This window comes from Symsagittifera roscoffensis, chromosome 8 (genome assembly GCF_963678635.1).
Source record: "Symsagittifera roscoffensis chromosome 8, txSymRosc1.1, whole genome shotgun sequence".
Taxonomy (NCBI): Eukaryota; Metazoa; Xenacoelomorpha; order Acoela; family Convolutidae; genus Symsagittifera; species Symsagittifera roscoffensis.
Window position 1 is genome coordinate 29,721,131 of NC_087069.1, and position 72,089 is coordinate 29,793,219.

The window sequence follows — 72,089 nt, forward strand, 5'->3', positions numbered from 1 at the left end:
TTGGAAACGGCTTAAATTTCCGAAATAAATGAAGAAGAATGAAAATACTCAAATTACTTCACACAATAGCAGTTGCATTAGTACAGTAATGGGTACATATGGGTAGTAATAGGTACATATGTATATATTAGGTATATAGTCAGATTAGTTACTCATTTTAGTTTGCTTAAAATGTGTTAAATCGTAAAATAAAACGGGACGAATTTATCAAGTTAAATGTAAAAATTGAAACTTAACACAATAATGTTCACCCTTGAAAATTGTAAGCAATTGGGTTTACATATCCCGTGTAGGCATTTAGCTTAGAAGTCATAGGACAGTTTTGAGAGAGGTTACGCTTCAGTGAGTAAAAAGCCGATAGCGACTTCTGACAACGCTCAGACGCATTTACATTCCATGAGAGATTGGGTGTTACTGAAATTCCTAGATCCTTTTGTTCAGGATATTTCCAATAATTTGATCTTCCAGCTCGTTTTTGAAATTAACGAGAGTACATTTTCCGGTATTTAGACGCATTTGGTTTTTACTGCACCAATTTTCAATTGTCGTGGTGGCATAGTTCATGTCTGTTTCAGTTGTTGCTATAACCTTAAAGTCATCAGCATATCCAAAAGAGTCAACTAGATTCAAGTTACCTGGTAAGTGGTTTATATATAGTATGAAAATAATTTTTTTTTAGAAAAAAGAATTAATTCTATAAAATAACCAAACATTATGTACAAAAATATGTACAAAATACAAATATACAATGATAAGAAAGGGAAAGGAAGCTTAGACCAGAAAAAATCAAGGCTCAAAGATAAAAAATGTCTTCAAGAGAGTCAGTGGGCTTTATTGTCCCAAGAACGGATGCTGCGTTCCCAGTCTGAAGTGCTACTGAAATACGCTGTTTTAAGAAAGATGGTGCACGAGTTTCATGGGTGGCATCAGTAAGGCGTCTACCAGGATCACGAATAAACCTAAGGGTGTCACTGCCGCATTCTCCCTGTATCTCAAAGGCAACTGCCTGGAAATAATATCCATCTCGGACTAAAGGCTCATATTTCTTCGCTTTCAGATCTTCAGCTTCAGTTGCAGCTTTACCGGCATACAAGTCACCACCATGGAGCCTGGAGGGCGCTAAACCATCTGCAACCGTGGCATCCCAGACGAGAGAAGACCCACGAATCCAAGGAGTCAAAGATAGTCCATCAGGTCTCTTGAAATCAGTGCGGCTAAGACCCGGTGGTTCCAAAATGGAATGTATTTGAGGAGTGCCAAGCGAATCTTTAATAATTTGTTTCAACCTAGAGTGCCTGGCGAACCTCCCAGCGCTGCGAGAACAAGACAAACCATGCCAGCCCGAGCGGTCGACTGACTTGCCGCAAACACAGAAATGTTCAACGCACAGAAGAGTCCCGAGTCGAAGGCCGACCGAGATTCTGAGTTGAGAATTGTTGAGTTTTAAACCTAGTGACTGACAGGGCAATGCATTCAACCAAGCAGCAGGAAATTTACCCTGAAAGCACAAAAAAACGCTTCCTAACAATGTCATCAAGACTATCAAGAAGTTCGGAAGATAACATTTTGTAGATCGGAGCTGTCCAAGACTTCTAAAGCTAAGGTTGTGACGGCACATTCTGTAACCCTGTTTTGAATGACCAAGAGGCAAAAGCCAAGGTAATGTCAGCATCATCGCTGATGTCAAACTTATTAAGAATGGTTTGGGTCAGCCTACCACAACCAACCGCAGACGCAAAAAACGCAGGAAGCGCGAGATGGAAAGCAGACGTCAGACCAAGACCACCAGAAGAAGAACGCAACAGAGACTGCAGCTGGCTGTTAGCATCGAGCCTAACATTGGCACATCGAGAAAGGGCGCTCACAACTAGTTTGTCGTACTCACGAAGAAGATCCTCCTCCTTGAAGCAGCACGCAGCTTGCAAAAAGTACAACAATTTGGGCAGACTCAAACAATTTCTGAGCAGAAAAAGCGCGTGGTGGCCATCGACGTTTTCGAGAAAATCACACATGTTGTTGAGTTCTTGTTTTTTCCCAGTAAGAAGTGTCCTTCTTGCTTCATCGCCTATAGGAGCACCAAGGATGACAAGGTCATTAAGATCAGTAACTTCAATCTTCGGACAGATTCGATTAAAATCAGATAAAATCGAGGCTTTAAGGTTGTCGTCAGGGCAACCCAGAAAGACAAGTTCGCACTTAGACGAGTTCAGTTCAAGACCAAGGTTTGCAGCAGCCTCGATTATTTTTGACAAGTCGGCTAAAGCAACTCCAGCTCTGTCGCCCAGTTTCCCATCATCAAGATACCAAAAATTCAGGAATGAGGAAAGGCGATCGATAATGTCTATGATTAGGTCCGAGAAGAGCGGTGGGCCCTCGGGATCCCCTTGCTGGACGCCAACTTCTAACATAATGATAAAACTCCCGAAAAGTAAATAACTCGGAGTTGTGTACGCTAGAACCGAGTAATTGTAAAGTATTGGTCCCAATAGAGAATTGAAAAGTATGGAATTGAAATCCTTTGTATGGAATTGAAAAGTAATGGTCCCAAAAGAGAACCTTGAGGGACACCACTTGTTACGTAACATATCTTAGACTTTGATTTGTTTCCCCTGCACATACTGTTTTCTGTGACATTCGACCAGAATGGCCAAAATGCAATTTACGCAGACTTCGAATTTTTAGCAGTAAGCCTTCTGGATTGATGATTATTAAGAATTAAGAACGTTATTGGAACGATTGGCCAAACGGTGAGGGCTAGAATATTCTGGTATTTTAAAATTTCAAAAATTCGAATTATGACGTCATATTTCTGAGAAACGTCAGAAACGGCCATTTTGACTAAAACGAGAAAGAAAAACAGAACAACATTAGCTGCGTAGCAACAACAACGAAATTGAGATCGGAAGACAACAACGAGTTACAGAGTAACAGAAGAACACTCCGAGTTGCAACTATTGTGCTGCTACAATTGTTGCAAGGCCGTTGCGAACAACGGTGAAGGGTGAGAGACGGCCTTCCGGATTAAGAGAAAATCAGGATTAGCGAGCTTGATCCAGCGGATTCATCAATCCGGAAGGGTAAAGGAACTGAAACTTTTATCCTGTTGCATAAACTTTTAGCTTCCTGTCATGTTCTGACTTGAATTTAATTAATATCTGGATTCATTTTGATAGGGATGAGAAGCTAGGAGTTGGGGGAAAGGGTTGATCCATCTTCGATGGAGATGATGATTTTTATCTACTGAACAAAAACAATAGTAATATAATGAGTAGTAGCCCTGTTTTTAGGAGTGACCTCGTAGTCTGGGGATACTGAGACCCAGCCATGAGCTCACTATTTCTGCATGTAATCTAGTTAATTTGAGTGTTTTGACCGAAGCCGAAAGCAGTAACGTTTTTGTCGACCCGATGTTAGAAAAGACCACCGAAAAGTACTGGCTTGGTAGAGACGGTGAAAAGCATGCAAAGCTCTGTTTAGACGTTAGCCAGTCGTGTTAAGACTTAGTTTTGTTTTCCGTCGATATGTATCTTCCGGGCGAATGTTACATGTATGTTTTTATGGCGCTCCTGGGTGTTATTCTTTTTTAACATCATGACCGGCAGAACCGTTAACGAGCACTCCGCGCCGAGCGGATGCTCACATTAACGCCCTTAATAGGCCTAAACCGCCGGGGTGGAAGGATAGTTCGGAACGCGGAATCCTTCCTGATTCGCGTGAATAGTTTTTTAACCTAGTTAAGACCGAAAATTCACGAACCAGGAAGGGTGGGGGGAATCGCGAACCCCTCATCCCCTGAGTGGTTTGTGACCAAAAACACTTAAAGATATAAGTAAAACCAAACAAAAAGTAGTATAGTACCCAAGAAAAACAAAAAACATAAAAAATTGCCGAAAAAACCAAAAACAGTAAAAAAGTAGAAAATCAGTAGAAATCATCCCCCCAGACAAGATGTGATCCAACCCCCCCGTTTGTTGTTGATAGATATATTGTTGTTACAGGCATTTATATCAGTCAAGATCGTTACGATCAGTTTTGTAGCCCGTTTGTGAGGCTTGTACTGTAGGGTTATTTGAGCATTTAAGCACGTTAATGATAAATTGCGCTCAATCCGGAGGGGTCAGCTGATTTGCGCTCAATTCGGAAGGGTCTTGGGAGAGGACTGATCCGGCAAGCAGTACAAGGAGCAACAAGAAGAGGCTCAACGACGACAACAATCGACTGTTGGGTATCGTTAACAAGTTTTGTAGCCCTTTTGGTACAAAAATCAAGATAGTAATCTGTGGGGGGCTCGACAGTGCTGCACTGTAGTGACCCTTCACCGAACTGCGAATATCCGAGTTAAGCACCTTAATTCGGATATTAAGCAAACCCGGAGGGGTATAGTATTACTAATATTATTATTTATATAGCCTATATTAATAGTCTTATATCGTTTTGCAGTGAAAAACAACGAAAACAGACCGGTTTTTAGGGTCAAAATAGCGATATTTTGATCCCCCCACAAGTCGCGATTTTTGAAATATCGATATTTTTTGAAACGGAAAAAAGCGCGAAGTCAGTGTGTTACATCGTAACTGCACTACCATAATAGATAGAACCGGTTAAGTTAAGTTCGAGAGTGGTTGGAACTATTTTGGTACCGAAAATCGAAATTTCGTGATTTTTGAGAAAACGAAACGTTATAAATTCAGAAAATTTTTTGAAATTTTTGAGTTACAACAGCAAAAATAGTTGTTCAGACAACGTCCACTAGTGAATCTACAAGTTTTAAAACCCGCTACCCGAAAGCCTTCCGGGTTGCAGAGAAATCGAACTTAACGTGTTTGATTTGGTGGATTCATCAATCCGGAGGGGTACAGGTAGCATAGTTTTTCGCAAAATTTTTCAGCAAAAGCGTTTTAGATCGGGTCTTTTGCATTGAACTAGAAGAGTATAGGCCTTCTGAGCTTGGATCAATAATTTTTAAGTCAAAACCTAATTTGCGGAAAAAGTTAGTCAGAACCTATTAGAGAGAAAATTTTTTGAGTTTAAAAAAAAGACGTTTTGGTTAATAACTTTGGAACTACTGGGCATATTGAGTTGATCTTGGTACCAATAGATCAGAAATTAGCTGAACTTATTGATAGGGACAAAAGTTTTTCAGAAAAGTAAGCGTGAAAATTTTTTGAGATTGTTTTTAGCAAATTCCTCAATTTGGAAGGGTACACCCTTCACGTTTTACAAAAAATTTTTAGAAGAGCCCTTACACCCCTACTAAAAGGTGATAGCGGCTGAATAAAGTAACTTTAGGCTGTTCTAGACGAAAGGGGAAGGCTAAAGGCCTGAGGATTTTAGTAGGTCTAGCTCGGGCAGTCCGAAGGCAGATAGGTAACACAGTACTCGGTGGGTGCAATAGACGCCCACTTGAGAAAATTACTGCCTTCAAAGTTTTGTCTGTTTGGTGCAGCACCGAGCAGGGAAGGCTTTTTCTTTAAAAGACAGGTTCGACTATTGTACTGCGACCGACTAGGAGTACATTACACATACGTTTTTTTCATAGAGGTATTCATAGTTTGACATTAAATATATATATATATATTTTTTTTGATTTTAAATCAACATAAACTGTGCTTGATTGGGTAGTGAGTACACTATCTTTTAAATTGACTGATAACATCATATTGTGCTAGTTTTCAAATCTTATCACCGATAATCGGTTAAAGTGAATAAATTTTATACAAACTGTACTCTGATATTATACAGGGATTCGTGGTCACTATTTAATAGAATCTTGTGAAATTTATTGTGTTGTGTCATTATTATTGTTAATAAAACTATAAGGTCTCTAGCAATTCAGTCAAGAATAGGCATTAGAAAGTGACAAATAGAGAATGAGTCTAGACAAGTCAAGGATACCAAAACGAGGTAATAGCTCTAGGAAATTCATACCTGAGGAGCAGAGAAAGACGATGACCGATCCTTTTGTGGATTGGATCAAGTGATCCCGGTCTGATAAAAAAGGGACGCATTCAGGCAGAATGGTTGAAACGAGAAGTCAGAAGACCTCAGAAGAGCTAAAAGAACTGTTAGAAGTGGAGGTCAATACGGACCATACCATGAACGACAACCAGGAAGTAAATGGACTGGAAGGGAGAGGCAGAAGGCTGGCGAGAGAATCTACCCCGGTAGAACAAGGCCATGATTTTGCCACTTCCACCGGGACATTGGATCGAGAAGAGATGTCGGAACTGTCCGACATCTCAACTGAAGTAGCGGCAACTAGAAGATCTCCGACAGACAACACTATGATGGCAAGCGGAACTGGGAAACAAACAACGTCATCATCGTTCTCAGAAAGAATGAAGAACACCTTTGGAAACATCTTTCCATTTAGCATGGGAGGAGGAGCAGGAAATGACGGTGAGTCCCAGGAGGAAGAGGATGAAGAGGAGCAAGGGGACTTTGGATCTCAAGTCAGCCTCAATAGTTCGATCCAGGAGAGTGAGGCACACGTCGGAAGAGAGACTGGAACCATGGACAAAATTGGTGTAGTGACAACGATAAGCAAAGAGGCAAACACACCGGGCCAGTCAAAAGACTTCGCGATTAGGGCAAATTCGGAGCCACAAACTGGAGAGAGTAGAACCAGAGGGCTAGGCAACGCGTTAGCGGATCCTGAAATAGATAATGGGAAGACGTCGAGACAGAGAGTCAAGGCCCGGATCTCGACCAGCACGAAGCCACCTGGGACCGACAGGGTTACACCACCACTAGTGACGCCACTCGTGGATAACGGGGCAGCACTAGAGGAAGCCTTAAACAACATAGTGGACAGTTTAGGAGAACAAAATGAGCAGATGTCGATAAGGATGAGTGAACTAGAAAGGGCAGTCCACATTGAAAGAGAGAGTCTGCGGGAAGAAATAAACCGCAACAGACAAGAAGTTGGCAGGAGCAAAAAACGCTTGAAAGAAAGAACGGACGAACATATGACGAGGAACTTGTCGCGAATGACAAGAGAGGCGGAACAGAGGGAGTTACGCTTAAGAGCCGACATGGAGAAGTTCAGAATTCCACAAGAGCAGTCTCTTGGGACTCTTGACACAAAGATAGACGCGATGATGGAGAGGCGAACTCAGGCTATCATGGATAGGTTGGACGGGCTACTACGCAGCAAGAGTGGACCAAAAGAAGGAGAACCGAACTCGGGAGGTCCCAGCAGGGAACAGAGGGTGAACTTCAATGAACATCAAAGGAGGAAGACGTATGGATCCACTAGAGGCAGGGGCAGTTCATCAGGCTATGCCACAAGGGGTAATACAGCATGGAGCCCGAACAGTAGAGCAAGTTCAGCAGGGAACAGACAAACCTCTAACGAACGACCAACGCAAAGCACACATGCGACTGGGAGAAGTGATTCCGGCAATAGGGGGCATGCAAGCCCGAGGAGGAGTCATGTGGGCCAAGCGGGAAATGCTCACGGTGATTCGGATTGCAGGGATGCACCGCACACAGAGCCTTCGACGAGGTGTGAGGACACTCAAGCGGGACACTCAAGGGATGCTACGGCAATGGCCACAGCATTTGAACCCCTGAACAGGTCTTTGGAGACATTCCTGACGAGGTTATCTAGAACCAATGAACGCAGTGAGAAGTCCAGAAGAGTCTTTAAGAAGCCAAGATGCTACAAGGACGAATCTGATGGCTGTATTGATACCTGGATAGAGGTAATGAAGCTGCATTTCGAGGAAGAGGACTTGTCGGAGAGACAGGAATGCAGCGCGCTCACCAGCAACTTAGAAGGGACAGCCCTGAACTGTGTCATGGCCAAGAAACAGTATCAACGTGACACTGCTGAGAAAATCTTCGAAATCTTGTTAAACCGTTTCGGATCAGGGGTGCAGGGGCACCAGGCGATGATGCGCTTCGAGAAACGGAGGCAACGAGAGGATGAAACCATAGACAAGTTTCTCGATGATTTGGAAATGCTGAGAAGACGCAGCCAACCGGATGAGTCAAACCGAAGGATGAACCTGGCCGTAGCCTCAAAATTCATCGATGGTGTGAAAAATGATGAACTTCGTACGATGCTAGCGACGCATTACACACCACTATCAACTAATGCGCCAACACCGGAGGAGTTAAGGCTCAAATCAAATGAGTATCTTTTGTTGAAACCTCCTTCGAGATCTGGATATTACAAGAACAATTATGGAAATTTTAACAACGGACCAGCAAACCAAGGGAACAATTGGTACAAACCGAGGGATGATATGGACAAGAGACGCTCTTGTGCTAATTGCAGTTCAACAGACCATCATGTGTCAGCATGCCCAGCTTACAAACAAGGCATGAAAGCAATAGGCTTTAGCCTCGAGGACGAAGATGCGTTGGAGTTGGACCATGAGGATTTCATGAGAGGAGTAATTGCGAAATTCGGCCCGAGGTGTTTCTTTTGCAACTTGGAAGGTCATTTTAAATCAGATTGTCCGCAATTCTGGGATGCAGTGGCAGACATAAAGCATCCAAGACATGAAGAAGCTTTGTCAGGAGTGAAAGCCAGCAAGGCTCGACTTTTGAGTGAAGCGGAGGCACGCAGAAAGGATAAACCTCAAGAGCTGGCGGCAAAGAAAATGCAAACGGTAACAGAGGAGACACGTGAACCGGAACCAGCAACTGCGGCCGATGACTTCAAGATCGATTATAAGGCAGCCCTGAGGGATGCTCTAAATAGAGTGCAGCAGGAACTAGTGACGAAAGAGATCGAACAAAAAGTGAAACTTGAACTGGAGAATGAAAAACGTCAGGAGCAACTGAATACCTTCGAAGCAACGGAGTTCGAGGAAACTAAAGCACCAAGCAGTTTGAGCATGAAGCTTAATGTGATCTCCGGTCAGAGGTTCGGCATGGTGCCGCAAGGAAGCAAGATACAGTCGATAATCTCAGTGGCTGGACATCAGGTGATCAGAAATCTGAGTGAACCATCCGAGTTCACTTTGATGCATTTGGACACATATGCAGATTATCTGAGGCAGGTGGAGCCACGCACCGAGTCGAGAGCTGTGCGAGCACTACTAACGACGGGTGGCCCTCGCATGAAGAAACTTCATGGACGCTACCTAGAGGTCTATGGGCCGTATCAAGTAATGCTGAACGTGGATGGAATCAGTATTTACACCAGGACTTATGTAACAACAGATGATGACCAAATGGGGCAGATCTATTTGGGAGAAGAGGAACTCAAAGTCCGCAGGATAGGCCATGACGCCATGATGGAACAAGACGCAGTACACATTGGGTATGAAGCAGATGTGACCGCACATCTGCTCGACACCAACGGAACAAAAATCGGAGTCACAGGGCTTCTGGACACAGGAGCGGTAGTGAGTGTGATGCCGATAAAAACTTGGGAAAGAATGGGCTTCACGCGGGAAGATCTAATTCCAACGAATCTCCGACTGGCCGCCGCCAATCGAGGAGCTATCTACGTGGCCGGAAGAACACCAATAACGGTCCTCCACATGGGGGGACGGGATCTTTGGATGAGCTTCCTGGTGTCAGAGAATCTGGACGACGCCGACCAATTCATCTTGGGCAGAGATTTTGTCAGGAATTTTGACGTGATGATTGACTTGAACAACGGTCTGATACGGATTAGAAACCCGGACCGGAAGTATGTTAAGAAACCAATTAATAGGATAATAACAGACGAAAACAAGGTACCAATTTTTTTTGGATAGAAAAGTAAAATTACAACCAGGACAGGCTGTGGTAGCAATTTTTAGAATGAGAAATTTGAATTCGTTAAGTGATAGTAAACAGGTTTGCTTAGTACCGAATCCAACTAGTCAGAGTTCGGTGATTTTAGGCCGGAGCTTCTCGGTAACGCGAAACGGACTGTGTGTCAGTGTGTTGTTGAACACACTGGACACCACGGTTTCAATCCAGCGTGGAAAGAAGCTTGGCTACGCTTTGCCGATGAGGACCGACTATGAGGAGACACAAAACTTGAAGAAATATAGTGTGAAAGACTGTCCTTATCATGCCAATAAAGATAAAATTTTAAAGAGGATTAATGAATTAAAATCTATTCATAAATTGTTTTCAATGAAATCCGAAACGGACGACGGCTTATCAAGCTGCTCGAATTTTCCGGAACGCCCCTCGTCATATGAACTAGAATCTGACAAACCGGTTTTGCCAGAGATAGAACATTTAAAAGGGAAAATAGGTGAGGGAGATTTCAAAAAATTACGGGACCTCCTAAATCGGAACGCAGACGTATTTTCAAAACATAAGGCGGACATCGGTTGCTTTAATTTCGTCGAACACGAAATCGAACTAGAAGAGGGCGCCGTTCCCCACAGGGAAGGCGCAAGGCGAATGACGCCACATAAATCGGAAGCGTGCCGAGCGGAAATAGATATGTTGCTTGAATACGACATGATAGAACCCTCGAAATCGCCATGGGCTTGCGGAGTAGTAATGGCGAATAAAAAAAGGGGGGCAGCTTAGATTTTGTTGCGACTTTCGTTACTTGAACGCGGTAATGATAAAAGATGCGTACCCGATACCGCGAATAGACGAGAGCCTATCTAAGCTTGGTGATGCCAAGTTCTTCACCACATTGGACTTAGGTTCTGCCTTCTGGCAGGTCCCTCTGCGAAAGAAGGACAGAGAGAAAACCGGATTCGCGTGCGAATTGGGATTGTACCAGTGGAAGAGGATGCCCTTCGGCTTGTGCAATGCAACGGCCACTTTTCAAAGACTGATGGCTCAGGCGTTGACGAGAGTGACCAAGAAGTACGGGAATCTCGTGATGTGTTACGTGGATGACGTAGTCATAGCGACACCGACCCTGGAAGACCACATTGATAGGCTCGATGAGGTCTTTGGGTGCATGAAAAGAGCAGGATTAAAGTGCAAACCATCGAAATGTGAAATCCTTAGGGACTCGATTAAGTACCTAGGACGAATGGTGGATAGGCATGGTGTGAGGCCGGACCCGGAAGCAGTGGAAGCAGTGTTGACATGGAAAGCTCCCAGAACGGACACACAGCTCATGAGCTTCCTAGGGTTTGCCAATTACTACCGAGATTTCATTAAAGGATATGCGGACAAGGTGTATCCGATGCAGAAGCTGATGCGCAACAAAGGGAAGAAGTTCGAATGGAACGATGAGGCACAAGTTGCTTTCGAGAACATAAAGCGGGAACTGTGCGAAGCGCCAGTGCTAGGCATGCCTACAGAAAAGGGCATGTATGTTCTCGACACAGACGCATCAGTGGTGGCCATCTCAGGAATCTTGCATCAAGAGCAAGAATGGAACGGAAGAACAGTTCTCCGTCCCATTGCATACGGCAGCAAAGTCTTGAGTGACACAGAGATTAAATATGGCGCACCAAAAGCAGAAATGTTTGCAGTAGTCACCTTCGTGGAGAAGTACCGTGCATACTTGGGGAGCGCTCCCTTCAAGTTACGCGTGGACAACAGAGCGTTATCCTGGTTGAAGACCTACTCGATGGATCAGAGTTATATTGGTAGATGGATAGTAAGACTGGATGGCTACCATATGATAATCGAACATAGGATGCGTGATAAACACCAGAATGCTGACAGCCTCAGCAAGAAAACTGAGTTCTATGAAAGATTGGAGCAGAAACAGGCCAATCAGGCGGAAATAAAAGAGGGATTCTCGTTTCTGGACAAAGAAACTTATGAAGCGCTTCCCTTGACGAGATGGTTGGATAAGTCTGGACATCCAATTCCAGGGCACCCTGAGTTACCTGTAGAGAAAGCAGCCGAGATAAAGATCCTGTCCAAGAAGGACCCGGTCCCCTTGGATTTGTTGCTGCGCTCGAACCTGGTCCAGCAAGAACTCTCTCGCATGAATATAAACAGCCTCTCATTATTGGATAAAACGGTGCAAGTCACACCACAAGTGATGCGGATGCTGGGTGGATTGTTAGAAAGAGAAGTGACCAGAGATGACCCCGAGTGGACAGCAGCAGTGGCATCGCTAACAGTCAGTGAGAAGGTGAAGATCATGCCGTCCAGACGACAGCACGAAGAGAATGAGAAGGATTGTAGGTCAATAGTTCAGCAACTAGTATCCTCAATACCCCAAGAGATTTTAACCAGTACTTCTTACGGACAGAAAGAACAGGGAAGCAGCAAGCGAAAGAAAACCGTCACCTTTGTAGACCGGGATAAAGAGGGTGAAGAGGTAGAACACAATCTGCTGCAAGACTATTTGTCCGGGGAGAAGGATGATGAGAAGAACCAGCGATCACAAGATCAACACCCGGGACAAGAAAATTTGTCCGGGGAGTCTGAGATAAACGAGAAAATTCCTGATGAGAATTAGGACCTAGAAAACAAGGTTTTGTCCGGGGAGTTCAGATGGATGCGAAGAAAGCTCAGACATGATCTAGAGGAGCGTGCAGTCTCCAGCACAACCTCTTCGACAGATTATAATTCAGGAAGCTCAGGAATAAACACCTATTCAGACAGGAATTCGACCTCGGGATCAGAACTGTCAGAACTAGCGATACACACGCTACTAGTGGAAACTCGGGCAAGGGACCTGGACAGAGAGGTGTACCAGGATCCTGACAGTGATCGCTACCTAATACCAAGCGAAAGAGTTTTTGATAACGCAGCGGATGACTTAGAAACGATAGCGGTATCGAAACGTTCGATAAGCCTGTTGCCGCCGAAAGAGGTAGTCAGGACTGATCTTCTGCCGTTTGAACAAGAAACACAACCGTTGGCGAAGATTTGGTGCGTTAAGATGGAAGAAGACACACATCAGCCCAACGAGCCGAATAGTCAGATAAGGGTCATGAAGACGTACTTGAAGGCGAGATACAGACTCTCGGACCTTCTAAGGGCGCAGAGAAATGATCGCATGACAAGCAACCTGGAAAGGTGAATTGAGAATGGTTCTCCGGATAAAGGGGACCTCGAGGAAGATAGTTATCGCATCCTGAGACAATACTTCATGCAAAAGGAAGGGAGGTTATATTTGAACAAGGACGGGATTGTGGCTTGCAAAAGAAGGGAGGAAGACAGAGTCCTATACAAGTATAACGCGATAGTGTTACCGCAACTCTATCAGACAGAATTATTATTCAGGTCACATGATCAAATGGGCCATCAGGGGATCGACAAAGTATATCAGAGGATCCTGAAGCGCTTTGAGTGGCCAGGGATGAAAAAGGCATGCGAGAAACGGGTAACAGCATGTCTGTCATGCCAACATGTCAAGGATCCTAGGAAGTTGCGATTTCCTTTACAATCGATTGAGTCGTCTGAATTCAACGAGGTGGTGCAAATAGATCAGCAAAAGATATGCATGACAGACAATGGTTATAATCAGGTGCTGGTCATGATAGATCATTTCACGAAGTATGCAGAGGCCGTGCCCTGCATAACTGCCTCGGCGGAAGAGACATGCGACCACCTGATCAATACGTGGATAGCAAGACATGGTTTTCCGATGACGTTTCAATCGGATAATGGAACAGCTTTCGTAGGAGAGCTTACGAAAGAGCTTATGAGACGCTCACAGGTTGCTCAGGCTCACTCCACGACATACCACCCTCAGACGAATGGCTTACTGGAAAGGCAGAACAGGACGTTAGTGTCGATGCTGAGAGTATATTGTTCCAGGTACATGACTGATTGGGACAGATACCTTCCACAGGTGATGGGAGCATATAACAGCATGCAACACTCCACCACTGGAGTCAGTCCACACATGATGCTGACTGGACACGAGAAGTCTTTACCCTTAACCTTCTTCTACCCAGAATATGAGGGAAAGAAAACGTCCCCACAGGTCTACGTGAGGGATGTGATCAGACGCCAACAGGAGCTGAACGATTTGTGTAGACGAAACACTCAGCAGGCACAGGCAAGGCAGAGGAAAAGATTCGACAAGAAAGCAGCTGGTGCAAAGGCCTACTCGGTGGGAGACTACTTATGGGTATTTCAGAACGTTATACCACCGAAAGGAACAAAGAAGCTTCTAAAAAAGTGGAGGGGACCCTTCATGATTACGGAGGTGCACCAGGAGGGACGCTTTTATAGACTGAGTACTGGCCGAGCCGCACACTACGAGAATATAAAGCCACACAATCCATCGACAGAAGACTGGTGTATGCCTGCAGACATGGAAGAAGGGGATTATCTGATGATGGATCCTGCTTGTGAGGTCAATGAAAAAGGCACCAGGGAGAAGAACGATGGAAACGAAGTCGTAGAGGAAGGTACGGATACACCGCTGGACCTGGATTCAAACGAACAGATCGAAGCGGACGATGAAACCTTACCCTACGCAGAGGAAGATTGGCAGGATCCCGAACAGATAGAGGTTCCCAAGAACTTGGAACCGGATCTTCGGTTCACCATACAGACTCGTCAGAAGGACGGGATGAGACCAAGAAAGAAATACAATCCTTACGGTGACGACTTTGTAGTGGATAGGATAGATCTGAAGAAGATAGTGGAGGAAGTAGTGGGTCTAGAGGAAATAACTGTGTCACAAGACATTGACATAGTCGATGATCACGACGATGAGTGGGTTGACGACTGGTCGAAACCCGAGGTAGAATTCGACGACGAGCAACAGCAGTCATATGAACAAGACTTGACGAACCTGCGTGTCTTAGAGTGGCTGAATGAAACGACCTCGGATCCAGAGGAGACCAGCGTCACGATTCAAGACGTAGATCGTGAAAGCATGAAATACATCAACACCGAACGAGATGATCCTTCCTGGGCTGCCCAGGAAGGACGACTACTCATTCCAGCTTCTAACCTCGACTTGATACCCGGTATGCGATCGACGGGGACGTCGATGGATATTTTTGTCCGGGGAGTGGGGGTAGGACTTACCCACACTGGAAACTTGATAATAAAAAAATTAAGAATAGCAAGAGAAACAGGAGACTTAGAAGCAGAGACAGGCGAAGAGCCTAAGAAACCTGACATAGGCAGGGTAGTTGAGTCATATTTTAACTTACCAAATGAATATTCAAGTAACATAATACTAACAGACAGTGATTTCATACTCACAAACAGAACATGTGCGATAGCGATCACCGCAGACATGAGTTTTAGGACAGCGCTAGCGGCAGATTTTAAGAGGGAATACAAAAACGTGGAATTCCTTTGGAAGCAAAGACCAGGGATAGGGGGCGTAGCAGTCTTACCTCCGGCGACGTCGCAGATACCGGGAAAATACTTGTGTTTCTTGGTAACGAGGGCGACGGAGAAGCAGCACGTGGACCCAGAGAACCTAGTCTTGTCTTTGACGAGGCTAAGGGACTTCCTTGTCGAAATGGACGTGAAGGAGCTCTCGCTTCCAGTGTACGATCCAAACAGAGGAAGACTGCATCCTCGGGAATTGTACGCGCTTGTACACGTGATATTCTCTGATACGAACATACAAGTATATCTACATAAGAAATATTACTTAAGTATAGGCTGAGTGATGTGCGAGAGAGTGTTAGGCCAAAGACTAAGTTGTATGTAATATGTGATATGTGTATTATGTTATGATATGTTATGTGTTAGGTTATTAAGATCATGGGTAAGTAGGGGTTAGTGACCATGAACAACTAAATGACGATCTTGGGAATAGATCCAAAGTTTGGACTGTCCAATCTTAGGTCGAATTCCAAAATTTTAGAAACCAATTGATTTTAATAAATTTTAGGATAAATATCTTTTTATCTGAACTGTTTTAAGAAAATTTTAACGATATATGTAAGGTGAAACAGATCAGTGTGATATTCGTGATTTCTTTTCTAGATCCTGATTGATCATTTAAATTACTCACTTGAGTCAGATATCGAATCGAATCAAATCAAACTTGAAAAGAATAGAAAGAATAACTTTAACCTGGATGAATTGATGGACCTGGCAGAGGCATATGTAGGACCGATGGTAGATGCGATCTATCGTCGGCTGATCGAACGAGACTTCGCTCTGGAGGACCCAGAGGTGGTCATGTTGCTGACCGCCCTGATCAACATCTTGGGGCACGACAACCGTGGGGACCGCCCCACGGAAGTCCTGTTGATGGCAGCATATGGAGAAAGAGGAGTACTAGACCGCCCGAACATGAGAGTGATGAGGTGGAGAAACGGGGCTCTCTCAGGGAGTGACTTGGCGAATGAGCCTGGATTGGGAAGTTCTAGGACTTACCAACCAGGTGAGATGCCAATGCCCTCTAAGCCTAAACCTGGGTTGACGAGAATGCATCAGGAGATGAACAGCGAGGCGACCTCGTCTGGTTCACCACTGAGAGCAGCTGTGCCACCAAAAAGGGCGAAAGTAACACAGAAGGTTCAGACGAACCAAACCATACAAGATCTGGACGAGATGAACGATCAGCTGAGAAGTACGAAGAAGGAGCTGGACGAGATGACCAGAAGCATGCTCCAGATGGAGGAAGATCGGGACATGTGGAGAAAGTTGTTTGAAGACTGCAACAAAAAGCAGGGTCAAGAGATCGAGCGCTTAAGGCAGGAATACAAAGAGCGATCGGAGCAGGTGGCGTTGACAAAGGCCGTGGAGAAAGTGATACCTGCAAGGGATATTCCTCGTGGGCAGTCCCCTTTGGAGCTCTTGACACCTCGAGAGATGAGTCAAACAACGGAGACACGGCTTCCAGCAGAGGCAGAGACGAATCGAGTAACAATCCCGGATCCTAGTGACACCTTGGGTGATCCCGTCGTAGAACAGACAGTGAGGAGGCTGATAGAGACAGCTGGACGACTGGTCGCTAACAAGAATGCGCCAGGTTCCGGGGTGACTGCACCCTATGGAACGATTGACGATACGGGCAGAGTACAACTCTCCCAGACCGTGATCAGACAAGGGATAAGTAACGTGACACCACTCATGGGGAGCTCGAGAATCCCAGAGAGGAAAGTGCGAAAGATGCCAGCGAAGAAAGTGTCTCGTATAATAGACGTGCAGAAGAATAATCAATTGAAGTATAATTTCACGGAAGTTCCGGAGACAGATCCGAGGGCCTGCTTCAATCGAGCTACCTGGAGCCCGGCTGTGAACCTGCAGCAACCACCACTCGGGACATCTCATCTGATATTGGGAGACAGCTTAGTCAGAGTGCTGTCGAATTTGAGGACCTCATGGGTCACCACAGTGATGGCCTTTGGAGGCGCGACGATAGCCCAATTATATCGGATGGTGGAACTGATGAATCCAGGGAAGATTCCCAATGTGATGATCTTAGTTGGGACGAATGACATCTCCAGAGGTTCAGACGAACAGGAAGCACTGTGGGAGTCAATGATGGTGTGTTTGTTCACTACTCTCTGGCAGAAGTTCAGTTGCGCGGTACTGACCGTTTGCACGGTGCCAATGAACGCGAGAATCCTGACAGCATCAGGAAGAAGGCACAACGAGGGAGTCATAAGATGGAACAACATCTTGAGGAACCTAGCAAATCGAAATGCCGGAAGGATGATCCTCATGGACATTGAACATGAGTTGAGAGCCATGGATCAGGCCAGACTGACCACGGATGGCATCCACTTCGACAGTATCGAAGGACAAGCTTGGTTGAATCGAGTCTTCCAAGAACGGTTGGATGAGCTGGAAGCAGAACTCTTTGACACAGGGGTGCTGAAGGAAGAGGGAACGGTGAGTGATGCGGTGATTACCACCTTTGTGCCTCCTAGCCTGGAAACACGCCTGGGTACGGTCCCAGCCGTCACGAATTACCGGCGACAAAGCTCCAGCGAACCAGGTCGAAGAACAGACGTGCAGGATCGGTTGGGAGAAGCACCGATGAGGAGAACAATTCATCCTAGGAGAAGGATAGGACCTGTCAACCAACCAATCGAAGAAGTAGCAGGCACATCTAGATCGGACACTAGATCGGAGACGACGAGTACCAGTCGAGAGGAAAGACCGAGCAGAGGCTCATTGTTGTGGTCGAGATCCATACCGTCTCCTTGGCATATATACAAAGAAGAACTAAGGAAGCTGGATCTCCAGAGAGTAAGCTTCATCGAAGATGCAAGGAGGATGTTGAATGGAGCGATGCTATCCGTCAGCAAATTGTACTCGATAACCGGCGTAGACTGGTTGGTAGCCGCTAGCATAAATTTCAGCTCCACGACGGCCTTGAGATTTGCTGACTTGGAGGGACTGCCCTCTAACAACACGAAGGGACCAGTGAATGCGAGACCGTTGCAAGATGTGAGGTTAAACCATGATGAGGGGAATCGTGAAGAGAGACCAGGAAGATTCCTGACGACGAGAGCGCCGATTGGACAACACGTGAAGATATTCAAGCAGCTGACGACACCACCTGGTCATGTGAAGGAGAGAGTGTACCCAAAACTAGTGAACCAAGATGGTGATGCCCAGAGATATGGCGGATTGACAGCGATAAAGAAAGATGAAACCATCTTCGCCGCCTATGACAAAGCAGAGATGAGGAAGGCCAAGATTATGGTAGTAGCGAATTCAGAGTTCGTGTACACTTCCAAGTCTTTGTTTTGGCCGGACGTCATAATGTTGGCCGCGGTCGACCTAGACCTATTGCAATCAGTATCTTTGGCTATAGGGGTACAAAGGCAGACGGACATGAACCCAATTACGATTGTGTTTGCTGGCATCAATGACCATCTACACAGCAGAGGTTTTCCGAGCAGACTCAGAGACCCTACAACAGCAGAAAACGCAGTATGGCCAGCGATAAAAGACATCCTTGAGTCGATGGGTGAAGTGGTGGATGCGACGAAGGAGGGGTCATTCAATAAAGTGGCATTGAGAGTAGTATTCGCGTTGTCTCCGGGATATGCACATCTCCCGGATGGACTGAAATTCGTGTATGCAATTGTGGCCTTACTCTCGGAACGAAAATATGATGTGATCATATCAGCTCCGAATCGCCTGATAGAAATGGAGAATCTGAGGCCACTTAAGTCTGAACTGCCTGCAGTATGGTCAGATATCTCAAACGCGATGAGAGGATTCAAGGATCACGCGCTACACATGTTAGTGTTGGACGAAGTGCTGGGGTTGGAACTGTCCAATTTCAGTCGACAACTCAAACTGAAACCGGGAATAGACGACGACTATCGAGTGATCGCGGCAATGTCCAACGACTTATGGTTCCGAGCAATGGAAGTGGCAGGTGAAGACACAAGAAGGAAAAATTCACTGGAGACAAGAGCTCATCTGGAGGCGATGATTCTGAGAACCAAACCGGAAGCCAACCAGTGGCTACACCTGAATCCTAGAGTAGCGGCATTGGGTGCAGATGATTTCAGCAAGGCCCCGTAATGATCACGAAAATACATGCCTACTTGTTGAAGGAGGTGAACCTGGCGGAAAATGCTGGAGAAAAGACCGCTGAGTTTGTGAACAGAATGGGTCAGATTACTCTGGAAACCTTCTGGACCCAGGAAGTGAAGGGACAGGAGGGATTTGAAAGGACAGACAGCATGCTAGAAGGGTTGGGAGCCGGATGGACCGCGTCCTTCTTGGCGAAAGTTTACCCGAAAGTCTCGCACTATTTGATAAAGGAATTCCTCCAAGCAGTAGTGAGAGTATCGATAGTGGAATTAATAGCCTTGTTCGTGACATTCGGAGCGGAGAGTTTCGTGAAAGGACCGGCGATACTGCTCACGGATGGAATACAGAACCTGCGACTAGATGGACTTCTGACATTGATCGCAATAACCCACGGAAACTTGGGAGGTCTAATGAAACTGGCACGTTGTCCAGAGCAGATGAAAGAGAGAGTGAGGAATCTGGATATGAAGAAATCCACGGACTCGTGGAACAAAATAAGAGACCTGAGACACACTCTTATCCAGTATCTCTTGCAGCAAAATCGCTTTGGAACCGGAGAAGACGAGACAATTGAAAGAGAGGAAGATGTTAGACGACATGTTGGAGGCATGCCGCTATTAACGGATTTGAGCTTAGCTATGAGAACCGATCCCTTGGCGCTGATCACAGGAGTCACGGAGTTCGTGACAGTGATTTATGGACCAGCAGTCACGTTTGCGTTCCCTGACGTTAAAGTGGAAGCATATAGGAGGTCGGTGCTGCACCTGAACCTCATATCGGCAGTGGACGGTAGTACACTGAACTGGTGTGAGCAGAACATATTGCGGGAGCTCATGAGTGAAGATCTGTTATTTACGAAAATATCGGAGCCAGAGATGACAGTCATCAATTTTGACGATCAATTCCGTGACCGCATGGGAGAAGTAGAAAGAGGACACATCGAGGTGTTTCCAAAGCTTTGGAATCTGAGACCCTATGACAAAACGAATGGTGAAATAACCAGAGTACCTCGTCTCACTGCAGCATATCACAAAGTGAGAGAAGAGATGAAGGACTGGGGCGATTACAAGAAGCTACCAGAGGCAATCCCTGAATTCCCTCTGATAAGAAGGATGTTGCTCGGAGCAGTTTCCGTAGTACAAACTCCTAGGTTGAGAGCATTCGAAACCAATGAAAGGAGAGTAGGGAATTTCTCGGGAACGATGGATCCATACTTCGTGGGGAGAAATGCCGCCGTGTTACAGTACACACGATTTGCATACACGGATCAAGCGACGAGAAGGCGAATAAGCAACGCCGCTACTCCCAAGCCTGGAAGATTTGATGAGGAATGGAAGGGACTAGGCTTAACTCCGATGAGAATGAGAGGCAGGACAGAATTGCCTGAAGCCTCATTGATCCTGACTAGCGTAAAACAGGAGATGAAAATGACAGGAGTACTGCAGACGAGAACCTTCCTAGCACCCTTCGGCTGTGAAGAAACCAAAGTGGTCCATGGAGAAGAGGAAGATAAATCGGCCGGTACACTGCTCATACCGAAATTTCAGGAAGAAGCCGACAATGACGAACAAAGACCAGTGAGCCCGAACAAAGATAAGTCGGAAGGAAATGACGGACAGGGTGGAAGTCGTCAAACCGAAGAACCCATGCAACAAGATCAAGCTGGTGGGGAAGACGACAGGGCATCGACAGGAGGAACATCCAGCCTGGATTTTAACATCTTCAGTGATCTTGAAAATAATGCGGATACGTTGGAAACGACTGAACCAGCGGATGAAGGCACCTCGACACTGGAGCCTCCGTCAGCCTTTATGGAAATGAAACAGAATTTGCCGGAGAGCAGCTCTCCTGGCAATTCGAGAAATAACGACCAGAGAATCCTCATGGAATCACCTCGGAGGAGAAGAATAGAGGCCTCAGCCAGAGTAACTTTCTTGGGGACGCTGCCCGAAGAAGAATGGGAAGTACATCACCGAGACCACGAGAGTAGGACGGGATGTAAGCTGGACAGAGTGGCGTTTATGGAAGAAGTCTGGACCGTGATTCAGAGTTATGGGACCCAGTCCATCCTCAAAACAGGTCTCAATCAACCCTTGATGAGAGAAGTACTTGACAAGCTGTACTTGAGTGTGAAGGGAGACTGAGTGAGTTATTGATCGACTCAGCCACTGATGAGAGCGAAGCGAATTCTCCCATCAAGATGACACCGCAGGACGATGAAGGAGAGGTGGTGTACCTGTCAAGAACCAGGAGAGGGACGATGCGATCGAAAATGGTGATTGATAAGATCAATGCGATGAAAATGAAGTTAGGCAGCAGAGTGATGCCGAGGAGAATTGGAAAGACGAAAGTGGATTCAGAAATATCGATGAAAGCTGGTAACTCAGCGAAAAGGAAGCGAGTCGAGGAAGTCATGGATTTGGGGCAAGGTGATTATCAATCGTCCGGCACAGATAGAATATTAACTGATATAGCGATGGTGCCACCCATTCTCATGGCGGGGATAAAGTCAACCGGTTATAAATCCAAAAGGAGTGACCGCACTCTGACTGGAGCAACGTTAGAAATGGAGATACTCAGCCAATGTGGAGAGAGCAAAATGAAAGACTTCAAGCCATCTCCCATGAATCATGGAAAGGGAAGTGTTGCAGGACAACTAACACCAGTGGAATACAACCGACTAACAGTGTCGGAGACAGTGTCGATAGATGAACCCACCGGTGGATACATGGAGATGTTGGAATACCGAAACTCGGCTAGAGGGTATGTAATGGCCCTGGAAGACGAAAAAGCCATGGAGGGTTATCTGGAAATGATGTTGCAAGGCACCACCCTCAAGCAGAAGGCGTATGGAACTTCGGCGTCGTCTGACGTACAGGCGGAAACGATCGAGCAGTTAGTGAGCCTTCCATGGAAAGCAGTAGTATTGAGGTATTTCGAAGAAGAAATGAGGACTACGCCAAGAATACATGCTCTCGTGGCAGTACCTTACGTAAGGACAGAGTTACAACTCAGGTTCGCCTGGTGCATGATGGGACTGACTCGCGAAGAATATGATTCAGAAGAAAGAAAGAGATCAAAAGATGAAAAGGTTTTCCTTATGACGAATCTGAGGGATCTGATAGTCCAGGAGGGAGCAGCAGTAGCGTGTGCGAAGCGGAGAGACGCTCTCTGTTTCATTCGATTCCTGATAGAGCAGATTTCAGTACCTGCATTAAACACTTGTGTTAAAATGTTGAGGGAAGGCGATGAGCGAACGAAAGCCTTATTCTTGCTAGCTTTGCTGGATATGCAGCAAAGTAAACCGATGAGGGTGAACATGAAAGAACCTGAGAAGTTGGAACCCATGAAAAAGATAGACGAGATCAGGAGATTCTCAAACAAGGAGTTGAGACTCACTAAAGAATCTATGGGAGCATTTCCGAAATCCAGTGAATACTGTGGACCGATCAAGAAGAAGTCATATAACTACGTATCCGGGATCATAGGGATAGCGTACAATCCTTTCCTGAGTGAAGACATACGCGATTGCTTCTTTGATTATGAGCAGGCGGTGTTACTAAGATTCTGGACGTCCAGAATTGTAACGATTAAGAGCGTTAACAATACACAGGCCAAATTGGGACTGGTCTTGGAAGAAGAGGTGACTGCACCTTCAGTACCAAAATCCGACAAGAGAGTGGAGTTTGGGTTGGGATTCTCAGATGAATTACTGAGAACGAGCTTGATGGCAGTGTGGGAATTGATGAGGCCATCATGGTGTCCTAGTCCCAACGCTGACTCAATATTACGGGCGACATAGGACACACAGAGGGAACTGAATGCAGACTGTAACCTGCGTGACCTCAACATCATATATAATGTGATGATAACAGCCTCTAAGAGCAACGGAGAAGATAAAGTAGAGTTGCCTGGCTGGGGACCGGAAGACTGGGTCAAACCTGGTAGCTGTCTGGCGGAAGTCTGTGGACTGGAGGGTCACGTTTGTGGAGGTCTGGACTGTGTGAAAACCCTGGAGAAACAACACAAGCAATTGACAGTATTGTTTGGAAACGTAGTGATGAAAGCAAGAACAGAAACGGAACTGATAGCAGATTGCCATGGAGGAACCGATGTGAATCTAGTGACTGCACTAGGATTCTACAGCATGTTTGGTTCTTTAGAGTCACTATTGAATCTAGAACAGAAACATGAGATGGTCACAGCCATCAGCGTAGAAGTATTCCCAGGAGTTCTGCAGACTGAACAGAAATACATAGGGAAATGGAGGGAAGCAATTGAGACAGAAATGAACATCAGACACAGCGAAACTTATTGTAGACCATCAGGAGCACGATATTTGGTGGGTTCAACGTTGGCTCCAATGCGCAAGAGCAGATATCCTGTACATTTCGTAGCTGTGGACGTGAAGAGTACAAGAACGATTGTGGATCAAGCCTTCTCAGTGCCGAAGTGTGTGAGGTTGGCGAGAATGTCTGAAAAGTCTTACGAGTTACTATGTAAGATGTTCTCAGCAGTCCCAGAGAGAACCAAAGAAGAATTGGAGTCAATACTAGGAAAGAAGTTCATGGGATATGTGAGCGGGAACTTCAGTGACTTTGAGAAACAGAAACAGAGAGGATCAACTGTCACAGATTACAATGCAGTAGATGAGAATGATGAAATCCACCGAGTGATGATGGAAGTGGAACCATTGCTGGAAGCTTCGGGAAGACGTAATTGGAGGAGCATCATGTTGACACATGACAAGTTTCCTTGCCACTGCTTGCTGCAGACCTGGTGGTATCCCAAGCGTAGTAATCTGATGTTGATCTGGGACTCTGGAGAGCTGCTCTCCATGGGTTTACCAGATTCATCACAGCCCGTAACAATAGTGATAGTGGGAGTTATGATGGCGATACGATGGCTGGAAGCTCATGTGAGAGAAAATAATAGACAGGAGGCACCAACGAGAGAACAATTGCGGAAATTAGATTGTCTAAAAGATTTAGATCTTTTTGAGACAATGTGCAAAGTTCTAAACATTCCGATGGAAGTGAAGAAGATATGGGCGAGAAAACGATTGATGCCATGGTTCAGAGCTAACATGACTGCATGGTTGTACGAGTATGCGAAAAAGCATATGTCGAAGCATGGCAGAGTGTACAGTGAATATCAGCTGGACATTGGGGCAGGAGCTTTCAAGCGAGCTTTCGTGACTCATTGGAATGCAGTGACCACCGCTGTGAAAAGAATTTCCAGGACGAGTAAGCGTAGTGGAAATGAGAAGGCAGAGATGCTGAAAGAAGATTTGGAGAGAAACGTGACGTTGTGTCTCCACAACAGCTTCTGCAGGAACAGAGAATCCAACGTGGATCCCCTACCTTGCTGTAAACAGAGGGTAGAAGAGCAGAAGTGTTGGAGGACGGCTTCCAACAGCGTCAGGATAGCCAACGATGTGCTACAAGACACGAAAACCGAAAGTGCGGAGTCAGTATCACAGGAGGAAGAAATGGAACATTGATGAATGATCGAGAAAACAAGAGGCAACAAGAAAGAAAATTAGAAGAATTTAGAAGTTTTAGAACTTCTAAACGACGAAAAAAGAAGAGAACAAAGGAGTGATGAAGAAAAGTTAAAACTCAGAATTGTTTTATGTGTGTGAAAAACTCAAGTGAGAAACCAAGCAACCAAGTTGTAATTGAAAACTGAAACATTTAGTTGAGTTTTGAAATTGTTGCATTTATAAATTTGCATTTTGATTTTAGTTGAAGTGGCTTTAGAGACACTTATTATTTATTTAGAAAGGCTTAAGAGGAGAGTATATTTAAATATTCCAGCCTGCATGATTGTTTTTAATCACTTAGGAAGACTGATCACTTTGTGGTGACATGGAAGGCTTGAGTAATCTCTCGAAGAGGGAGATTGTTTCATTGTTCTTTCTAACCACAAAGTTTCTTAGTTTTAAAATTCAGGACAATAAACAAGCAAGATTTCCGAAGGGAAAAGCGTAGTAGGATAATTTTAGCTTGTTGGTTGGCAGGACTGTCCTGCAAGCCAACACCTTTTAAATCAAAGAGAAAAAGTTTTAATCGGGACATTGACACTGGGAGTCAGAAAATATGTTTTATCTTAGGTTATATCCTCAATGTGCAGATTAATGAAAGAATTTGAAGGCTATAGTGATGTAGTATGATGCCATTTATGTTCTGCAGTGAGTCGATGTGACGAGGATAAAAGTAATTTCGTGCATTTTATAAATTCTGTTCGATGACACTGTAACCATTTTACGAACATTGTGCGATTCAATGAGGACATTGACGGGACTGTCCGGGGAGTATGTGACATTCGACCAGAATGGCCAAAATGCAATTTACGCAGACTTCGAATTTTTAGCAGTAAGCCTTCCGGATTGATGATTATTAAGAATTAAGAACGTTATTGGAACGATTGGCCAAACAGTGAGGGCTAGAATATTCTGGTATTTTAAAATTTCAAAAATTCGAATTATGACGTCATATTTCTGAGAAATGTCAGAAACGGCTATTCTGACTAAAACGAGAAAGAAAAACAGAACAACATTAGCTGCGCTAGCAACAACAATGAAATTGAGATCGGAAGACAACAACGAGTTACAGAGTAACAGAAGAACACTCCGAGTTGCAACTATTGTGCTGCTACAATAGTTGCAAGGCCGTTGCGAACAACGGTGAAGGGTGAGAGACGGCCTTCCGGATTAAGAGAAAATCAGGATTAGCGAGCTTGATCCAGCGGATTCATCAATCCGGAAGGGTAAAGGAACTGTAACTTTTATCCTGTTGCATAAACTTTTAGCTTCCTGTCATGTCCTGACTTGAATTTAATTAATATCTGGATTCATTTTGATGAGGATGAGAAGCTAGGAGTTGGGGGAAAGGGTTGATCCATCTTCGATGGAGATGATGATTTTTATCTACTGAACAAAAACAATAGTAATATAATAAGTAGTAGCCCTGTTTTTAGGAGTGAACTCGTGGTCTGGGGATACTGAGACCCAGCCATGAGCTCACTATTTCTGCCTGTAATCTAGTTAAATTGAGTGTTTTGACCGAAGCCGAAAGCAGTAACGTTTTTGTCGACCCGATGTTAGAAAAGACCACCGAAAAGTACTGGCTTGGTAGAGACGGTGAAAAGCATGCAAAGCTCTGTTTAGACGTTAGCCAGTCGTCTTAAGACTTAGTTTTGTTTTCCGTCGATATGTATCTTCCGGGCGAATGTTACATTCGACGAAACAAGTAAGAGGCTATTAGTTGAGTTGCTTTTCCTCCAAAACCATAACACTTCAATTTATGCATTAAAAGTTGATGCGGAACGCAGTCAAAAGCTTTTTCAAAATCTAGATAGAGCGCTGTTATATTTTTGCTTGTTTGGTCATCATAATTTAGGTATACTTGATGTAAGTAAGCAAGGAATTGGGTAATTGCTGAACGTTTCTTACGAAAACCATATTGAGATAATGTCGCACTCTTTCATAAATGTAGTGAAATAAAACCTTCGAAAATTTTGAGATGCAGCGTAGTAAACTTATCGATCTGAATCTTTTAATATCGCATTTGTTCCCATTTTTGAAGATTGGGACAACTTCACTTAACTTCCACGTTTCTGGGAATATACCTTCATTCAAAAAAGTTGGAAAAATTAGGAGGACTGATTTTGATACTGTTTTCGCTAAGTTTGTTTGAAGAAAAATACAAAAGCTATAAAACTCGCAGTTAAGGAACAATCTCACCCGAGCTCAGAAGGTCCAGCGGCGCACCACGAAACTCCCTGGGCCAGGAACTCCTTACTCCAGGCCAGGGACCTACTTGAAATACCTGTCTCTAAAACCCCTTAAAGGGCGCCCGACAAACAGGCACAAACATAAAACATCTTTTAAATAAGTTTATCACTACATATAGGCTAAGTTTGTCTTCCTTTGAACCGGAATTTTCCTTTGATCCGATAAATGATTATAAAAGGGAGCCTTTTTTTGCAACAGCTAATTATGTCTTAGTTTCAGTTATTTTCCAGGCTTGTATGGTTAGACAAAAATGAGTGCAGCACGTTATCCTCCTTCAGAGTATCACTCAGTGACTATTACAGTAAACAATGGAGATAGAATTTTGTTCAGAGTGCTAAAAAGGTAGAATACTTTAATATTCATAAAAAGAAACAAGAAAAACCAAGAAAAAAAAACAAAGAGAGTCAGCTTCATAACAATGTTAACAATGGTCTCTGGTTTGTGCAATTAATTAGATTTAGCGTTGTGTTGTATTTTAGGTATAGTGATCTCTCACTCATCTCAACGGGAGCTCAAGGATGTGTATGTGCAGCCGTGGACACCGTGAGAAACCAACCAGTAGCAATTAAAAAGCTTTATAGGCCTTTCCAGAACGCAACACACGCCAAGCGTGCTTACAGGTGAACAAAGTGCAGTTTCAACATTTTTTTGGAAACGGCTTAAATTTCCGAAATAAATGAAGAAGAATGAAAATGCTTAAATTACTTCACACAATAGCAGTTGCATTAGTACAGTAATGGGTACATATGGGTAGTAATAGGTACATATGTATATATTAGGTATATAGTCAGATTAGTTACTCATATTAGTTTGCTTAAAATGGGTTAAATCGTAAAATAAAACGGGACGAATTTATCAAGTTAAATGTAAAAATTGAAACTTAACACAATAATGTTCACCCTTAAAAATTGTAAGCAATGTTAAATCTTGGAAAACAATTAAAACTGGAGTGCAGCCAGTATTTAGACAGCCGCGTATTCATACTGGTCAGTATTTAGACAAATACTGTATGAACCAATCAGAATCGAGAAAAAGCATAAATAATCCAAAATAAATAATAATTATTTATTAATTTATTCTTTGTCTCGATTCTGATTGGTTGAAACAGCATTTGTCTAAATACTGACCAGTCTGAATACGAGGTTGTCTAAATACTGACATGTAACCATTAAAACTGAACATAAATTTGCAAATATACAAATGAAAATGAAATTCACGCCATGTATTTGTATGCGTACATATAAAATTAGATTGCATTTCAGTAGTGTAGAACTTCTAATTTTTCTTGAACGTTGATGTGGTAATGTCTAATTTTCGTAATTTAATGGGCAAGGAATTCCATTTTCTTGATGTCAGATGAGTCCTGTTTGAAAAAGGTTATTACGGCAGTTTTGACATTGTACCGTTCGACTAAAATGCTCGAGGGTTTACTCGGAATTATAGCGTGCGAGCGTTTAAAAGCGTCATTCGTCAAAGGAAAGAAAAAGAAGGCTAAAGAAAAAATCTGCGCTGCAAGATGAGCATATATGTTCAGATTCAGAGGCTGATTGATGTCTGGTTTTGTGTTTGCTTATCATTTAGCAATCTAAACACACAACCGTAACAAAAAGTACTTGAACAATGTCACTGGCTGTACCGTTCAATCGACTAAATGATAGCAAGGACTAAAGAAGGGGGAAAAGTACCTGATTTTCCAAGTGCCTTTTTTGTCTTGTCTTGTTCCCATTTACGCCCTGGGGCCTTGGGTTCGGAGATTGGGAGCTTGACACCTTTTTCTGGTCATGTGTCTGGCTGAATTGTTCTTCGTTATCTGTGTTCAAAATCCCGGGCAACTGACCTTAAGCCCGTGAAGCGATTTGTGGTAATGCTGTTGTCGTCCTGGTTTCTACTTCTACAGCCTTGAAGTAGTTTGTCAAATGGCACTTTTCTCGAAAGCCCTTCGGACATCCTGGGCATACGAAGCTCTTCCCCGCCGGGCGGTGACCCCGTCGTTCGTATGTTGCCCTACACGATTTGCTCTTGCATACTTGGCCACAACCGTCTGCCCTGCATGTCAGGTCGTCGTCTTTTATCTCTTGCCGCCTGCTTACCACCTCCTGCTCCCGACCGCGTACCGACAGTGTTTCGCCCCTTTCAAGCAGGTGTTTTTGCCGTTGCTGCAGAAACGCTTTCCATTACTTCTTGTCGAACACGATGTCGCCGGCGTTAGTCAAGTCCTCTCCGGCTTTCTTCAAGTTCAATCTCTTTTTGTTGGGTTTATTTTTCTTTTTTTTTTCCAATCATTCGTTTTGCAAAACCACGTTGCTTCAGTACTGTGTAGAATGTCTTAAGCTTAGTCATAGGAGTCTGATTTAACTCCAAGTATCCCTTCCGAACACGAGCATTGCCTTCCTTTCGTTTTGATATGTCTGATGATGGCAACCAGTGGGTTGACCATTGAAAGCTCTTCGAAAATGCTGGGGGTGGTAAGATTATTCGTCCTATGAAGGTAATTAACGGACAAGATTCTGGGTTATTACAGCTTGATGGCGTCAGCATGCGCTCGATCTGTGAGTTATGTGAAGCTGTTGCCCGTGTGTTGTGACAACGAGTTTTCATTGTGTCGTGCCAAATGAATGGGCAATGAACATTTAAGTATTCCATGTTAGCGTCCAGCGCGACAATGTCTCTCCGCATTAGAGTACTTCGTTCACCAACAGCACTTAGGTTGACCACGAAAGTTTCAAAATAATGATCGATTCAATGAAAATTTGAAGTCATCATTGCTTGCGGGAGTGTACTTCTATCTTTGATAGAACTTTCGTTTGTTTCTCTCACCACCCGTGAAAACGCCAGTATAGGAATTATTAATGAAGTCGGGGTATCTTCCTTGTATACCTTTTCTTTTGGGTCTCATAAATCGCAGAGGATAAAAGTCCGAACATGTGAGCATGCTCCGTTTAGCGGTCTCGACGCACAGTTTTGACGAAAAGCTACCTTTTGGCTAATAAAAGAAAGAATCGTCATCGCTGTTGCTCATCTCCCAACAGCATTGCGGACCGGAATAGGTTTTTTAGTTTCCTTCAATTCTCCAACACCAATCACCTATTAAAGAACAAATGTTCTGAGAGAGTTTATTCTCTGTTTAGTTTATTCAAACTATAGTAGCCGAAATACAATCGCGAAAACTTTTCTTTTTACTAATGGCAATCTGAAGTTGTAAATTATCAAGGTTACAGCTTTAATCTCAAGAGTCCTTCATCATGTGGACCAGTTACAAAACTTCGAAGAAGGTTAAAATTCTAAATTCCGAACGTGATTTTGTGGCTTTTTATAAATAATCAACTAAATTCAAAGAATAGAACTTCAATTGAATACTCACTTCCTCCAAATGGAAACATGGAACTTATGTAACAATTAGGCTAACACTGAATTTAGCCAACTTGTTATGATAATCATATTCAGTAGTTCCAAGGATATGTAGCAGCAAATCATTTAAATAACCTTTGAGAAGAAGCATAGGCTCTATAGCCGTTGTCTCGAGGGCCAGAGACACTATCTATAGTGCTTTTCTACTTCATTCTTACCTCAAATGTTTGTCCTTTTCTACCTTATTCATACCTCAAAACTCTGTCCAGTTATTACGACAGTTTTGACCACGTGCCATTCGACTAAAATGATCGTATAGGTTTAATCTAAATTATATTGTACGATGCGTGTAAAAAGCATTTAAAAGCGTTATTCGTCAAAGGAGTTCAAAAGTGAATGCTAAACGAAGAGCTGATGGAAGCCTGCTTTTGCGTTTGCTCGTCCTTTAGCAATAAAAAAATACAACCGGTACAAAAGTATTTGAACAATGTCACTTGCTGTGCCTCTCATCGAACAAATGAAAGCAAGGACTAACCGAGGTAAAACAGTACCTGAGTTCGCAAGTGCCTTTTTCTTTATGTTCAATATCCTTTTTTGGGTTTGTTCCCCACATAATACGGATTGTACAACCACGTTGTTTCAGTACTGTGTAGAATGTCTTGAGCTCAGTCAGGGGTGCCTGATTTGGCTCCAAGTATCCCTTCGGAACTCGAGGATCGCTTTCTTTTCGTTTTGATATTATATGTTTGATGATGTCAATCACTGGGACAAATTATCGATAGGATTCTGTGGAAGTGCGTCACCAAGCTCTTCACCTGAGAAAATTGTTAAACCGTTGCTTTTGTGTGCTGATAACGAGTTATTCATTGTGTCGTTGCAAATAAATTGCCAATGAACAAAAGAATATTTCCTGATAGAGCCTTATGATCATGTCTACGAAATTCATCAATCATACCGCAGAATTGGAAAAATACCTCTACTCCTTAAACCGGGAAAAACAAAAGAGGAGGCAAAAAGTAACAGGCCGATTGCACTCGTGTCTCCAGTTACTAAGCTGATTGAAAGAATTTCATTAGATGGTTAAATAACATCAATCTTCCAATATAGCCATGTCGACCATCAACATGGCTTTAGGAAAAATAGATCCACGAACACTGAATTTAACTGTATTGTTACTGATTCTAAAAATGGTCTTAACCAACCGAGATTGCCTCACAGAACCCTATTGTTTGCTCATGATCTCACCGCTGCTTTTGACATATGATCACGGTATTTTTGCTTTAAGACATTTAATTTGTTTTACATATACTAAAAGATGGACCATAACATCTTTACAAGGGCGCTACTAATGTCAATTTTAGAGACAAAAAGATCACAAATTTGACGAATGAAACATGGGGTTCTTCAAGGAGGAGTATTGTTGCCTGTCCTGTTTAGTATCTTTGTCCTCTATACCTCTCCCATCAGCAAACAACATCAAAATTACCACCTATGCTGATGACATCACCATTTCTACCACAGGTCCTGATGGCTAGAAGTTGGAAAAACCAGTCTAACCATATTTAAAAGATCTGCACAACTAGTTGGAAAATCAAAATCATTAACTCTCATCTGGCAAATCTACAGCAACTCTCCTCACGACTTGGACCAGAGAGGCCAAACACAAAACTAATGTCGCCATGAATCAGAATGTTTTACCAACAAGCAACAAATCCTGGGCGTATCTTTTGTTAATCCTTTGTCTTTTATGCACCACATCAGTAAGATCACGAACAAACTAAAAACGAGGAATAATTTTCTGAAACAGTTTTTGGTACTAATTGGGTTTGCAGTAAAGAAACACTAAGTTACTTATAAAGCCATTGGGCGTAGTTTTCTCAATTATGCTAATCCACTCTGGTCGCCATCGCTTAGCAATACCAGATGAATGACATCCAGTTTTATTAAAGTAATGCTCTAAGAGTTGCAACTATCTGCCCTAAAATGAGCTCCAGTAAGCATCTTATTGCAAAACCGAAATCTTGCCATTCAAAACACAATGAAGTGATGTGTAAATATTTCTTAGTCGGAGCTCACCAACCATAGAGTTGACTATCAAACTACACACCTAAACTATAATCCAGAAAGTTTAAACGGAGTCTGGCTGAAAAATACCTTGATGAAAAAAACACCTCCTTAACGAAGATATATCTATCTGACCATCAGATTACAAGCTTGCTTCGAAAAAACTTCACCTAAAGGAAGTTAATAACTGTATAAAGAGTGGCCCTGCAAAAATGATAGGTTCAACGAATCTCCATGTAGCACAAGTAGAAAGTCGCATTCCTCGTCGTATTAGATGCCTTCTTGCTCAACTGCGCTGCGGATATAGCACTCATCTCAACAGCTACTTAACCAGAATCGATAAAGACAACAATAACAACTGTCGTAATTGTTTTTATGATCCTCATAATGACCTGTGGGACCAACCTGTCCAAGTCGCTAATTGGGTTTGATAATTACATCTGGACAAGAGGGGTTTTGTAGGTTCCCCCAGAAACAAAAACCAATTCACATTAAGAGTTTTTGTCAGTTCTCCGCGCTAATTAAAAACTGCCCGCGAGAATCGGGCACAGGAGGTTTGCTCGGTTCTCTGTATGAAAAACTGCTCCATTAGAACGGGAGTTTACCCAGGACTGGAATAGGGGCAACTAATCTATCTCCACAATTACAATTGTGGAGAACTGAAAAATCATCGACAAAAACGAGTTGGGGCTGCAGTCGAACCGATGCTTGTGAGCACCTACTAAGAACAACATTATGTCTCTACACCAACAGCCCTGAGTTTGATCACGAGAGTTTCAAAATATTGATCGATTGTGGAAGCGTACTTCATGTCTTGTCAGAGTTTTGGGTCCTTTATCTCACCACCCGTGAAAACGCCAGCATAGGAGTTATTATTCAAGTGGGTTTATCTTCCTTGTATATATATTTTTTGGATCTACTAAGTTGCAGAGGAGAAAAACCCGAACGTGTGAGCCTGCTTGAAGATGGTCCTGCTCCGTTTAGCGGTCTAATGGTAATCATAAGTTGCAATTTATCAAGGTTACAGCACTAATCTCAAGAGTCCTTCATCATGTGGACCAGTTACATAACTTCGAAGAAGAATAAATTTCCAAACCATGTGGCTTTTTAAAAATCATCAACAAAATTCAAAGAAAAAATTTTAATTGAATACTCAATTCCTCCAATTGAAAACATGCAACCATTAGGCTAGCCCTGAATTTAGCCAACTTGTTATGATAATCATGTTTAATAGTTCCAAGGATATGTAACATCAAATCAGAGTGCTTTCTCCGCCATCGAGAGTTAAGGTTTGAGTTTCGAAACAATGAACTATTGCTGATTCAATGAAAATTTGAAGTCGCATTAATTTGAAGTCTCTTTTTTCAATTATTATAACTTTGAAAAATTGTACATAGCATATGTGTTTGAATTCTCAGCATAATGGGTTTTCAAATTTCAGGGAATTGTTTCTCATGCGAAAAATCTGCCATAAGAACATCATCGGCCTATTGAACGTGTTCGGCTCTGATGTTTCAAAAGATGAGCTGAATGAAATTTACATCGTAATGGAAAAGATGGACGGAATATTCACTCAAGTAGTGAACATGCGTCTAGATCACGAAAGGCAATCTTACTTACTGTACCAGATGCTGTGTGGAGTGAAGCACATGCACAAAACCGGTGTAATCCACCGGGACTTGAAACCTAGTAATGTTGGTGTTAGGTCTGACTGCACATTGAAGATTCTTGATTTCGGTCTGGCCAGGACAGCTGGCGAGTCGTTCACGATGACGCCTTATGTAGTTACCAGGTGAGCATTTGCATAATGATAATATACGCTTTTTGTTCACTCCTAACAATATGTGGTTGTGTTTGTATTGATTTGTGTGCATGTATCTGAAATAATTTTTTTGTCAAGCCTTCGCTAGATAATATTTCCCTATGTCATGTTTTATACGACAGTTCATTTTCAAGAGTAATGAACGTAGTGAAGACTCTTATATAGGTCTTGCTGATTTTTTTTTCTCAGGAAAAGTCTCTAATAACTACAGATATGCATTCATACATATTGATGCATTTATGATTGCTCTTAGATATAAATGCATTTTTTGAGTTCAATTGAAATTCAGGTGCCGAAAGTGACGTAAAAAGCATTCTCCAAATACGAACGTAAAAATGGCGCGAAAAAACGAACGATTTCTAGTTTGTGAATTTAACAAAGTGAACGATTTCTAAAGTGAATTTAATTTTTAGATTTCCAGCGAAATAAAAAGTTTACCTATTGATCCAGTTTTCTCTAGTTGGGTTCATGTTAGTGAAAAAGAAAGGTATATTTGGCCGTGAAAGTACCAAGCTGGTGATTTATTTTGTCGATCTCTCGCAGCTTTAAGCAGAACCGAATTTGCTTCTTTTTGTGGCAGCTTAATTTACGAAAAAGTGGTTGAAAAACAGACGCTTTTTTTTGTACCGCATATTCATCTAAACTCTTTAAACCTTACCCACGGCCTGCGAAAAACTCAATGGGGAATTTTTGACCATTTTTTTTATTGTTTTTTCATTTTCTCAAAAGTTTCTTTGCCAAATATGAGACTAACAGCTGAATTAAAGGAACTTTTTATGGGAGCCTCTTAAACTGTACGCCCTTGTTTTTGTTTAAAAATCAAGAAAATTGGCCCTAAAGAATAATAAATATTTGAAACTTGACAGCTTAAGAAAACTCTTTTCTTTTTCTAAAAACAAAGCTGTCTAAATCTAAAGTTATGGGTTTCATCAAAAGATTTTGAGCTAGGAGCTTTCTCTACATAACGGCTACGGCTTAGTTTTTGCAAAAAAGCAATGTTGGACCGCTATGGTTTAATGAAATATTTGACCGATTGTCCCATTTTTTGAGCTTCGTTCAAAAATTACGCATTAACTTTCGCATCTGTAAATTTTCTTTAAAACTATGAATTATATCCCTTCAGCTTTAATTGGGGCATCTTGTTTGTTTTCAAGTGACCGTGGCGCAGGTGCGAGGACGCGAGCTAGTCTACAGGTCGGAGGTTCAGTTCTGAGACATTAAATTAGTTTTAATTTTATGTGGTGGTACTTTTGCTGACTAGCATTGGCAATGTAATGGTAACTTTAGTTGTAGCTAGTGTTGGTAAATTTTTTAAGTGATCGTGGTCTCCTACTCTCGCGGTCAGAAATTCGAATTCGGCAAATAGCAAAAGATTTTTAAGGCATTTCTTTACTTGTGATTTTTAGAGCTACTTTTTACCGTCTTCTCGTGTGGTTTGCAACGTGTAGCTTCGCCTGTGTAACAAATAACAGCTCACAAAATAACTTATGTGTGGACGGATAGGATAGGTAAGCAAAATTTTCGCTTTCTCTTAAACAACAGAGGTCATGAACGAAATGAAATTTTGCTTATCGGTTAGCTCCCGAATTTGTTTTATGTGTCATAACCACGAATGTTGTTTGTCTGTCTGTGCTCTTAGCTCTTAAAAATTAGGTTATTGATTTTCGAATTAGATGCTGAATGATGTTTCATATTGACAGCCTGGTTTGCACAATATGATTCAATATTCGAGTAGATTTATTTCTTCGGAAAAAAAATCAGATTTTTGCGTTTTCGAATGAGATAAATGGTCAGTTGACTCCACTATTTACACTAATAAACACGGTAGCATTGGAAATTGCATAGCATCTGTTCTCTGCTTCATTTGTGACTAGTGTTTGGCCATTAACTACTAGGCTTCTCTGGCTAAGTGATTAATGTGTGAGACGCTTAATCTGTAGGTCGCAGATTTGAATCTCAGACATAGCTTAATTTTTTGCTCATTCGAGGCTTATTTCTACTTTTCGTATTGCACTTTATAGAGCTGCTTTTTTGTCGTGTTCTCGCCTGTGTTTGCGAAGCTAAGCTTAGCCTCTGTGTTGTACACTTGCAATAGCAAGTGTATTGCTTCTTGGTAGTTACGGAAAAGAACTTTGTTGACAGATTTAGTTCCTAAAATTCGTTCGCCCTCAAATTTATTTCTTACAATTATCGAAAAGCAAAATTGGAAAGGTCACGAAAAAGGTAACTGAATTCTAGTTTCTAAAATAGATTTCGCTTATCTGAACACAAGTGGAATGAAAATCAATGTATTGATCTACTTGTTACTAAATAAGATTCTTTACGAAAAACAGTATTTGAAGTTCTAAAAGCTTTATTGTGATTTTTTCTTCTGAAGTAGAAGTATGCTCAAAAATTCTCCGATCAATTTTTTCAGTTTTTTTTTAAACTGTCTAATAGCCGTTTCATTGTTTGAACATCCAAACACAGAAATACTAGATAATTGATATCCATAGGTAAGAACGAAATTTAAAATCTCATTTAAATAAAACATAATTAGGATTTTCATCTAAATCTGAAAAAGTTTTGAGAAATTTATCTGATTTTTTTTACATCAGGCGCAAGGAGTTAAATAAAGAGATTTCGTCGTTATAAGTTGCTTAAATCTTTACTAGCCGAAGTGTATAGTAACAATCGCGTTTTAAAAATTTTATCTTTGCTGAATACATGAGCACACCTGGATATATGAGTTTTTTGATATTTTTGATCAACTGGCCTACGTTATAGATAAAAAAAATATATACTTTTGCATGTTTCTCCAAAAAATCTAGCCATGAGAGTTGTATGGCTAGAATTTTTTCACAGGCTCCAAATATGATATTGTTTTACTAGCTTTTCTGACATAGGTGGTCCACACGGGAATATAGGCTTTTTTGGATAAACAAGTAGTTAAACAAAATTTGAAAGCTTGAATCATTTGAAAGCTTGATTGATAAATATTTCAAATTGTTAGGATTCTGCAGCACACTTGGTCTGAATATGGAAATACAAAAGGCTTGGGTTTTGTTAGTCTGGTTATGTTTTGTCGCCTTGTTCCTTTTTTCCCAAACTTTATTGTGCAACAAGCATTTTTTATTTTAGCTGAAAGCTTTTTTCCACTCACTTCTGTTATTGATATATTACCAACTCTGACGTTGCATAGTTTTCTTTTTGCCGTAAAGCTTTATTCGGCCTAAATTGTTTCTGCGCATGTTTCATCTGCTTAGTGACCTAATTTTGCGCCTTTTGAAAGCTGGCGAGAAAGTGCGTTAAAGCTTAGAATTTCAGAACATTACAGGTCAACGTTTTTTGTTTTTGGCTCAATGGCTGTTTACTGGGCGTGTTTCCTCAAATTGAACATATTGGATAAAAAAACAGACATTATTGCAGGTATGGTTATTTTGGCATTTTTTCATGTCTATTTACTTAGTGGTTTTCATTTTGTTTTCTGTCTGCTAGCTTGCAATATTATCTTTGTTTAGTATCACACGTGGTGCGAAGACTTGCCTCGTCTTTGTGTAGAACCGAATATTTCTTGAATTTTTGCATCAATATCTTGAATACTGACAATCATAAATTGTTCTTGAAATTCAAAATGCTTTAAGAGCATCTTCTTTTTCTTTGAAATTCGAACGTTGCGATTCATTCAAGAAGCAAGTCAGATTTTGTCTGGTTACTTGCGTTTTTTGACCCTTTTCCACCTGTATTCTGTGGATAAACGTATATAATTTCCAATTTTGTTCTAGACATATTTGATTTCTTATCATTTTTGTGTCGACTAGCTTGCCCTCTATGTTTGTGTTGTATCGCAAGTGGTGGGAAGCTCCGCTATGCATATGTGTAACATCTTTCTACTACAAGAAATCGGCTACTCACTTGTTTTTGTGACCAGAGTACTTTTTATATCCCTATTTGGCGTAAAATGACATGAAGACAAAGTTTGTTTCAGGTACTACCGTGCTCCAGAAGTGATCTTAGGCATGGGATACTATCAAAACGTGGACGTCTGGTCTGTAGGCTGCATCTTCGGTGAAATGCTTAAAGGTAATTGATTGCCAGCCAGAACGAATGACGTGCGCCTGAGAAGTGTTTCCCCACGGAAGTGCAATCATATGATTAGTGAATTGGTTGGTAAATCGATGCTGTTGTTTTCGGTTTGAATCGGTCGTTTTAAATCAGCAGTTGGTATAAGAACTAGTTCTTATCATTAGTAATGCAATTGACTCTTATTTCAGGAGAAGTGGTGTTTATGGGTCTGGACTACATTGACCAGTGGAACAAAATAACCCAGCAGTTGGGCACTCCTCCGAGGGAGTTCAGAAGTAGACTGAAGCCTAGTGTGTGCATGTATGTGGAGTCCCAGCCACCAGTCAAGGGGCTGCCATTTGAAAGGGTAAATAAACATTCGCACATCTAAATAGTTCATTTCGAATTTTTTTTATTGATTTCCGTAGTGTTGAAAAAACCAAATATTCGCGATTTTGGTTGTAATCTTAAGTGTGATCAAAATAACTCATGAATGGGAATTTTATGTTGGCGTACATTGTTACCCTGTTTTTCGCCGTTTTTTAGTGTTTGCCGGCCTCGGTTTATATTGCCGGTTCAGTAGTTATCGTGATAGTGTTTGTGTTGGTTTTTGTCATGTCACTTTCAATAGAGTGTTTGTTTTGCAGCTGTTTCCCGATAGTTTCTTCCCTGAAGCTGACCCACAGAACCCCTCAGCTGGGGCTGAGACAATCATGCTAGCCAGAGATCTCCTCTCCAAGATGCTCCAGATAGACCCGGAGAAGAGGATCTCAGTGGATGATGCACTGAGGCATCCCTACGTTCGTATATGGGCCGAAGACTCAGAGGTGAATCATCAATAATAGAGAAGCGGAGTTGATAATCCATTAAGAATATATGACTACGTTTTAACCTTATCGAGGGTTTTCAAACCTCGTCGGTATTAGGTTGCAAAAATTCAAATCTGCTGTAATGACTATCGAATTGCCCATTGAAAAATGGGCAAATAGTTAATAATTACTGATCTTTCGCAGCTCCAACTGAATGTAGCAAGGTTTGTCTCTTTTAATATAATCATTCTTCTGTTCCTTCTAAACTGCAATTTTAAAAACTATATTAGACTTGTTACTTCTGCTACTCAACCTAAAAAAACGGCTAAAAGTTTGGTCATGTTCATTTAGATCATGTTTGTTTATTGGTTTAGATAAACACGCCAATCTTAGAAGACACACACTGTGGAATCTCTGAGAAAGATCTGACAGTTAACGAGTGGAAAGATCTGATCTGGACAGAACTGACTAACTTCGACGAGGGTCGCGACTCGTATTTTGTGAAGAGAGACAAACTGCAGGAAGTGATCGACCATAATAAAGAAGCGGCGGCCCAGGGCGGTGCAAATAGTGTAGCAGGTATATCATTTTGCAAATAAATACAAGGTTTGCTGGTTACTGTGCAAGTAGCACAATGTTGCGACCATAATCTAAAACAATACAAAATTTTGTTTTTCAAATTAGTGTCGTTTTGTCTGCGTGGTGTGATAAAAGGATCTGAACAAAAAAACTAGAACTTAGGCAGATTTAACAGTCATAGTAAAACAGGCAAATTGAAAAAACAGTTTTTGTTGAAACATTACCAGAAAAACATTACCAGAAAAACATTACCAGAAAAAATGGTGAAATTTTTTTTCTTCAATTTTTGCTTCTCAATTTTTTTGATCTTTTTAAAACCTAATAGGGCGCTCTATAAACTCCGAAAACTAATTTTATTTGAGTTAAATTAAATTTTCAAGGCTTAAGTTAAGCATAAATAAGCTAATGTAAAGCCTGGTCACCCAATTTTGGGATTTTTGATGTTGTTTAAATCACAACTGAAAGGGCTTTAATAAGATATATCACTCAACCCAGTCCGATGATTATTTGTGGTAACTCATTTTGTGAGGAAAACAAAAAGAAACAAAACTAAAACACACTCGAATGCAAATTTCCTCACCAGTTTCAATGGTCGGAACAAAAATCCTCAGATTGGACCAGTTACTCAGTGTAAAAGAACGAAAATAATGTCACCTATATAGGTCGTGATGATTAAATATTTTTTCAAGCTCAAAGTTGATTTTTTTGCGGTTTGTTTTCTGATTTCTTTTTAAGTCAAGATCATTTTTTTGTTAAAAGCAAGGCAAACGCGACCATTACACAGCAAATGTGTAAAATTTCATAAAAAACGTGATCGATCTATAGTTTTGGAAGTGAAGCGACGGACCAGGGCGGCGCAGATTTTGCAGCAGAATAAAAAAAGATACTTTTATCCAGTTTTCTCTAAATGAGATATCTTGAAGAAAAAAGTGCTTACGATAAAAAAAATCTTGAAATTTAAAGAGCTTGAGCTTGATTTACTTTCTTTTTTACACTACGAACATGCATGCGAGCATAGTGTATTACTATGGACCTACTTTTTCCAACCTAACTCGCAAATAAAAAATGTCAATTTGGTTGCAGTTTTATTATAATTACGAGCTGCAGTATTGCAAATTTCATAGCATCTGTTCTCTGCTGTATTTGTGGCTAGTGTATGTATTTTTCTCATTAGTTTGCGAAGCGCAGCTTCGCCTCTTTGTCGAAATTTGAAAATAACCAAATTTTTTCAATTAACATTCTTTTGGTAAAGTCTAAATATTGATGCACTTAGTTATATATATGCACTTTTTGAGTTCAATTGAAATTCATCTGCTGAAAGTGACGTAAATAGCACTATCCAAAAAGGAACGAGCAAGTTTTCTAGTCCCGAAAATGGAATTTAGTTTTTAGATTTCTAGTGGAATAAAAACTTTACCGGTTGATCCAGTTTTCTCCAGTTGGGTTAATGTTATCAAAAAAGCGCCAATCGTAAATCGTTCTTGAAATTCAAAGAGCTTAAAGAGCATCTAATTTTTTTCTTTGAAATGCAAAAGTTGATTTTTTTTTCAACAAAGTCAGTGTTTTTTTTATGTTCACTTGTGTTCATAACGCTTTTCCAATCTTCGAATGGCTATGTTATGAATCTTGCGATTAGCAAGGTTATTGTAACCTGGTATTAAATTTCTCGTGAAAAGTGTTTTCAACAGAATTTGAGCATGAGATTTTACTGGCTTCAACTCAAGATCGAATCCAATAACTTTCTGCACATGTAACGCTCATGCTTGAGACTAGAAAGGTGGTGGGCTCGATTACGGCTAGGCGCGAATTTTTTAAATTAAAACTCTTAATTGTCGGACAATGGTGTTTCTGCTTATTTCTATCGACTTAATTTCCAAAGCATTGACTGTATTGGATATCCTTATATAGATCTTGGCGATTTGTTGTTTGTTTTTTTTTCAGGAAAATACTTAAATTTTGTTCGTGTTCAATTTTATTTTTCGCGGTTTACTTTTTGATTTCTTACTGATTTTTTTCTTTGTTTAAGTCAAAGTTAACTCCATTATTGAACGGCAAAAGTGTAAAGCTCACAAAAACTTGATTGACTTCTAGTTTTGAAAGTAGAATTTAATTTTCAAATTTCCCAGCGGAATATAAAAAAGTCACTTTTTGATCATTTTTTTTCAAATAAGGTTAATTTTATCAAAAAAAATTAATCGTTAAGTGTTGCTGAAAATCAAAGAGCGTTAATGCCGTGCACTTTTTAAATTAAAATTTGAAAGTCAGCTTTTTGTTTACTTGCGTTCATTGACTCTTTTCCAACTGTTTGTTGGTTATGTTTTAAGGGGTTCTGCTAAGTTTATTCTCATTATGATGTGATCTTGTAGTTTGTAAATTTAATGCGATTTTATATAATTTCCTCTTTCAATCTGTTTTTCTTTTCTGAGGGTTAGACTCAAATGGTTTCGACGTCTGTTGTATCTTATAAATTGCCGCCTCAATACGTCGTTTACTGGATGAAATTTGTTTCATGCGTTTGTGGTAGGGGACTGGGGCGTAGCTCGATTTTATGACAATTTTTTTGGATCAGCTGCCCTCTATACCGCGGCTGCTAACAATATGAACACTAAAATAACTTGACTTTGGCAATTGTTTTCTCGGCACATTTTTACAATTGCGATAGCAATTGTTGTATAATCGTGAACTAGCCTTTTCCCTTAAACAGCTTTTCTTACACATCTTCTCTTTATTATTTTTATTTTTAAAAATTATCTCCTCTTTACAATTCTTTTCCTCATTATCGAAACCTAACAAATTTCGGGTTCCTTTTATCTTGGCCTAAAGATAATGTCGTTGCCTTTGCACCCAAAGGTCTGGGGTTCGAGTCCCCGCCGGACCGTGTTTTTTTTTCAGTATGTATGCAATTGAGTTTTTTTCCAGACTTTCGTCTGTCTGCTCAAGTTTTGTTGCCATATCACGGATAACCACATCACGGAGTTTGCGTGTGCTGTAAGCAACTTTGTACTTGTAAGTGAAAGCGTTGTTCACTGTAGTTTCAGGTGGGAGTTGAAACTTTAAAGTTTTTTTAAATAAAATTTTATTTTCGGCTCAGCTTGCGTCTGCTCAAAGATTGTCGGCTCTCTTTATTCTTTGTTAGTTTATGTCCGTTGCTAAGTAATTTGATTTATATGTCTGGCATGTTTAGTTAGAAAAAAATTCTATCGAGGCAAACGAAAATTTAAATTTTTGGAAGACTTTTTTTTTGTTAATGTTGTATCGCAAGTTGTTGCTTTTGTACTAGCTACGCCCAACGCCATCGTCTGCGGGATTTTGTGGAAGAGCTTTCTTTTGTTTTTGTTACTTGGTTGCCATTGCTATCCAGTACTTCATGTACGTAGGAGATGAAGGTTGATTGGGTTTCCACTAGTCCCTGCCCAGTGCCCTTGTCCCCCGGCAGAATAGTTGGGGTATGCCACATGAGTGGTTACATGAATACCGTTTATTATATGTAACCACTCATACATGTATACCGTTTATTGCTGATCCTAATTTTGAAGTCAGTTCTTCGTCGTTGTCGATGTGTGCTGTTTAGAATTCAGCATCTTCGTCGTTACTTGACTGAGATTTGATTCTTAAGGGAGTTCAGCTCTCCCGGTCCCTAGAGATATAAAGTCTGAGAAACTCAGTAACTTCCAGGGGATGAAGCCAGGGGTCTTCATTAGTCAGGCCAGTCGGGTTTTTGGTGCAGTCAAATAACTGATGGACGTCGTGCGGCGTCTCATTACAGTCCGGGCAGGAATTATCTGGACCTCACTTATTATACGGCTTAGGTATGAGTTAGTGAGCGGACTGTACCCGGAGCGAAGTTGAGCAAGCCGTATCCGCGCTATCCGCTGTAATTCAGATTCATTGTCAGATATTTGAGGTGGTACACGTTCCAATAGCTTTGAAGGTAGTTTTTAACCTCGTTGTGATAGATAACCTTCAAAGCTTTCCTATTATTTTTACGACACATTAAGCTCTCATCCAGATGTTGTTGGGTTTAAACACCGTAGGTGGTGCGGAGTGTGGGTCTGATGATTCGTTCAACTGGATGTTGGGTTGTCTGATAGTCGGAGCGGTGACTGGTGGCATCTCACTAGAAATTGTTTTACCAGCATATCTGTGTGAGTCTTTACAGGCAATACTTTTGTTTCCCTGTGAAGCTCATCAATATTTGTCATATTCTAACAACCAGTTTTTGTTCTAAGGGCAAGGTTTTGTTGAACTTGGAGGTTGTTCCAGTTTGGATTACTGATTGATGGAGACTAGATTGGTGCTCCATTGTTAAGAACACTGCGCCTGATGGCCTTGAATGTCAGTGTCAGTTTTTCTTTGGAACAACCCCAATGATTGCCGGACAACTTTTTTTGACATTATTACGCTTTTGTATTTTGTCAGTGGTGGTTTTGACGTGTTCATTGAAACTAAACAGGCCGTCAAAGACCACGCCCAACAGTTTGGGTTTTGACTTAAGCGGAATGGGGACTTTTAATTTCAAGCTTGGGGTTAACGGATATTTCCTTAGTCCAAATTCTAAATATGGTTGATGATGACTTGTTCGCGGAGAGTTGCAAATTTCTATGCAGCTCTCCTAGGTATGGTGTGATATGGCTCTTAAGCTCATCTACCCTCGAATTTGAAGTCATCAGAGCTATGTCATCAAGATATATAACAATTGAAACCCGATCTGGCGGTAGGGGGAACTTGCTCATGTAAATATTAAAGAGCATTGGTGATAATACTTCCTGTGGTACCCCATGTTTGACTTTTTATTCCGATACTCGACATAAGTGATCCGACCCTGTAAGTATGACGTTATCCATCGTTTGTTGCTGTTGGGCAAATCCGCTTCCAAAACATCCTTGAGCAGTACGTTATGGTCAACAATATCAAAGGCGCTGGTGAGGTCCAAGGCTACTAAAAGGGTACAATCACATGGTTTGTGTTTGTTGAGACCTTGCTTGATGTTGTTAGTTATGATGTTCAGAGCTGTTTTAGTTGAATCTTCGGTTCTGAAGCCATGTTGGTATTCTGCTAAGGGGAAATTGAAAAAGTCATTTAGCAGCAGCTTTTCGATGACCTTAGCAATTGGGGAAGGTAGCGTGATCTATCAGAAACTTTTGGAATCATCGACCGATTTAACTGGTTTTTGCAGCGGAATAATTCTTCCTACTTTCCACACATTTGGAATGGTAGCTGTTTGTGTCGAAATATTAATGACCTCTGTTAGATATTGCATGGCGATTGAACTCATATGGTGCAGGTGAACAGGCACATTATGGATTGTGCCAAGGGCCGTACCTTTTTTTGAATTTTTTTTCGCCTTGGCAAGAGTGAGGCTTTTGAACACTATGTTCAATTTTTAAACTCTTCAAAGTTCTTGGCGTGTGGCGACGCTCTTTAGTAATTGATGAGGGGCGTGGGCTGAACTGCTGATTGAATTTAATGGCTCATTTTTTGACGTCAAAAATTGGTACGTTTCGTTCCTCAAAGTAATTGGCTTCATTGGGCGCGCAAGGTTTGCTGTTCGTCGACAGAGATTTTAATGTACTCCAAAGCTTGCTGGTAATACGTTTGTGAGTCAGGCGACTTACAAATTCTACCCATTTTTTCCAGTTGTGCTCCTGATAACTTAATGGTTTTTTTTTCAGGTATAAGTGGGTCTCCGGGTTTTGATTCTTGGAGTGATTCTCTGCTTTGGGCCAGCTTTTAAGCCTCAGTGGGGGAAATTTGGTATTGTCATTTTGATGCATCCTTGAGGAATGAATTTTCAGACTGCTCTTAATACTGCTTTCGGAAAAATTTTCTCAGCTTTGTAGACGTCATTTGGCTTAGAATAATCCGCTATCTTCTATGGAGTTTTCAACCCCGTCCCAGTCCGCCTTCCGGAAGTTTTTAAATGTACGCTGGGAAGCCTCGGTAAATTCAATGTCGCATTCAATGCTGAGAGTAATTGGTGTGTGGTCAGATCCAAGTGCTTGGTGTGCTAGTCACTCAATATTCAAAGCTATGCTTGAACTGGCCATACTTATGTCTGGAGAGCTTTTACAGGGGTTCGTCACTCTGGGGTGTGCTTTCTCATTCAGGACGGCTTGGTCGGCATTGCTTATTTCTGTGGCTAGTTTGATGCCTCTGGCATCTGGGGTAGAACTGAAATACCATAACGGGTTATGGGCATTGAAGTATTTAACAATTATACAATCATCTTGGGTGAATAGGTGGTTGAATAACTGGTGCAGCTGGAAGTTGGCTAATGTATATGTTGATGATCGTTATGCTGTTTTGACAATTTCAATTTTAATTGCCTGCCGCTCAATGTGACTGTCGCCGTTGGGTTTGCTTAGTTTCAGGGTTTGAAACGGCACACAGTCTTTAATGAGAAAGGTAAGTCTACCCCCTTTGCCTCTGTCTTTGGGAAGGTTTTCTGTGATTATACTATAGCCTGTGGGTGCTTTTATGGTGGCTTTATCATTAAGATTGGTTTCCTGCTGCGCTGCAGCTTTAATTTTTTTTGGTTTTGCATCAAGTTTATGATGCTGTCTAGTTTGTCGGATGCCGTTGCAGTTGAATTGAAGTATGTTGAATCTGACTTGGTTACTTTGGCTGTTGTTGACTTGGATTTGGTCTTGGTTGCCATTGAAATTTTGTTGGTTACTAAAACTTTGGTCCAGTTCTTAGAGGATCGCAAAGATGTGCCCTTCTAGTGCACCCAACCTCCTCGGCCACACTAAACACCGGTTATATTCCAATTACTACAATTACAAATCGCGCGTGGTGTTGGTTTTGGGTTGCTCTCAACACCTTGTTGTAGTAGCTGTAAGTGGAACGCGGCTGCAAGTCGACTTAGCGACTTTCCAGCCAAAATTCGTAGGAACAGGCGTGCTGGATCCAGATGTTCCCTGGTGAAAAACCCGCAGACATGGGCGTTGTTTGTAGGATAGGTGGGTCTTGGGACTGTGCTGTTGCAACGTCGTGACTGTCGAATAGAAACGCCCACCCAAAGAGCCTTGTATCGCGAGTAGAGCAAAGCTCCGCTTCGCCTGTGTTCAAAAATTAAAAACTTTCATTGAGGAACACGAATAAAATTTTGGTTTATTCATTTTTAAGAGTAATGAACGTAGTGAGTACCCTCATATAGCTCTTGCTGATGTTTTTTTTCAGGAAAACGTTTTAAAATTTGTTCACGCTCAATTTTGATTTTTCGCGATGCATCCATTGTTAGTGCATTTCGATTGTTTAAAGGAAGGCAAACTCCACTATCAAAAGCAAAAGTGTATAGGTCATGAAAAAAGTTATCGACTTCTAATTTCGATAATGGAAATTAATTTATTATCAGATTTACCAGTGAAGTAAAAGTTTTGCCTATTGATCCAGTTTTCTCAAATTGGGTTAGTTTAAACAAAAAATTGTCCATTATAAATTGTTCTACAAATTCAAAGAGCTTTAAGGCCGTCTATTTTTTTTCTTTGAAATTCCAAAGTTGATTTTTTTTTGAAAAAAAAAACATCCGTTTTTTTTTCAGTTTCCTTGCCTTCATTACTCTTTTCTAACTGTCAGATGGCTATGTTTTAGTTTTACACTCAGTGGATTTTCTTTTGGCTAGCTGTTTTTCAATTTTTGTGTGATACCGCTGGTGGTCCAAAGGTCGCTTCGCCTCTGTTTCAAAAGGCGTTCTGGTACTCCTGATTACTTATAAACTTGAAGTGCAATCGCTTCCGTGTCTGAACATTTTGAACTGGTATTGCACGTCTAAATATGATTTTGCAAAGTTTTTATTTGTGTAACTTGACGTGAACTGTGTTGCATGTCTTATATAATGGGCCTAGTTGGAACATTCTTTATTTGTTTGGGCGATAAAAGTATCAGTTTGTTCGGAAAAAGATTTGACATGGTGGCAGAAGTAAAGGGTATCTATGCAAGCAGCGCAAAGTTTTCAACCCTTAAATGTTTGCTAAGATTTCATGGCACACCGTTTTTTTTTCAGTTTCCTTGCCTTCATTACTCTTTTCTAACTGTCAGTTGGCTATGTTTTAGTTTTACACTCAGTGGATTTTCTTTTGGCTAGCTGTTTTTCAATTGTTGTGTGATACCGCTGGTGGTCCAAAGGTCGCTTCACCTCTGTTTCAAAATGCGTTCTGGTACTCCTGATTACTTATAAACTTGAAATGCAATCGCTTCCGTGTCTGAACATTTTGAACTGGTATTGCACGTCTAAATATGATTTTGCAAAGTTTTTATTTGTGTAACTTGACGTGAACTGTGTTGCATGTCTTATATAATGGGCCTAGTTGGGACATTCTTTATTTGTTTGGGCGATAAAAGTATCAGTTTGTTCGGAAAAAGATTTGACATGGTGGCAGAAGTAAAGGGTATCTATGCAAGCAGCGCAAAGTTTTCAACCCTTAAATGTTTGCTAAGATTTCATGGCACATGGGGACTAGAGCTAGATAACTAGCTCAAACTACCAAGGTCTTAATTGCTAAGTTTTTGTTGAAATAACAATAGAAATGGGCTGGTAGCTTTTTTCTCGATACAGAGAACTTGTGTCTCTGTATTACGTGTGAAAGGCCTTTCTTCTCGAATCACGTGTGAAAGGCCTTCAATATGATAGCAAATTCGGTGGCCTACGAGCTATCTTTGATGAATTCATTTTGCGCGGAAAAACATATTTTTCCAGTTCCTATCGGGGACTGATGGTTAGGGCAATAAGTTTATTCCGGCTAGAGGAAAAGCTTAGTGGAAAATTTCTACTTACTTGCGCAAACGAGATTGCAGGCGTAGTGTTGTAAGATTGGGCTGTTTTTTTGCTAAGCAAGCCGCACTTCACGCATTTTTTGCTAGTTGTTTTTTTTGCGCTTGTGCCGTACCTATCAGCCTCGTTTCTGCACAACTAAGATTGCTCTATGCTCAGCTGCTCTATGCTCATTTTAAGTCGAAAAGTCTTTAAAATTTGTTCAGCTCAAGTTTACTTTTTTTTGCGGTTTGACTTTTGATTTCTTTTTAAGGTCAACATTTCTTTTGTTAAAACAGAATCGAACAGCAAAAGTCTAATGGTCACGAAAAACGTGATCGACTTATACTTTCGAAAGTAGAATGAAATTTCCAGATTTCCCAGCGAAATAAAAAAGTTTACTTATTGATCAAGTTTTTCTCAAATTGGTTTTGTTTTATGCTAGTCATAAAATAATCTAGAAAATCAAAGAGTTTTAAGAGCGTCAAAATTGTGTTTTAATTTTCTTTAAACGCCGTCTTATGTGTTTCTGCAAATAGAACATCATTCCAGACAACATTTTGAAGTTTTTTAGTTGTGGTTTCTTTGAATTTTTTTTCCGTTTTTTGGACTTAGTACTCGTTTCTTGTCCTGTCTGATAGCTTGCAATGCTATTTATGTGGCATCGCATGTGATGCGAAGCTCCGCTTCGCGTCTGTGTAGATGTTTTAACTACGTTTTTTCAAAACTTAGTTTTTGCCTGTGTAAGAAACAATCTTGGATCAAATTTGTTTCACAGGTGGTGATCCGACTCAAGGTGGTGGGTCTAAATCAAATCATGTTGCGGGAGAGGATGGCAGTGTAGTTGCGATGACGACAGAAGCAGCGCCCTACCATAATGATGAGTCACCATTACAAGGAGAATTAAGTTCAAGAAACTTCTAGATAGCTCAGAAACTATTTCTAAAGCAATTTTTAGTTATAAATAAAACGATATTGACAAAAAAGTAATCTTGGTTTCTTTTTTTTCTCAAACCTCCATCCCTCCAAATTTGGGCACTTATTAGTTGTTTGATAATCTCAAATTGTTTTTGTATTTAATTGCCAAACTGCTTCTGCATAATCTAAAGCAAATTAATTCTCAGACTGGTTTGGGAAAAATAAGCAAAACAGAAACTAGCTCGTCTTTTTGTTAGTTTTTTTTCTGTTTTTGTATGTCTTGCCTTGTTTCACTTCCTTGTGTTTTGACCTTAGAATAGTGCCTTTTTAATGAAATATAATAAATGTACGGTATTTAAGCTGAGATTCCGTTTTTTTTCTAACGTGTGACTACAATCTCAAAATCAGATTTGCTATGAAAAGGTCAATTTACATCTCGTTGTTGTTAAGTTGCTTATAATTCAATTTCGTGCAATGACTATTTGCCATGAAATTTGAAATTTGAGCACATATTTTGCTATCTGAATTCTATTAATCGCACTTTACCATGTTAAACCGATGATAATTTGATAGATTTGAGTTACGTTCAACGAAATTACTCTATGTATTAGTTGTAGCAACTTCACAAATTAACTAAAAAAGCATTATCTCATTTGAACTGTGCTTTTTAAAAAAATAGTATTGTAATCACTGTATTTAAATTTTGTTTAATAATGATTTTATTTTGGGCCATTTACTTCAACTTCCATCTTGCTTCTTAACTTTTCTTTATTTTTATTGAGATGAATTCGAATAATGCAATGATAATTTCACGACTACTTTAATTCGGATAATAATTTTGTTCCAGCCTGGTTCATGTTTTGTTTTTCAAATTGTAAATGAACTTTAACAATGTTATAAATCAACTAGCAAAGTAATGAAGAATAAACTATACCAATTTTCAGTTTTTGCTATCAGTTTGAAAGAATTTTTATCTGACGTTTGATTACCAGAATAATCTAAATTATCGTTCTAAATTATCTGAAATTTGACAGGGTGGTAATGTTCTAGCTTGCAGAGATAGTAGAAAGGCTCACTTTGCCCCATTGGCGAAAATGTATTTGTAGACTGTAGACTGAAATCGAAAATTGTCTAAACTATGTACCTGTTTTTCATCATATCGTATCCGTTAAAAGCAACCGTGTAGCGTACTGATTCATCTGACTTAAAGATAGCTGGTAGAGTCAATACCAAAGCATGCATTCATACATTGAAGATGAAACTTTTCTGAGTTCTCCGGTTTTTTTCCTGGTTCACTAGATTGATAGTTTTATCAGTTATATTTGTGGGCAAAGTTCAGTTAGCAGCAGTAAAGTGAATTTGATTTCACAATGTGTAAATAATGCTTTGACGTTTGTGTTTTTCTAAAAAGAAGAATAGTCGAAGCGCAGTTGTCGATCAGCATACTTTAAAACGTTTCTTAATTAAAAATAAATTGTTTTCGGACTCATAATCAGACAAGTACAAGGTTTTGTTTCAAATCATAACTCAGTATTCAGCCCAGGAGAATGTTATAGACCAAATGGTCCGATGTCAAATGTCTCTTTGCGGAAAACAGATTTTTTTCCATAAACAACTTCTCAACTTGCTGCAATATTGAGTCTAATCAACTGGCAGGTTCGTTCGTACTTGGCCTAGAGGTCACGGCGGCACCTTTTCATTCTAAAAACCCGTGTTTGAATCCCGGCCGGACCTTGTTTTTTCAGTGCATTCAACAAGTGAAAAGAATCTCTCCGATAAAAACTAGTTTATTGGAGTTTCGTTTTTCTGCACAAGTATTGCCTGCTTAGTTGACACATCAAAAATTTTTCTTGTGCTGTAAGCAAGTATTAAGGTAGTTGCAAAGTGCAAAGGTTAAGTGTAGTTTCAGGGTGGGTTAGAAGTTTTTTTGAACCGTTTTTTCGGCGCAGCTGGTGTCTGCTTAAAGATAGTCGGCTTTGTTACCACACTACAGATTTCTCTTGTGCTCTAAGCAACTTTTCTTGCAGTTGCAAGTACGAGTTTTGGTAACTGTAGATGCATTGAACTTGAAACTGAGAAAATCAATTTTTCTTTCGGCTTAACTGGTGTTTACTCAAAAATTGTCGGCTTAGTTTCCACTTCGTTAGGTTTGTTACGTTCCTAACTTGAAATTCAAGTTTCTTGCTTAGCATGATCGTCTAGAATTCCTGTTTGGTATAAACATCTATTAGGAAGATGTATGGGTTTATGTTCATTTTGTTTTTTTTTGTTACGCGTCAGAGAGTTTTTTCTTTGCAAACATTTTATTATTTTCAAATTTCAAAAAACGGTATCAATGGAAAGATCGCCTACTGTTTTTGTGCCTGCAGACTCCTCTTGTCACTTTCTACCTTATTTTTCTGTCTACAGCCTTCAAAAAAGTAAAAATAAGTGGGTGGAATGCTTAATCAACATTTATAATTTTAAGTAATTTTCCCAAAAACTACCTGTTTTTTCAAACCTAAGATTTCGAAATCAATAATCAAAAGATATTTTGAAAAGCTACCCTGCAAATTATACCCTGAAAAACTAACCAATAGAGTTATGGCCCTCGGAGTAGTCAATTTTTTGGTTTTTCAACCATTATTTGAATCTTTGATTTTTCTCAAAAAACTAAGCTCCCAAGTCTGAGATTCTGGATTCCATGTAGACAACGGGTAGTTGGAAACTCCCTTGCATCAGCGGCCGCTCACAAATTGTTTGATTTTTTTAAATCTTATTTTTGATGTTTCATTTTTTTTTAACTTATTGAATTTTCTCGAAAGTATACTCCTATGTGTTATTTTGTGTTCAATCCAACGAGTTGGTTGTGGTAAGCTCCTTTGCATACGCGATAAAGTCAAAAATTTGCCTCGGTAATTAAAAGTTTCGATTTTGAAGAGTTTTTTGAAACAATTTGACTTTTTTCGAGAGCTGTTCTCCCAAATCTGAGTTTTTGAATTCAATCGAAATAACAAATTGCTTGAAAATCTTCTGTATAAGTAGCAATACACCAATTTTTTGTACATAAAAAACTATGATTCTAGGAAAAGTGATACTAGCCGTTTTTTGGACTTTTCTCCATAAATATTTTGATATCATAGGTTTTAGAGTAACAACAGGTTATTGAGGGCCTATTTTTATAACTGGCTATGCCTATTTGTTTAAGAAAACAATTATGGTTTTCAAAAATGCAAGTTTTGAAACTTTGACCGTTTTTTGGAATATTTTTTAATGTGCAAACTCTCAGGTTAAGTGATCAATCGAGTAAACTTGATTTGGGAATCTTCTCAACTTTAGCGGCCACGACCTGATTTCTGAAAGTCATCACAGTCATTAAAATGAGTTTCAGAAAGTCATTACTTCAAAATTATGACCCTTTTTGAAAAACTAAGTTTTTTAAAATTGTATAAGTCTCGAAGAACATGATCAGTTTCTAGTTTCAAATCTGGAACTTGTTTTCAGATTTCCCGGCAAAATGGAAAATTTACCTTTTGACTTTTCACAAATTTTTTCAAGTTTGTCGAAAAAGTGCCAATCACAAACTGTTCTAAAATATCAAGGAGCTCAAAGGGCATCTAAATTTTTTTTAAAACTTTGATAGTTGAGATTTTTTTTTAAAATAATAAATGGTGTTTTTTTACTGTTTAATTGCATTCATTGGCTCTTTTCCAGCTCTCTGTTGCCTATATTTGTAATAGAAAAAAACTAAATTTTTTGGCAAAATCTATTTTTTTTCTGAAATCATGCATTTTGTTCCGTGTCACTATAAAAATCCAAAAAATATCAAAAATTTTAGCTGGCCCCTTTTTACCGAGACTGCAGAAACTTTGGTTAATTTATTTTTTTTAACTTAGCTCAATTTTTAAAAAGTTTGTAGTTGTATAGCAAGGGTGCGAAGCTTCTGTGTATGAGGTTGGAAATGTAAAAACTCTGAAATATAAAACCAAAAAAAAGATCTATTTTACACTGTTGATAAACAATTTAGTTTTGAAATTGGAAGCGCAGGAAAGTATATTTTATTATTTTTCGTTAAACTTACAGGAGCAAGTGTACTGTGATCGGGAATAAGACATTTTCTCGTAAACAAATTGACACATTTGTAATTGAATTGATGTCTCTTTATTAACGAACTTTAGCAAATTCGAGGTCTCATTGCACTTGTTTTGGAAGGAATACAGATGTATTTGCAACCTATGGTTTAGGATTCGAAGCCAGGACGAGACTGGTTTTTTCAATATCTGAGTTTGAAAATGTTCCGGGAAAAGTGATTAGGCGGACTTTTTTTCTGCCAATATCAGTTTTTATTGTAGCCTCAAAAATCTTTAGGTAACTCCGGTTGTTTTTTTTTAAATTACTATATCTGGCAGGCGAATTTTCCGTTTTTTGGGTTATATTAGCCTGAAAGACTTCGGTTCTTGTTTTTTCGGCTTAGTGAACTTTATTTGCATCAATTTATGGACAAAATTAATTATTTCTGTTTTCAATAATTCAGGTGGGTTGGTAGTTTAAAAATTTAAAAGTTCAAACTTTTTAATCGCTCAAAGTTTTTCTAATAACAACAATTTTGTTTGGCAATGTTTTGGGATTGATTGGTACAACCCACATTTTTTGGCGTATTGAAAGCTTATGGTTTAGGATAAGCTCATTAGAAGAGTTGGGTTTCTACTTTTTCAACAGAGTTTTCAGATCTCATTATTATTTTCGTTTTTTAAAATAGTTCAGAACGAAGTAAGTCTGTAACAACGTAGAGATGATAAAACTCAAATAAGGGTTTATGGTCTTGAGGTTTTTTCCTGTAAAATAGGATTCAATTTTTTTTCCTTAATGATACTGCACGTTTCCTAAAACAAGCCTGCTCGCTCGCCTTACTAGCTCGAAATTGGACAAAACTAAAAAGTTTGAACTATGTTCGAGCAATTTGTTTTTCTCGACACTGGGAAAACTTTTGCAAATTTTGAAAAGTCTTTCGAATCCCGACGGAAAGGGTTTTAGTATTTTATATCACTCGACTCAATCCGACAGTCGTTTGAGGTACTTGATTTTGCGAAAAACAAAAAAAACACTGTGAAAGGACACCCGAATACAAAGTTCTTCCCAATTTTCAATAGTCGGAGCAAAAATCAAACTTTAAGTTTGAAGCATTACACGTATCAGAATTTTTCTAGAAGTTTATATCAACAAATGGACGGTTTCTAAAAGAGAAACAAGACTGCTCGTATCAGTATCAGGGCGAAGCCCTGAATGTTCCGACCGCCTTATAATTTTTATGGAGCAGTAATAACATTTCAAAAATTAAATGAAATGAAACAAATTGAAAAATTTGTTGGCTCTTTTCCAGTTCCCCCCCCCCTTTCAAAAAACCGAGTTTTATGTTTGTTTTACGTGTTATTACGTCTAAATGCGTGATGTTACGCTGTAAAGTATGAAGAGCAAATCTGATCACAGTTGTCGATTTGTCACCACGTCAAGTTTCATTGCATTATGACAACGTTAAGTAAGCTTTTCAAAATTGAATTTGAAAGGGGCGGGGGGGGGGGGGGGGGAACTGGAAAAGGGCCAATTTGTTTTCTAAAATTTGAATTTTTTTAAATGAAAATCATCCCCCACACGCCATATTAAGTACAAAAGGATGGATTTCGCTCCTTGTAACAATTCAATTATGGCAAATAAGCTTCTTTCAACCAATTTGAAACGATTTCCAAGACGGATTAAGTCTCCGCTTACGCGTTTATAGCGCGAAATATATCGCGCGTTAATTGTCCCAAATTGGTCAAAAAGGCAAACTTTAAACCCCCGTAACTTTACAAAAAATAATCACATGTGAAATATCTTTTTAAATTTAAGTTCAGAACAACAATACTTTTTGAATGATTTAAAAAATTTCCTTCAAAAATGGCTAGTTAAAAAGTCGAAATTTGTCTGAAGAAAAAAAAACCCACCCCAAGCACAAATATTGCGTTACTTTCGTATCGAAAGTCGGAACAATAAAAGTGGTGCCTATTTTGAATTTATTCAACATCCTAGAGTTTAAATTATTGTTCCTACTTTCGTAAAAAAAATAAGGTATATATATTCTCGGGGTGTTTTTTTTATTCAGACCAACTCTCGAAAACCCTCGAGTGATAGATCCGTTGATCTTCATGGTCCCAGAAGAAGAGCGGTTGCCATTAGACTACCTGAAATAACAGATGCTGTGAAACACTCACTATTAGACTAACGTAAGTAAAGCGCTGTCATACTTTGATGCTGAAAATTAAACGCGCATTATTTACGCGTGGTGAATTATCAGCACAAAATTGTTCCAAGTTCAATTTAGGCAAGCTAATTGTTCCGACTTTCGATACGAAAGTAACGGAATATCTGTGCTCGGGGTGGGTTTTTTTTTCTTCAGACAAATTTCGACTTTTTAACTAGCCATTTTTGACGGAATTTTTTTATATCATTCGAAAGGTATTGTTGTCCTGAGCTCAAATTTGAAAAGATATTTCACCTGTGATCATTTTTCGTAAAGTTATGGGGGTTTAAAGATTGCCATTTTGGTCAATTTGGGACAATTAACGCGCGATATATTTCGCGCTATTAACGCGTAAGCGGAGAGTTAATCCGTCTTAGAAATCGTTCCAAATTGGTTAAAAGAAGCTTATTCGCCATTATTGGTTTGTTACAAGGAGCAAAATCTATCCTTTTGAACTTTGTATGGCGTGTGGGGGGATGATTTTCATTAAAAAACTTCAATTTTTAGAAAAAAAATTTTTTTTCATTTTATTTTTTCTTACATTTAATTTTTTAATGTTATTACTGCTCCATAAACCTTAAAAGGCAGTCGGAACATTCAGGGCTTCGCCCTGATACGAGCAGTCTTGTTGATCTTATTATTAATTCCATACACGATTCCTAATATTTAGATTAAAAATCATAGTTTGTCATTAATTCATTAACCAAAAATTAAATGAGATCATTTTACTGACAATCGGAACACTCAAGATTTTGCCTTGATACGAGCAGTCTTGTTTCTAAATATAATTAAAGTGTGAACAACGTTCCAAAGTTATTTTATCGTTGTTCTCTGAAATTAATGTAGCTAAGGAGCCTTAACTATCCTTTAAAGACTTTGGTTCTGTTTTTTTTTGTCTTTGAATTTTGGGTAAAAGTTTTGACATTAAATTTCCAAGATAGCATAACCTCCGACTGTGTTAAAATGAACTTGCGAGCCCGGTCCTATGCGATCAGTTTATTTCACTGCGCTCTCTTTTGATCAGTCACTTTCACTGTGCCCTGGTTTGCAAGAAAAAAATTGCGCGAGAGCAGTTTTGATTTAGATGCGAAAGCAGGCTTAGTTAATGTTTTATAATGTTTTTTTTAGCAACAATGTCTTAGCCTTGAACGACTCACAACTCCTTCGGTTTTCTATTGCCTTCTTAATTTTGGCGTGCCTCGCCTATTTCAGCTTCGGCTTGAGTTCCAACAACTTGATAACTTCGTCTCAAATTGAGAAATTTTGCACCCAACTTTCATAGTATTCCAAATTAAAAGACGACTGCCGAATGTTCTGTCACTTTATTGACGGCGCTTTTAAAAAAAACTGAATAAACTTACATAATGCAAATTGGCTTTTAGCGGAGGCTTTTTTTCAAGTATTTTGTGCCTTAATAAAAATTTGAGAAAATAAACTCAATAACGACAACCAGCTGACGAGTGCAGGCTTTGTGCGTTGTCCAGCTGTGGCTATGCGCCAAAAGTTCTCAATACATCTAAAATTGCGTTTTAGTGAGCAATGCGAAGGTTGAACAGCAACTTTTGAAATGCCATTTTTGAGTGAGCAGTTGATTTAGGCTGATGTTTTATCTGAAGTTTCCACTTAGCAGCTTTCCACAAGATGCGTCTTCAAATGACTGGCTCTACTTGTTTTGTTTAACTTTTGAATTTTGTTCACAATTAAGAAAGTCTTTCGATGTATCAATTTCCGACCTCAATTTTCATAATTTATCATCTATTATATGTTTAAATGCTTTCTTTATCTGGTCATCTTTGGACTTTTTTAACGTCTTTTTTGCATATTTAACGAATTTTTTTGTTTTTTCTAGTTTAAATTCAATTTTTATTCTACTGAGTTTGAAATAAGCAAACCAATAGGATAATGGCACCGTTTCCCTTAGTGTTGCAAGTTTTACCTCCAAATATGAAGACCCAAATCGTTTAAGCTTACGAGATACGACAAGTTCAGAAAACTTAGATTTGAAAAAATTTCGCAAAAAGTGAAATCCCGACTTCTAGTTAGCTGCTGTCAAAAAAACTTCCTGACGTATTGAGGTAGCTTGTATTGCAACCAAATTTGAACACTCAAATACTATAACAATCCAAAACGGGACCTTTTTTATGATTTTTTTCAAATTTCAGAAACATTTAGGTCTAGAGAAATTCACGTAAGTTGAAAATTCCATCCGTGTAGTTGAATTTTGCCACAAAATTCTCAGGTGTTGCAAATTTTGCCTCTAAATATCCCTACTCAGATCCTTCCAGTTTCCGAGATATGACGTTTTTTATTAATTTAAAAAAAAATCAGAAAACTTAGATACAAGAAATTTCACACAACTATCAACCCTGTAGTTGGGTGCTGCCATGATACACACTAGCGCTTCAAATCTTGCCTCCAATTATGAGCATTAAAATTGTTTTAGTTTCTGAGATATCACGTATTTGATACTGTTTTCAAAAGTTTTCTGAAAGCTTAAAACTACAAACTTTCATAAAATTGGAAGTTCTCAACACTGTAGATGGTTGCTGACAGGATACTCTCAGGGTTGACGATTTTTGCCTCGAAAAAAGACTGCTCAAGGCTTTTAGTTTCCACGTTTTGACTTCGTGGTTTTTTCATAAATTTTTGAAGAATTTAGATTAATTTTTTTCCCAAAAATTGAAGTTCCTAAGCTTATAGCTGAGAGCTGCCAGGTAATTTGCAGGGAATCCAAACCATTCCTCCAAATTTGACCGGTAAAATCCTTTTAGTTCAGAAATATGACATTTTTTTTTCATAATTAAAAAAATGAAGTGAAACAAAATTATATAACTTGAGATTTCTAATCCTACAATGGGTTGTTTTCAAGGAACTCTCAGTGGTTGCAGTTTTTGCCTGCAAATTTGACTGCTCAGACCTTTTTACTTGGCGTTTATATGGTTTTTTTCAAATATTGACTTAAAAAGTACTTGTTATTGTAAAAAAAAACGATTTAAGAATTGAAAATCACAACCCTGTAGTTGGTTGCCGTCAGGGTACTTACAAATCTTTTCATCAAATAAGTGTGTTAAAACTTTTATTGAATTCGAAATATGATGTTTTTTATGATTTTTTCAAAAATTTCCAAAAAACTGAGATCAAAAAATTATCACACAGTTGGAACTTCAGAACCCTTATGACTGGGAATTGCCAGGGTGGTCGAAAGCAGTTCAAATTTTTCCTCCAAGCGTGACTGGTGAAATCCTCTATTTTCCGAGCTATTACTTTTTATGTTTTTTTCAAATTTTGAACATTGAAAAAAATGAATCAAAAACATTACACAAAAATTAAAACTTCAACTGTGTTGTCAAAGTACTTTCAGGTGTTTCAAATTTTGCCTACGGATGCGACTACACCAATGCTTTTCAATTCTGAGATATGACGATTTTGATGATGTTTTCAAAGGTTTTTTGAAAGCTTAGATAGACAAAGTTTCATAAAATTTAAAGTTCTGAACACTGTAGTTGGTTGCTGACAGGGTACTTTCAGGGTTAACAAACTTTGCCTCTAAAAGTGACTGCTCAATGCTTTTAGTTTCCACGTTTTGGATTTGTGGTTTTTTATTTGTGGTTCAAGTTTAAAGAACTTAGATTAAAAAAACTTCTCAAAAATTGAAATTTCCAAGCTGGGAGCTGCCAGGTTAGTTGCAGGGAATTCAAATCATTCCTCCAAATTTGACTGGTGAAACCCTTTTACTTCCGAGATTTGATGCTTTTTCAATAAATTTCAAAAAAAACTTGAATTGAAACAAGTTTAAGCAAAATTAAATCAATCCTAATGCTACATATGGGTTCTTTCAGGGATCTCTCAGCAGTTGCAGTTCTTGCTTCCAAGTTGTACTGCTCTCTTAATTTTTGTTTTGAGAATTGTTGTTGTAATGGTTTTTGAAGATTTTGCAAAAAATTTGATTTAAAAAAACAAAACTTCACAATTTTTGAAATTCTCAACCCCATATATAGTGTGATGCCCTCAGGTTGCTCTTTCAATTTGCAGAGTTTGCCTCCAATTAGATTTGGCCTCCTTTGAGTGGAAGTTTTTTGTTCAATTTTCGAAATTTAAAAAAAAAGCTGTTGCATGCCCCCGTCTATTTCCTTCGTTTTGCTGTTTTCTCATATTCTTATATACAAAATTTTCACGTTATTTAATATGTTTAAGCGCAATATTAATTCGGCTTCATAATTTTTTTAATCATTTAACGAAACTATTTTTATATGCAAAGGATTGAAAATAATCTTTTTTTTTAGATTTGTGAACTTTTTTATGCAATTATTTTGTTAGCTTTTTGCTGTTCGTTCAAAACACAGTTTTGCAAAAAATGGACTGTCTGAGATTCATTTTATTATTGAAGTCTAGTTTGCTTATTGTCTAACTTCATGTCTCCTTATTAATTTAAATCAGCGTGACTAATTATACTCAAAATTTGAAATAGTTTTTAATTTATCAATTTTCGAGCTCGAACTTTGAAGAAAAAATTATTTCCGAGGCCTGATAAAGTAAACGACAAGCCAATCATCTTTTTCATGTTTGCTTAAAATGACTTGAAAAAAGACCAGCTAGCTAATTATGTTTTTATTTAGTTAATAATAAGAATACTATTTTAGCATGCTTCTGAAAATCTGATTTCATTTTGTTTCATGCGTTCAATACTTTCGATTTGAAATCGAAATTATTGGAAACATGAAACAAAATGAAATCAGATTTTCAGAAGCATGCGAAAATAGTATTCTTATAAACTGAAAGATAGCAAAAAGTATATAAGCTGAAACACTCATGAAAGCAATCAAATTGAATTATTTTTTTTTAGAATTCCTTGTAGTTTTTCTCTGTCCGTAAATTTTTGATTTCATTATGAGAAGTTTTGAAAAGTTAAAAAACCAATCAAAATAAGGTCCTTTTTGAGGACTTAGGTAGTTAACAATTTTAAAGAATTTTTCAAAAAAATGCGTGATGTTACGCTGTAGATGCTAAATAATAAAGAAAGCTATTCAACATTTTTTTTTCACTGCGCAAAATTTAATTGCCTAATGACAGCTCTAAGTAATTTGTCATTAAATTCTACAGTTTTCCATTGAGGCTTTTTTCATTACCCTAACAATCGTTTTGCAGATTTTGCTAATTTTTAAGTTGTGATAATGTGCTGAAATGTTTTCATAATCAAATATTTACGAATCTGAACACGTTTGTTTTTCATACATTATGGCAAAAAAAATGATGAAAATAGTCATACTAGTAGTATGTTTAAGTATTCTGGAAAAATATTTGCGCTGTTTACTTCAAAACAGATGTATATAGTGTTTCAGATTGATGTGATACAGTTTTAGGACAAATAATCCATTTCGCTGGATTTCATAATTTTTTAATGGACATATGAATAAAATTGCGCTGTTTAAAGTACCACTAAAAAATCTAGGATTAAAACATAGCCTAAAATGCCTAAAATTCTGTATAAAAGATTTGGTGTCTCGAACTTGGAGAAGGTGCAACTAAGCTATCGAGGAAGTAATAAAACTCAATATTGTCTAAATTGCGGATTAAATTAATTCAAAGGAAATTATAAATTTTTCCAAAACTTATGTTTGCAATCACATTTCGGTCTACAGCAAGAAATGCAAAATATATGACCAAGTCAATCAAAAAGTTTAGTCACATGATTCCACTATAACTATGCCTGAACATGCTCAATCTTATATATTGTTGGACAGATAAATTATTTCGTAAAAAAATACATACTTCATCCTACATTATATTCAAATATTAAATTCACGTGTTTCTAAAAAAAAACACATAAGTCGCTAACATTGTTTTTTTTTCGTTCGTTCCTTCAAATCTCTCGGCAACCAAATTTTTTTGCCCAGCGTTTGTCCTTAAAAGCCGCAAAACTGATCATCTGCAAGAAATCAAGAATCTCTGTAAATGTCTCTGAGTTCCTCAGTCAACTAATTTCACTCCTTGAAATGTCTAATATTCAAGTCGGTTTTGCACTCTTTAAGTTTTCGGATACTCTCTACATTATGACTTCAATAATTCAGTATTTCTGTCGTGAGGGATTTATTCGTATACAATTCGGACAAAACCAACGACGAAAAAAGATAAAGTACGACTGCTTCAAAAAGATCAATTTTATTTTAAAAATGTGGTTTTCAGGTAGCTTGAAAAAATTCGAAAATCTACAAAGTCAAACCAAAATCATTTCCCATCTTTTCTTTAGTCTTTTCTCAACTTGTTTTGAAAAAACGACACTTGTGCTCAGAAATCCTCGTCATCTGAAACACCACACCTACACGTACAGCAGAAACAACACCGACAGCCTCTTTTCTTCTTTTTAGGCTTAATGAGCGGAATTCCTTCGTTCGTCGAAACGAACTGTCCAGCTGCTTGTTGATTGGCTCGCGGAGGCACAGAAATAACCGAAGTGTCATTTGTTTTCGTTTCTTCGATACGAGACGCCTCGTTCTGAGCACCAGGTGCAGCTCCCGAAGAATCTTTAAACTGCACGTTTGAGTCGTCGTAACGACTGGCAGGAGTTACGATATTTATAATGATTTGACCAGTTGCAGGATCAACAGTCCTCGTTTTGGAACAATCTTCATAATTTACTCGGATGCTAGTTTGCCCACCATTTGTATGAACCGAATCGCTGTTTCCACCGTTGTCGTTCTGGACAATAGTTTGGGTGCTGGGCCCGTCAATCGTGTGTCCTGTAATTTGTATGTCAACTGATCCAACAGATAAATGCGAACTCCCAGTTCGTCCTTTTTGATGTTCTTGGCTACTTCCAGTCATTTCCAAGCTGGCTGTATGTTTGTCAGAATCAGTTCCAGACATCTCAGATTCCGTAACTCGAATGTCGGTTTCTGAGGCTTCGGGCACTGAAGAGTTGGTTGTTGGCACTTGTGAAATATCGCTCTCGGAGTAACTTCGCAACAAAGAGTTTTCTCGCTTTGGAAGCGAAAGAACTTCAGAGCCGAAACTCGACTTCGGGTCATTTACTCTCTGAATTTTACGCTCGCTGTTGAATTTGCGAACAGAAGGCGTGTTGCTCCGCTGCTGATAAATGTTAAACTTTTTGTTCAAAAGTTTCTGAGCCGTAACATCATGTCGGTTTTGAGAGTTGGCCATAATTTCCAGCCACTTTTTGTCTATTTTCTCGTTTGATTTCTTACTGCGAGCTGGGAAAAATCCCGATAACGTTGAGCCAGTCGGGGATCCGGTTCGTATAGACTGGCCGTCATCAAAACCCGACTCAGACGTTTTCGAAACTCGTTTTGTACCGAGTCCCGCTATTACTAGTTTGGACTCGCGTTTCACCTCTCGTCGTTTTATGATCATGTGTGAATCGTATCTTGATCTCGGGTCTCCCGTGCTGTATTCAGTGTCGGCTTGACTCGAATCGGACTTGCCGTTTGTCGTAGCGAACGGTTCATGGTCTTCAGTTGAAGATGACATGTCTAAATAATTCTAACAAAGTCAGTAATAATCAAACTTTCAATAGTCAAGCTAAGCAGTTAGTTCAATTTATTATTAGATTTAACTCACATTCCAATTTGATGATTTTGTGTTTCAAGATGTTTACTGATTCGCCGACAAAGGATTGTCGTTTTTCTGTTTGCCTACTGAATCTGATTGTTTTTGTGAATAAATTTTACACCCTCCCACTTTCAATTGTGAGTTCAAAACAAAGAAGAGTTGTTACTTTGTAATGAATGCTTGTATGTTTCATTGAAACTTATAATTAGGTTTTTGAAGGTTCATTATGATAACGCTGGTGATTCATACTATAGTTGAAAGTTAATTAATGCACACTTTGTGTGTCGACTGGCATAATGATGGTGGGGGGACGAGGAAGGAGGGAAAGCGGAAAACTGAGAGGGGCGTTTTTGATAAGGCGGGTTCCTAAAAGCTAAAAACTGAGAAATATCAATTTCATCAATAGAACAAAAAATGCTGGTCAAGCTATTTCATATAACTTGTCTTCTATAGAGTGGTATGGAATTGTATGATAAAGATCTATCTATAATTGAGAATATTATGACTTGCGTTTTTTGTTATTGTAGTACTAGCTGTTTAGGCGGTAACCTTGATGTATATTGTTATGTAAAAACCTTTAAACATAACATATTACGCAGTCCTAGAGACTATTGGCGGGGGGGGGGGGGGCATTGAAACGCCTGCTTAAGGTCAAAGTGTTTAAAAAAAGAGCTACGACTCGGCATCAGGTCCTCAAAAAAGATAGTTCGAACTTAGTAAATTCACTATTTAAAGTACATTTTTTGACATCTGACTGATTGAATTCCTTGTGGTATCACATGGCGCAACCAACAGGATTCTTATTACACGCCTCGTCAACCGCAAGTTTAGACTCACTGAGACAATTTAAAGTTTGGTTAGAGTATTTCTTCATTGTTGCCCGGGCTGAGGTGCTCGACTCATGATTCGACCGAAACGGTCGAACGATGTCCGTTTTAGACTTTTTCAGTCGAACGATGTCCGATTGCGATTTTTTGAGTCGAACGATGTCCGTTTTCGACTTTGTTCGACTTTACCGGACATTGGTCGTTTTTGTTTGACGTTGTTCGATTTTGTTCGACTTTATCGGAAAATTTTGACGAGAATATCAACCCGAACCTGTTATTAGAAGACCCGAAAGAGATGATAGCAGAACATCATCCACGATCTAAAACTCAAGATCAAGAGTTATCCGTCGAGAATTACAAGACTACCGAAACTCGGACACAATGTCTGCTGCTTCGAAGTTCAAAACCGCTTAGTTTCCAGACTGTTTCATACTATGAGTATAATTGCTGAGAACTAAGAAAAAGTTATTACTTGAATCAGATTGCGATTTTCGGCAAACTCTTGATCAAATTACTGCAAAGTGAAAAAAATCTGGTTAATAATACAAAAATTGCTTCTGAAATTATGATTAATTATTATCAAAAATCATAATCTAAAAGAATATTGGCCATAGAAATAACACGAAAATTTCAGAAAGAAAAGTAATACCTGAAGGCGAATGTCCATTGTTTTTGAAAATATTTGCTCATTAGCGCAAAATCATCACTCCTTAGAGCTTCTTCTCGAAACTAATACTAATAAACCGCAAATTGAAGCTCTTATTGAAACATGGTTGAAATATTGTATGGAGTTTGGTGTTTCCAAATTATAAGGTTGTCAATCTATAGAAACAGTGAATAGGAACAGACGCGGTGGAGGTGTTGCTTTCTACGTAAGCGAAAGTTTTTCGTATACTAAATTTAAAGAACTGATGTCACTTGAAATGCAAATTTGGACTGTTTCATGCGAAAAAGTCGGCGAGAAAAGTTTTATAACTGTTATCTTTAAAGTACCTCAAACGAACAATTGAAAGTTTCTTGATCTTTTACAAGCTCATTGTGTTCAAATTGCAGCCTAAAGATGTGCATTCTGCATGTGGAGACATGATTGTTGATAAATCTAAGTCGACAAGTGACTCTCTAAACTTTGAAAACAGCCTGCTGCTGTGTGAGTTAAATAATTGAAAAATGAAAGTACTCCAAAAACTAAAAGCAGTCAACAATAGATGTATTTGTTACCAACTATTTATTCGCAGGTCATGGCCAACACAACTTAATATCGGATCTCGAGGTGGTAGAATGTGAAGCACCATTTCTAACTGAAAACAAATTTTGGCTTAAAAAACAAAATCTTGAACTTTGGGATAGGAAAATTGAATAACAGCTTAAGTTTGAAATGCGAGTAAAAAACGTTGAATTGTAAAAAAAAAATCTAAACAAAACGAATGATTATAATCTTATTAAGTTTCAAGAGCAACGAAAAAAATTGAAATGCTTGTGTTGAAAATCAAAAAGTTTTTTTCTTTGAGAGAACTTTTGAAAACAAAAGCCATAAAAGTTCGAAAAACTTCTATAAAGTCATAGGTGAGGTTAGAAAAAAACAAATGTCAAGTGAGTTCAAACGACAACATTCCGAGTGCAGAAGGAAGAATTAAACGATTTTTTTTGAAATTGGTCAGAAACTAATCGAAACTAATACAACACCACAAAATTTTTAAAATGTTGTAGAGAATCAAAATACAAAATTTTTCGAAACCAATTCACCCCAATTATTTTATGAAATAATTAACAACCTGAGGAAAAAAAAGTAACAACCTGATAAAAAAATAACACCAATTATGGGGAATATTTCAGAAATTTTGATTAATGTTCGCTTGAAAAATTTTCTGAAAAATATGATGTATTAACAGCATGTAAGTACGCCTTCCAAAATAAAAAAAATACAATTGATGCTATCATAGAACTCAGTGAACATATAAGGGAGAACCTAGCAAATAATGTTGGCTCCGTGTGTACGGTGATAGATCTTACAAAAGCGTTCGACACAGTTGATCGCAAAATTCTACTGGAAACTGCCAATTCTACGGCTTACGATAAAAAACTTTTAGTCTTTCCAGTTCATAACTTAAAAATCGTAAGCAGTACGTTAGTTATAATACTTCAACATCAGACAGTAAAACAATCTACTATGGTGTACCACAAAATTCCGTCCTGGGTCCTTTGTTGTTATTGCTCTATATAAATAGTTTGCTAACATAAGCAGGCATAATAAAATTGCACTGTTTGCTGATGATTGCGCATTTTTACAACCGCTAAAACAGGAAATCAGCCGCAGGTGAATTCTTGTACAAGCAAAATTGAAAAATGGCTTTTGGAGAAAAAGGTTACCAGAACCAAATATAAAACAGCCACCTTAGAAATTAACAGGAAGAAACTCGCTAGCAAAAGACCCATTAGGAACTTGTGTCTAGTAATGAAATAATAAATTTCAAAACACATATCAGTAAAACTTTGAAAAAGGTAGCCAAACATTGATCGATGATCTATCAACTCAGATTTTGTTTTAACACATTAACAATGCACAAGATATACAAATTGTATACTCAACCAATGGATCAAAATAGTGTACTGATCTATGGCACCAATAATGAAACAGACATAAAAAGATTAGAAAGCCAGCAAAGAGTCCTGTGTAGCAATTGTTTTAAAATTAAAAAAAGGAAAACTCTAAAACATGTTCGGGACAAGCATGAACTCTGTTTGGTTCGAGAGTTACATGTATATGAGCTTTTTAAACTCATGATTAAAATTATAAGTCGATGTTGTGGAAATAAAAAACCTGATGATTACATAAATGAATAGAAGATAACAGATACTACCAAAACAGGCAATACAAGAAAAAAAACGTCGCAGCTGAAATAAGCTAACTACAAAAGCTTTAAAAAATCGAGTGTAGGATTTGTGTTTTAGATTAAAAAATTACACTTACACTTAGATTAAAAATTTCCTCTTGAAGCATTAACAACTACCAATGAATCTTTGGACTTGTTTTTTTTTCATAAAATAAAAGACATAACTGTGACAACAAACATTTTCTAAGTTTGTTTTGGTAAAATTCCATCACTTGTTGTAGTATTTTTGCTAATTTTATTTTGATTGTTAGACAACACCAAAACAAACAGATATTTTTTCTCTTTTAGTTTTTTTGTGATCTTTTAAGTCCTTTTGTCTATATGATCTTAGTTTAAAAATTGACGAATTGATTTTGCTCATGAAGATGCCTCCCGACAGGCTGATGCCTTTTTGGTGATCTCCCGAGCCAAACTTTTTTTTGTGAATGTACATTTTCATAGAATTATGCTTGTAAGTTTTGGCTTGAAAAAATAAAAATTAAAGGGCAGTTGAACCATTTAAGGAGTTGCCCTGATACTTGCAGTATTGTTCATATTTGCGGCGTTTTCCGGCTTGATGCGAGTTGTCGCCAGACTTTGATAAACAATAGCCTCAATTGTCTGTGTATCGCTAACAATCATTATTTATAAAAATCAATTCATTTTTTCATTTACAACCTTATTCAAAATTTCATTTACAAAATTTCGCTGTTTGCAAGATTCAAATTTTTAAGTCCAATAGCTGATCTCCTTGTTCACATTTTGCAAAAAGCGTATGCTTCTATCGTAGCTATGAATGAGTTGCTGACTAACTAGCTCCTATATAACTTTAAAATGTTTTCCTCATTTTCTCTTCTTTGTTCATATGTTCTAATTCTGGGAGGGTAGCAGGTAGTGCCACTGTGTCTGTGGCTTGCGCAGGTGTGTGATCATCGCCTCCCACTGTCTCTCCGCCTTCTCACTGTCCGGCTCCACCCCAAACCTCACCGCCCCTATCTCGTGACTGGACCCGAACAAGTCTCGGTTTTTGACCTGGAAATACAATTAAGTTCAGTTCATTCGCAGAGCAGATTAAGTCACAGAGGCATATTTAGATTCACTAATTGGGGTCTAGTAACTCCATTTGGAGCCTCTAAATACTGCCAATTTGGTTCGATTCTCCTGAAAAGTTCACAAAGCTAGCAATTTTTGTATAATAATCTTCTCTTTATTGTGACTTAATTTAGCAAATAACAAATTATGGGAAGATACGTTTTCATTAAGCATATATCCTTTTCATTTTCATATTATGGGAATTATGTTTTTTGTCTTTAGAAATGGATTATAAACATCATATTTTTAATCAATATAATCCATTACAATCAATTATAATGGATTTTTTGAGAGGTTATTGGTGAATTTTGCAGAGTTATCTCACTTCCTGTTTAGTGCAGTTGCTACGGATTACAAGTCATAAACTTAAATTTTTCACATAAGATTTTATACATTTAAGTTTCTCTAGTTTTTCAACTTGGCAGTTCAACATACATTTTATTTAACTGTTATTTTTTTACCATCCCCATAGTAAAAAATTACCTTTGCCCACTAGCCCCCTCTCCTCTAACTTGGAAGAGGTTGAAGACGTGGGGGAATGGTTCTACGTGGGAATATGAAGGGAAAAGACCTGGGACTTGCATAAACGTGCATTTCAGGGCCTCCAACCCCCTCCCCCTATTTATACTACCGCCACCGTGTGGACGGGCTGTTGCGGGGTGGTGGGCGCTTTTGGGAGTGACGGGGGACGAAAATTGTGGATGTGTGTGTTTGTGGGGGGTGGGGGTGTAGATGAGGTGGTGGTGGGGGTAGGGGAGGTGGTGGTGGTAAAAGGTGGAGTGATAAATTAGTGGTGGGTTGGTAAACTTGGAGTGGGGTAGGGCGTGGGGTAGGAGGCTGGCAAACTTTTTTCTTAAGAATGAACATGTTTTTTTTTCGGGTTCTAAACTTGCAATTTCAAAAGTTTCAAGTGTTTAATTAGCTGTAAACAGTTTTCTGCAGAAAAAAGTGGTTCTCATGGATTTTTTTGGTTTAAGAAAAACGATTATACTGTCAAAGTCGATTATACTGTCGAAATTATAATCCTTTATAATCGATTATATCCCATGAAACTCCAGTGCAGGTACGCATACACAAGAAAATCAATGATTTTATGAATCTTTATTCAGGTGCTAGGGAATTTAGCAGGCGGGTTTTTTAGCAGACTCAGAAAAATTATAACCTGTGATAGCTAACTTCAAGCGCGGTATTGGCGACTAGCGACCGCTTGCTCTGCTGCGCTTCAATTCAACGCGAGTGTTATTGTGCGCGTAATTCTTTGTTTTGACGCTAATTTAGACTGTTGTGCTTTTGAAGTTGATAGTTTTGTTGACAAATTGTGAGATAATTGACTTAATTGGGGATGCTTGGCCCCAGATTGAGCGTCTCTTTGAGTCTGTCAATCAATCATCCATCACTTTATTACGTTGGTCTGCTAAAAGACTCATTTTTCAATTTTTATTGCCAACTTCTCTAGAATGATTTCATTTGTTCTCACAGGAAATTTTTGCCGTTTTGATTTCAAACATCCTTCTTTCATACATGCCAGGAAACAAATAAAACGTGACACTTTTTTAGAAGCGGATTATAACTCCTCGCAGCAGTATATTTGCATTGCAAATGTGGGGCCGAACAAAATCGTGCGATCTGATTGATTTATAACAATTTAACCAGAAATTTTAAGTCAGCGTATCCTTCCTATTCAATGAGTTTTCAGTGTCTTTAGGCAGAAATGGTTACTCCACTTGGCGTAAAAGTGTTCGGTTGGCTAGATTGTATTGTTTTGAATGGTTTACTGTTTACATTTCTAGAACAGGAGAAGAACAACAATTTTTTTTGTCTTGATAAACTGTCACGCTTGAATTTTACGAATTTTTTGCTGCTCACTACAGAGCTGGTTGGGCTTAAAATCAAAGTAGAAATGCAGGATATATTTTTTTCATTATTGGTGTTTGAACGGATACCAGCATTTTTTATCGGTTGTTTAGCTGAATACATGAAACTGTTTCCGGGTACGGATCGTTTCCTTTACTGACCTTTTTATCACCATAAAACAAGTTTCGAGGCAGATAGTCACATTGAGGCCAGTTTATCCTTATTAGAGGTTTTTTGATGAAAGCTCATTAGCTGGGGACAATTACAGCATAAATATGAGCAACTTGCAGAAACTCAACATTCCTTTTATCGGATCTGCCTGTCACCGGTATAATCCAGCTGTGAAACATGAATTATCAGGACATCAGTCAATTTATTGGAGAATAAAAGCACTCATGCAAAAAGTTTAATGGATTGAAAAATCTACATCTCTGAGGCTTATCATGAAAAATGACCAAGGTAGTCTTGGGCATATGCCATATTGGAGTGACATTTCGAGTTGGTCAGTTTCATTGAGAAAACTACCCGGTTAGTGCTCAAGTTTGCCGTTAGCTGCGGAGACTTTGAGACCTAGTTTTGTACTCGGTAACAAGAAAGGTTCAAACTCAATCACAGTTATACGGCAGAGTGAGAAAATTACCCTCGCTAAAATCAGGGCACGTTTGACAAAGTTATGCAAGAATAATTGTGAGTAGAGCATTACTTGCGTTCGGGTCAAGGTACACTAACCACTATCTCATTATTCTGATTTTGAACAATTTAACCAGCCATTTTATGTCAGCGTATCCTTCCTCTTGAATGAAATTTCAGTGCCTCTAGGCAAAAATGATTAATTCATTTGCCGAAAAATTGTTCGGTTGGATAGGTTGTTTTGTTTCAAATGGTTTACTGTTTACATTTTTAGAACACGAGAAAAATAATAATAATATTTCTCGTCTTGATAAACTGTCACGCCTGAGTTTTACGAACTTTTTGCTGCTCACTAAGGAGCAGGTTGGGCTTAAAATCAAAGCAGAATTGCTGGATAATTTTCTTTTCATTATTTGTTGGAAGAAAACCAGCACTTTCTCATTTTTTAATATTATTTTTTTCAAAATACATAAATTTTGATTCCGGATACGGAACGATTGCTTTACTGGCCTTTTCATCACCATAAATTTAGTTCCGAGGCAATTAGTCACATTGAGGCCATTTTTTTAATTAGAGAGAGTTTTGATGAAGGCTTTTTAACTGGGGACAATTACAGCACAAATATGAGCAATTTGCAGAAACTCAACATTCCTGTTATCAGATGTACCAGTCACCGGTGTAATCTAGCTGTGAAACCTGATTTATCAGCACATCAGTTGGTTTATTGGACATGATGGAACTCATGTAAAAAATTTCATGGACCCATCTGCAATTTTTTGAGGTTAGGAGTAATCGATATATCTATCTTTACCTAAAGATAATAATTAAATAAGATATTTCACAACATGTACCCATATACATGAATGAGTTGCTTTTTTCGCGCCCCAGTTGATACTTCACACTACTCGTTAGATTTTGATGACTTGCAACATATTTGTTTACAGTATGTCTGTACTTCATATTTATTTGGCCTTTGTTGGCCTATTTAGACTATTTTGCAATTTTCACGCAATATTTCATTTGTAGAAAAAATAGGCGATTGTAATAATCTGTCCTAAACATTGATGATACTATTCTCTACAGAGACAATACAGCTCATGCAAGAAATCGGAGCAACAAAAAGCGCAATTTATATTTACAGCAGGTAAATAGTACAAAACTTCATTGACTGGTGGAAAATAAGTCATCTCTTAACACCAACAAAACAAAACAGTTTAAATCAATAAATTCTGAAAAAAAGGAAATAGATATTTATCCAACATTCAAATTGCTAGGAAAACACGAAAACCAAAAATTGAACTCAAATGACTTATATGATTTCTCAAAAAAAATAAAATTTCGAAATTTTTACATATAGAGGGAAAAATTGAATTCATGGCAATTTAGAAAAAATATCCAGCCAAACAAAAGCTTCCTACAACCAATATTTCAATATGATGTTCTTTCATATGGAACGGCAAGCAGGACTAGTGAAAATGAGCTGAAATTATTCCGCGAAGGTTTGGTTGGGTAATCTTTTGTTGAAAACATATCAGTC

At 39.2% G+C, this 72,089-nt stretch overlaps 3 protein-coding genes across 3 annotated transcripts in view; 1 reads left to right on the forward strand and 2 right to left on the reverse strand.

Annotated features, from left to right (window-relative positions):
- Positions 1-27,319: 27,319 nt before the first annotated feature.
- LOC134853727 (stress-activated protein kinase JNK-like) lies at positions 27,320-50,400 on the forward strand. The gene is made up of 8 exons (XM_063869733.1): positions 27,320-27,463; positions 27,601-27,741; positions 33,975-34,325; positions 38,323-38,417; positions 38,609-38,766; positions 39,047-39,226; positions 39,583-39,787; positions 49,318-50,400. Exons 1-8 carry the CDS (start codon positions 27,372-27,374, stop codon positions 49,461-49,463), a joined length of 1,368 nt encoding a protein of 455 aa, XP_063725803.1. The 5' UTR covers positions 27,320-27,371; the 3' UTR covers positions 49,464-50,400.
- Positions 50,401-61,332: 10,932 nt separating this feature from the next.
- On the reverse strand, positions 61,333-63,342 carry LOC134853110 (uncharacterized). Its single transcript, XM_063869053.1, has 2 exons — positions 63,289-63,342; positions 61,333-63,200 (listed from the first exon to the last, which is right to left on the reverse strand). Exon 2 carries the CDS (start codon positions 63,196-63,198, stop codon positions 61,999-62,001), a length of 1,200 nt encoding a protein of 399 aa, XP_063725123.1. The 5' UTR covers positions 63,199-63,200; positions 63,289-63,342; the 3' UTR covers positions 61,333-61,998.
- A 4,277-nt stretch (positions 63,343-67,619) lies between these two features.
- LOC134853142 (synaptotagmin-1-like) overlaps positions 67,620-72,089 on the reverse strand; it is a 6,765-nt gene continuing 2,295 nt past the window's right edge. The window contains exon 4 of the mRNA XM_063869094.1: positions 67,620-68,008. Within this exon, the coding sequence (XP_063725164.1) occupies positions 67,847-68,008 (162 nt within the window). The 3' untranslated portion in view covers positions 67,620-67,846. The remainder of the gene's footprint in view (positions 68,009-72,089) is intronic.

Bases quoted from the DNA above. Each gene is read 5' to 3' on its own strand.
- LOC134853110 (XM_063869053.1), bottom strand. From the start codon at position 63,198: ATGTCATCTTCAACTGAAGACCATGAACCGTTCGCTACGACAAACGGC.
- LOC134853727 (XM_063869733.1), top strand. From the start codon at position 27,372: ATGAGTGCAGCACGTTATCCTCCTTCAGAGTATCACTCAGTGACTATT. The intron at 27,742-33,974 runs GTGAACAAAGTG...TTCAAATTTCAG, and splicing joins CACGCCAAGCGTGCTTACAG to GGAATTGTTTCTCATGCGAA. The intron at 34,326-38,322 runs GTGAGCATTTGC...AGTTTGTTTCAG, and splicing joins ACGCCTTATGTAGTTACCAG to GTACTACCGTGCTCCAGAAG.